The sequence below is a fragment of the Herpailurus yagouaroundi genome, unplaced genomic scaffold (assembly GCF_014898765.1).
Source record: "Herpailurus yagouaroundi ecotype Mexico unplaced genomic scaffold, PumYag 141, whole genome shotgun sequence".
Lineage (NCBI taxonomy): Eukaryota > Metazoa > Chordata > Mammalia > Carnivora > Felidae > Herpailurus > Herpailurus yagouaroundi.
The window spans coordinates 60,436,879-60,496,511 of NW_024412396.1; the positions used below are offsets into that span (position 1 = coordinate 60,436,879).

At 39.6% G+C, this 59,633-nt stretch overlaps 1 long non-coding RNA gene across 1 annotated transcript; it reads left to right on the forward strand.

The window, feature by feature from the left end:
- The first annotated feature begins 3,754 nt into the window (after positions 1-3,754).
- LOC121031321 (uncharacterized) lies at positions 3,755-27,853 on the forward strand. Its single transcript, XR_005790673.1, has 3 exons — positions 3,755-3,765; positions 17,923-17,929; positions 27,758-27,853. It is a non-coding gene; the product is annotated as an uncharacterized LOC121031321 (long non-coding RNA).
- Positions 27,854-59,633: the final 31,780 nt, after the last annotated feature.

A 59,633-nucleotide genomic window follows, 5' to 3' on the forward strand; every position in this document is an offset into this window, starting at 1 on the left:
GTATCTCCCTCTCTCTCTGTCTGCCCCCCCCTCAAAAATAAATAAATATATATTTTTTTAAAAGTGTCCAGAAGAGGTTTCGCTAGTTTAAAAAATAAGTACCTTTTAAGACTTGGGATTAAAGTCTTAATTACTGAATTACTTGGTTACTGAATCACCCAACAGAAAACTTGCAATGCAAGGAAACTTGCAAGGAAAACATAGGAGTGCTTATTTCTCTGCTTTAAAAAAAAAATTCCTTAAAAGTATTCCTATGTAAATACTCATTAGCCTGATTTTTTTTTTAATGTGAACTTAGACTTCCACCCATGTCATATCCTTAGTCTGCAACCTCTGTTAAAAATTTCTTAGGCATTTGCCCAGGAATTTTGCGTGTAAATGCATGCGTATATTTATTTTTACAGACACACGAATTTGTGTATGTATCTATGTATGGATGTGTGCATGTATGTGGGCATACATGCACAAATATACAATACATATATACTATTACATATGTCTGCATGCATTGTGTATGTGTGTGTGTGTGTGTGTGTGTGTGTGTGTGTGTGTGTGCTTCTTTTACCAAAGGTAAACATGGTACCTCTTATTCAGAAGTTTTCTTTTCACTCAGTAATATTTGTTGCCTATCTATCAATATATAGATCTACCTAATGTTTTTAATCATTTTCAGATTCTTGAATAGTATTTTAATTTTTTTATGCTATAAAGTATTTCATGATATGGATGTAAACAACTTGTTTAACTTTCTTATTTATAAGCATTCAAGATGCTTCTAGAAATCATTTTTTCAATATTTATAACACACACACACAAAAGGAGGCCATAATTATTTTACGTGACTTGGCAGTAGAATATGTCTGACTTTATTGGTCATTTGACTTCTTTCGTATGTGTTAATTGCCTGTTCTTGTATATATCTATTTTTTATTAGGTTGTTAATCTTTTGCTTGGTTTTTATGTGTTCCTCCTATAAGTAGAATAACTTTTGACACCTAACTAAAATATGTCTTGTCATTCCTCTTTTTGTTTTTATTTTAATATATATTTTGAATTTATTTTATCAAACATATCAAAATGTTCCATAAAATTTTTGTCTTTTTTATTATGCATATAAAAACTTTGCCCACCCAAATTATGTTATCATGTATATTTTCTTGACGTTCTATTGTAAATGATTTAAACAATTAATTAAATTTCTTTGTAAAGCCACTTTTCTGGGCTTCCATAATATGATACAGCAATAACTTGAACTGAAACAAATGATAGATTTCACCTTATAAAATAGGCCACAGAGATAGTTGTACACTGAGGAGACTTACTCTAAACTGTTCTTCATTGCTGATGTTTCAAAAAAAAAAGTGAATATGGTCATTGAAAGGGTCATGTAATTTTTAATGGGGTAGCCTACAGTCATGTTCAAAAGCCAGATGAAGTAATTACATTCTGCTTATAAGCAGGAGCAGTATAATTTCGATCAGAAGAGCATCAAGTGAACTGATATAAACCTAAGGGTTTGAAACCCACTCAGGTCACTACGAGATAAATGACACATTGGAGTGGAGAGAGGCTCAGAGGTACAATTAATTTGTAGGCTGTTTCTGATGGCCAAATGCCCATGGCCTGTTTCCATGACGGATATGGAAAATAAGGAAAGTGGTGGGAAAGGAGACAAAGGGGAAATGTTAGAATATACGAAATATAATAGCAAGACTTACAAGGTCTACTCCATGCTAAACATGGCTCTGAGTGCTTGACATGCATGAAATCATTGAATACCCGTAATAACCCATGACGTGAATACTGTTATCATCCCCATAATATAGATAAGGAAAAGGATATGATTAAGTGATCAGAAAGATGAAATGATTGACCAACTCACATAATTATTAATGGTCAGAGGTGACATTTGCTCCCAGGCATTCAGTTTCTAAGATATGTCCCCTTCTACTGAGCTATCTTATCTCTGAAGTCCCATTTTCCCTCATCATTCTGAACAGCATCCTCGGAAAGAAGTTCTTGGCAGTTGGTCTATAATTTTCCGTTCTCATCCTTGCTTACTATATTCCCCATTTAGTAATTAAGTGAGTTAATATTTATAAAGTGCTTAAAATAATGCTTGGCATATAGTAAGCAGCATATAAATTTTATTAATGAATCAAATAAATAAACTCAATTATGTTTCAACACTTATTATGTTGCAGGCAGTCTGCCAGATGCTGGAAATGCACAGTTGAACAAAGAATGTAAAATCCTTATTCCCTTTGACCTACAGTCACGCAGGGAAAAAAAACCTGAGACGTTTAAACTTCGCAAATAATTATTTCATAATTCTCGTGAAAAGTGCCATATAAAGAAGTATGATATATCTTGAGGGCATATGGCAGGAAGATCTTTCCCGGATTAGAATCTAGCTCTCAAAAAACCTGAGAACCAAGGGCTGATAAAGAGGTAGGCAAAAAAGCAGTTAGGGTGAGAGCCTTCTAGGAAGAGAAAAACTCCGGTGCAAAGGCCCTGAGACAGAAGGGACACTGGCAAACTGGAAGGTCCTGGAAGAGAGCCATTGTATTCAGTTGTATTAAAAACAAAGAGGATGCATTCAGAAAAACTTCAGAGAGGACCACAACCCTCCCCAGCATCTGTCTCTGTGCATGCCTCGGCTTTTATTTTTGCTTCCTTTTTGCAATACCTAATGCTGAGGACCACTCACTTCCTTTCTCGGGAACCTTCTTTAACACCGCTCTTTCCTGGTGCTCTTCATGGAGTGCTGACCACACCTTCTCTCCCTTTACAGGTTCCGGTTTTGATTAATGGCACCACTGTTCACCCAGTTGCCCCAGAGAGATAACTAGAAATTACACTCACTTCTTTTTCTCCTGTGTATCAAATCAGTCGCCAACTACTGTTACATATACTTTGTTCAAATATCCTGAATCTTTGAACTTCTGCCTAGACTCTTTCCTTCAAATTCTCCTTGTTTTTCTCCTGTCTTATATATTGGCCGTCCACATGCTTTTCCTGTCACCAGTCTTGGCTCTGGTTATCTCCCTCATAACACCGCCCCAGTGATCTTTCAGGTCTGCAATATGTTCATATCCCTCCTTTAAAAAAAAATCTGTTTATGACTCCATTGCCTATAAAATTGTATCAGGATATAAGGGTTTCATGAGGCAAGTTTCATGTTTAATGCTTTGTCCACATTTCTGGTCACTCTTTCCCTTCATGTCAACTTCATCTCATTCAAAACTACATATTGTTTCTGGACGCAACTGTGATCTTCCTACTCAAGATTTTTGCAAACATTTCCCTCTGCCTTTCTCTCCGTACTTACCAGAATAATCCCTCTGACTCTGTAAATCCGCTGCGGGCCAGTCCTGTTTTAATACTTTCAGGTAGTACCTGTCCTATAGCAAGTTTTCAAAAATGTTCATATTTCATGGAGCTTTAAATTACATAACAGTATTATATACATTGTTGAAACTTGAACATGTTTCTAAAATTCAAATGTACCTTCCAATGCCTTAACTGTGGGAAGGCCGTCACTGTGCTGATGTGAAAATCCTTGACACCCCTCTCAGGTGTATCCTCCAGTGTGTGTGTTTGTGTATATCTGGTCAAATTGCCTTAGCTTCTGGAGCTTCGTTCGAGTTCCCTAGCCGGGAGCAGTCCGATCCATCACCCCAACTCACGGACTTCAGCATTTGAAATCCAAATCTAACAGTAACCATTTGGCTCCAAAACATGGGAAGAGCTTTATGTTAAGTAGTTAAGTAGAAATTCCACCAGTAAAAGTCTTCTCTCTCTTAATCAAAATTAATAAGAAGCATGTCCCGTTTTGAGACTTGACATGTCAATGGATATTTTCTGTTTGTTGGAGGAAAAAAAAAAGGGAATACGTCACTCTCTTGTAAGCACCACTAAGATGGAAAATCCACCTGGGCCAGAACCTCATGTCCCTATGAGCCTTATTGTAGCTTGCAGAACAGTCTGCATGAATGACAATCACCCCATCAGAATCATTAACTTCGCATAAATTGCATAACAGATTCCCAAGCAACAGTGAAGAGAAACCCAACTACAATAGAAAAGAAAGTCTTTGTTCTGTTTCTAGCTGGTAGGTAGAAACACACACACACACACACACACACACACACACACGCACACTACCATCACAGCCCCAACATGAGGAAAAAGCCAGATAATTTACCAAGCTATTCCTTTTCTTGAGCCCAGTGAAAGGTGAATTTGAAAATCAACAAAGTGAACTGAATTCCAAAGGGTCAAGTTTCTCTGAGGAGTGGGGACACACAAAAGCTTTCACCTTTGATGGAACCAGAGAGGGAGAAGCAGGGGGCCAGAGAATCAGAGACAAAAGCAATCAGCTAAATGTTAACCAGTTCCTAAAGGTGGAGCCTAGGCTAGCAAATCAGTTAAGAACGAAGCCCTCAGGCAAAGGAAGTAAGAAAGCCCTCAGGAGCTGTTTTTCACAAACTGCACCTACCGCTCACCAAAAAAGATTGAGGGATGTGAGACAGGGCAGGAGACTGGAGCATTCCCTTCAGTGGTGCAGGCATGCTGACGAAACCAGGTGCTGGCAAAAGGACACAAACCTGCCTCCCCCATCCCAGGACTCTTCTTTCATAAAAAAATCCCACTTCTCAAGCTGTTGGTTTGGTGAGAATGCAGGAAACACTCAGGCCAGGCAAACAGATACCCAGGCAAAACCCAGCTGCTTCTGAGAGAAGAAGCATAGAAGCAATCCCATTTGCTTCTGGAAAAGAGGAAGTTAAACCTCTTGGGTCTAGTGTCTGGCCCCAATACCGAGCAGAAGCTTGTCGTCACTGGAGAAAGGGAGGAAACTCTCCCCCACCCCAGACCCCACACAGATACTCTTGCAGAATCCGCCTGCTTGCTAGGGCTCCCATAACAAAATACTACAAACTGAGTGGCCGAAACAAGAGAAATGGATTGTCTCAAAGTTCAAGAGGCTAGAAGCCCAAGATCAAGGAGTCAGCTGGGTGGGCTTCCTCCTAGGGCCATGATGGAAGAATCTCCTCGATGTCTCTCCCTGGGCTTCAGTGGTTTGCTGGCAATCTTTAGTGTTACTTGGCTTGTAGAAACATGACCTTGAGTTCTGCCTTTATCATCATATGGTGTTCTCCCTGCGTGTATGTCTGTGTCCAAGGGTTCTCTTCCTATAAGGACATTAAGTTACATGGAATGAGGGCCCACCCTAAGACCCCATCTTAATTAAATATACCTGCAATGACTCTACTTCCAAATAAGGTCAGATTCTGAGGTAACGGAGGCAAGGATTTCAAAACTTGAATTTGAGAATGGGAGACCATTGTCCGCAACAAGACAGAATCAAAAATGCTAAGAAAGCCCTGGCTTTGAGGCTCAGATTCATAGGATCTTCCTAATACTGAGGCTGGGACAAGAGAATAAAAATCCCTACCCATCCTACCATCACTCCAGCACCAAGTAATTAGAAATCATATTTAATTCAACAGAAATTAAAACATACCACATTAACGTTGGCGGAATACAGCTAAAAGCAGTGTTTAGATGGAAATGTATAGCATTAAACACTTACATTGGGAAGAAAGAAATATCTCCGATCAGTGAATTATGCTTCTGAGAATAAGAGCAAATTAAACACAAAACATCAGAAGAAAGAAAACAATAAACACCATACATAAAACTTAGTTTGAAGTGATCTAGATTTAAATGTAGAGAAATCCAAAGGAGAAAATCTTTGTAAATTTGAGTTAGACAAAAATTTTCTCACATACAAGAAGCACATATATTTTTAAATATTTATAAATGATACTCCCTTAATATTAAAAACTTCTATTTTTAAGAGACATGCTTACAAAAATGTAAAGACACACCGTGTACTCATTGAAAATATTTGCCATATGCATTTATGATATATAAGGAACACCTACATCTCAGTAATGAGAGGACACAAAACCAAATTTAAAAAATGGGTAAAAAAACATTTTATGAAAAAAATAGTAAAAAAATAGTGTATGAAAATATGCTTAATATCAATAATTATCAGGGAAATTTGAATTAATACCACAAATTAAAACAAAAATAAGATGGCTAAAAGATAGAAATAGCAATGATATTTTTTAATGTTTATTTTTGAGAGAGAGACAGAGTGTGAGTGGGGGTGGGGGGGGACAGAGAGAGACAGGGAGACACAGAGTCCAAAGCAGGCTCCAGGCTCTGAGCTGTCAGCACAGAGACTGACATGAGCCTCGAACCCATGAACCCTAAGATCATGACCTGAGCCAAAGTCAGACACTTAACCTACTGATCCACCCAGGCGCCCCAACAATAACAATACTAAGTGCAGAAAAAGTTGAGGTACCACCCAGAACTCACATGCATTATTGCTGGGAAAGTAAAACGACATATTCATTCTGGAAAAACACTCGGCAGTGTCTTATACACTTACCCAGTATCTACCTAGCAAACCAATTCTTCCATATTCATTCAGAAGAAATTAAAACATACATCCACACAAAACTGAGTATTTATAACAGCTATTCATAACAGCCCTTAACTAGAAACAATCCCAGTGGCCACCAAGGGATATGACAGTACAATGGAAAACTACCTAGCAAAATAAGGAAAAACCACTGAGATACAGAAAGCCAAGAATGGATCTCAAAATAGTATCTTCAGTGAAAAAAAAAAACCAGACATAAAAAAGATAACTACCAAATGATTCCCTTTGTATGTCATCTAGAAAAGACAAAACTCCAGGGATAAAAATCAGATGAGTGGTGTCAGGGGCCAGGTGTTGGGGGAGGGGATTTATTACAAAGGGGTAGGAGGGAATTTTCGGAGGTGATGGGTTACAGGTTATGTCTGTGTATGTTTGTCAAAATGCATTGGGCTGTGGGCTTAACATGGATGGGTTTTAATGATTTAAAGTGTACTTCCATAAGCCCAACTTTGCAAAGTACAGCAAAAGAAATACTTCCTATGAAATATTTTACATAATTAACAAGAAAAAAGTCATATCAAAGACTTTTAGCTGGACTCTACATATGATGATTGTACAAGACCATTTAATTACACTGCCTCTTTGTGCTTGAACAATTTCCTTCATTCACTGTATATGGAGTTTCTCTTATGTACTATGGGTATCAAGCCCACTTACTTAATGAGGGAGGAAAATCAAGACTCTGCGAAGACTCATGATTTAGCCATATTGGATTGGAAGTCTATGCCTTGACATTGTGCAGCCTATATGCCCATGGCCCGTGCCTGCCCGGTGAAGTGTGAGACCGGGAGAGGAGAAACCAGAGAAAACAAAGTACCTGGGGCATTGCCATTCCTGACTGTTGGGATGTTTTCACGGTGAAAATTTTCTCTTGTCTCCCACTTGCTTTAGTTATTTCCACATGACTAAGTGTCACTGCTTCTGAATAGGAATTTAAGCAGGTCATGATTTTTCTGGTTATACATGGTTAACATAACACTCTGTGGTCACTCCAAGTTGCAAGGTAAATCAAGATGTAGACTATCCAGTGAAAAACATAAACCACTTCAATTTTCATCCAAAGGCAACGGTTCATATGTTGCCAACCACAGATTTGTCACCTGCCTTCAGGGCAGGGATTCTCACTGACTCCTGCAGCCACATTCACCTTTTCCCCCCATTTGCCACTCAACCCACGTCTAAAATCAGAACTGACCTCTCCTTAGTGGGCTAATGTGGTGATAAAAAGAGGAAGAAGGAGCAGCACATTTTTATTTGACTGTTATAACTAAATCAGAATGAAACAAAACAAACGAAACAACAGTATCCTCCTAATAGCTGAGAGCTCACAGGTAGCCAGCGTGTCAAACTAACTTGGTACCCTACATAAACAATTTCACCTCATATCAACATCAGAAAAGGTTACTTCTCGACTATGAGAGAGGAGACACAAACAAGGGCACTAGACAACCACAAAAAAAGGATCAAACATTTCTCCTCTCTGGCTAATACAGGGGCCATTGGTTCTTTACCAATGCCAGCTCTATCCCACTTTATTACTCTTACCCCTTTTATATAAGTTACTAAGAGGCTCATCACCAAACTACTTCTTGCTTACTAATAACTTCCAATCCAGTACAACCCCTCACTTTCTTAAGGCAAAGTCAACCATTCAAGCCAAACTCTATCCCAAGAATGCCCTATGTTCCCTTATACTGACTGACCCCACAGTTCTTAATGGTGTAAGGTTTCCCTTACGTTAGTAAACCTAGCACTGTTTGACTTCATTATTTCTTCCCTGGGCTTTAGTGAGACGGTTTTGTATTCTTTGAACCTAGCAAACACCCAGAGGTCATTCTTTCTCTTAGGAACATGACCCTGGATTCCTTGGAGGAGTCCATGCTGGATCCCTCCTGCCACCATATTTACCCCATGGAACGTATGCTCCTCCATTTCCTCCACATCTAGACCATGTTTTTGTGTGTGTTTTGTTTTGTTTCAGAGTTCTTCTCCATATAAACTCCTTCCACTGGACTCCCAGGCAATTATTCCAGGAAGAAGTTGAAAGATTCCAAGATGAAACGCTGGGTTACTCACATCCCTCGTGTGTTTCATCTCTGGTCCAAGGGAAAAGGTCATGCATCCTCTTTCCTCTATACACTTTGGCAGAACGGTTCAGTACCAATACAGACATAGCTCTTCCTCACGCTTCCAGCAAGGCCGCTTACCAACCCAAATATCTTGCAGCCAGGATCTCCCAGGTGGGAGGCAGGTATCATTGCTTTGCGCACCCGCACTTCTGGAGAGTCCGAGTGCAGCTTTCCCCAAAGAAAAAAAAAATCTTCCAATGTCTCATTCTATCTAAAATGTAATCATTTTAGACAGTCTGCAAATTCTAGAAAGCTGGGAATCTATGCCTGTGAGTCAGTTATTTCTCTCTGGGATCATCACATCTATCGCATGTAGGGCACAGCGCCTTGGTCAATAGTGCCTATATGAAATCTTGTCTTTTCCTCTGAAACTAACCATTTTAATAGTTTCACTCTTCCACAATCAACAGAACTCCGAAATTCAAAAATAGACCTTTTCTTATTCTTTCCCTGAACTTTTTTTTAAATTCTGTTCTCCCATTTCCAATGATGGCACAAATTTTAATCTATATGCTTTCCCATAAGTTCAGTGTCATACGGTGATCATTTTTCAGTCAAATCAAGAATATTATTCCAATCCCAGTCAGGTTCATAGATACCATTAGGTTCTCCTTCACTGCATTTCCTTCCCACCTACCCTCTCACCGCAATTCTACACACCCTTTGTCCACTGCCCAGCCATGCCAGGCTGGGAGTAAACTGCTTACATGATAGTGTGTCCACTGCTGGCGGGAAAGTCATGCCTCCTTCTGGTTTCCTCGGTTTCTTTACAATCCTGATTACTGGAGTGACCATCTGATCTGGTTCCTGATGTAGCTGCTTCCCCCGCCTCCTAAAGGCGACCAGTCCATAGGAAACTTCTGAAGACTTCCTTTAGTCCTTTAGTCTGATTGGCAGCCTCTTTGGATTGGAACTTCACCCTATATCCTACTCCGAGCTCAAAGGAAAATTAGGAATGATTTGATGTCAGTCACTTTTGGCAAGATGAGGATGGACTGGAGAAGGGAGGGATCTTTCTTATTAGCTTCCTTTACAACCATTCCTCTATTTTTTTTTTTTTTATTTTGTCTTACTAAATGGTCTCATTCAAGCCATTCGCTACCCTTTATCCCCACCCCCCATTCAATGTCAATGTCCAATCAGTCAAAATCCTCAGGTCAGAACATTAAAGAAACCTGGTATTTATTTTATCTCTGCTACTTCTTTTCACACATAGACTTGAATCATCTTATTTTTTTAATAAGATATACTTCTGATCTTATGATTTATATGCTTTAAATCTATAAATCTTTTTCCATTGCTTTTCAAGACATTCCAAGTACTTAGCACAAAATTTCCTTCTTACTCTGGCTTCCATCTCCCTCTCTAACCTTATCTACTATCCCTCCCCCAAATACACCCTGCACCCTAGTTTCTAAAATATGTCAAGCTATTTCATTTCCCTTTGCCTTTATTCTTATTGTATTTCCCTTCAAGAATGTTTTTCATCATTTATAGTGCATTTAAGAATGGTTTTTACAAATAGGAAAGACTATTCAGAAGTTTCTTTCTGTTTTAAAAATTAATATTTGATTTATTAAATTCACCTATTTGAATTCTTAGTTCCTTATCAAGGTTTTAAGTGAAGTTTGTAAATCATATTCTATATGTAGAGTGAGCTGATGTTAGCAATTATTTTTAAAAAGTTTTCAAATATGTTTGGTCCCATTTAAACGCTTTTAAAATGGAGCATTTTCCAACCTTTTAGTTTTTTATTTTAATAGATTTTAATTATTCTTTAACTATTTTACCTGATCTAACTACAAAGCCTATCTATTTACAAAACCTATTAATAGCTTTCATTATAAGAAACATAATTTTATATTTTGTTGGTAAGAAATTATATGTCATTTTATATTGACCCATATTATTCACATATTTCTTATTTTCAAATTTACCTATTTGCTGAAGCTTCTTTGTAACTCGGAAATCAATGTCTATGGCATATTTGGGGTCATTCATAGGCACATGAATGTACAGAGCAGAGAAATTTTTAATTTTATTCCCAGCAGAGGTCAAAGAAGGTGACATACTATAAACAAGTGTCTTTTCTATGGTCTATTTAGTGCCACATTTTTTTCTTGCATTTTTGTGCTTTTATTAGTGATTTTTTTTCTATTTAAAATGGCCCCCAAGCACAGTGCTAAAGTGCTGGCTAGTGTTTTAAACTAGTAGACTGATCTGTGTGTTATGGAGAAAATGGGTATATTGGATAAGCTTCATTCAGACTGCTTGTTCCTGGATGTTGACTATGAGTTCAATGTTAATGAGTCAACAATGTATATTAAATAAGGTGTCTTTGGGGTGCCTGGGTGGCGCAGTAGGTTAAGCGTCCGACTTCAGCCAGGTCACGATCTCGCGGTCCGTGAGTTCGAGCCCTGCGTCAGGCTCTGGGCTGTTGGCTCAGAGCCTGGAGCCTGTTTCCGATTCTGTGTCTCCCTCTCTCTCTGCCCCTCCCCCGTTCATGCTCTGTCTCACTCTGTCGCAAAAATAAATAAATGTTGAAAAAAAAATTAAAAAAAAATAAATAAATAAGGTGTCTTTAAACAGAAACACAAATAAAACAAGATTATGTATTGATTTATTCATGAAAAGGTGATCAGTAGCTCACAAGAACCTAATCTTGTGTTTCCTTTAAGAACAACAGTTCAGTATGTGCTATTCCATGTTCGTGGTGACTTATATAGAGGACATAACTAGTGTAAAGATGAGAATCAACCACAACTCCAAAAAAGGAAGAGGTTGCCAATTAAACGATGACATACCATTGATTGAAAGACACGCCTTGATTTCAGCAATAAATGTGTCTCAAAATTTTTAAAAATATCTCAGAATTGGTAAGTGAATTCATAAATATTGAAAATAATTTATGAGTTGGCTGCGGTGCCTGGGCAGCTCAGTTAACTGAGCATCCAACTCTTGATTTTGGCTCAGGTCATGATTCCAGGGTTGTAGGATTGAGTCCTGCATCAGGCTCTGCCATCAGCATGGAGACTGCTTGAAATTCTCTCTCTCCCTCTGCCCCTCCCCCCATGTGTGCTCTCTCATTCTCTCTGTAAAATAAAAAATAAATAAATAAATAATATACAATTAAAAAATTTATGAGTTGATAAATAATGCTTATAAATCCGTTGAGTTAAACCTATAATTAGAATAACCCTTAATTTTTCTTGAATCTTCCATTGGTGAACACAAATTTAGAGCTGATTTCAACTGAAAATAGTAAATCTAATTCAGCCACTTAATTATACAGTTTAATCTGGAGATATTACAATAGGTTAGATTCTATTAAAATTATAATTACAAAAAATAACCAATGCATGCAGATTCTTTCATAGTACACATTTCTTAAATTGGGTTTTGATTTCAATTTTGTAGCTTACAATACAAGGTGTGTCTGAGTTTTGATGAAATCTGGAAATATCCCAAATGCCCAGAATGTGCCCTGCACCCTGCTTCTTGATACACTTTACTCCCAAGGTTTTAGCTTAACTTCACATCTTTGTGGTATTCCCTCATACTACCAGACAGAGTTAAATGCTATCTCCTTTCCTTCATCCCCATCAATCTATCACATTTGATTTGTCTTTAAAATCATATTAAATATATAATTATTTTTTAGATGTACTATCATTCCATTATGTGGCAGACATCAATCCTTATCTTTGAATCATTAGTGTCTCCCATAGTATACTATATAGCAGATACTTTATACATATGACTTTTTTCTTTTATACCTATTATGTGGCATATCCTATGCTAAGCACTGAGGATAAAATTTCAAGTAGGATTGGCCTTGACTTCCAAGGGCTTACAGTTTAAGAAAGTAAGTGGGGCACCTGGGTGGCTCAGTTGGTTAAGCATCCAACTTTGGCTTAGGTCATGATCTCACAGCTCATGAATTCAAGCCCCGTCAGACTCAGTGCTGACAGCTCAGAGCCCAGAGCCTGCTTCAGATTCTCTCTCTCTCCCCCCTCTCAAAAATAAATAAACATTAAAAAAGAAGAAAGAAAAAGAAAGAAAGAAAGAAAGAAAGAAAGAAAGAAAGAAAGAAAACACAGGTGCTCTGTGAGAACAAACCAGAGGGTCCAAATCAGACTGTGTTGAAATGGGAAAATGCAGGTCAAAAACATTGTCCAGGAGAACTGAGTTTGAAGTTTCCATGTGAATTAAGTAGACCAAGAAGATGTTAGTAAAATGAACCCATAAGGTGGGGCTGTTTGTCAAGAAAATTCTCATGAGCTGTCAAAAATCAATCAGACAGGTTTTTTTAAGTTGTTTTTTTATTTATTTATTTTGAGAGAGAGAGAAAGAGAGAGAGAGTGCGCAAGCAGGAGAGGGGCAGATAGAAAGAGAGAGAATCCCAAGAAGCTCCACACTGTCAACACAGAGCCCAAAGTGGGGCTTGGACCCACAAACCATGAGACCATGACCTGAGCCGAAATCAAGAGTTAGCCACTTAACCAACTGAGCCACCTAGGTACCCCAATCAGATAGTTTTAAGTAAAAGAGGCTTATAGTTCTAAATTCATGAACAAATGTGAGATTTAATCAAATTTGAAGTCTATATCATTAGAAATATAATTGAAAAAAGAATGCACATCTTGTTAAGGGAAAAGTTGTAGAGAATGATGCCTGGGCTTCATATTAAATTACTCATGGAGGTAATTAACTTTTTTCATGATAGAAAAGAAGCAGAGTTACTTTGTGTTGTTTGTTGGGTTTGGAGGAGTGGGGAAGACACTACTGAAGGACCTTGAGAAACTTGGGTCAGAAGAGAACGCCAAGTTCTCTACACCAAGTGTAGGGAGCAATTCATAACTTCATAAGAAAATGCTTTAACTTTCTACTTGGCTAAAACATGAATTAGAGCTAAAGACTGAATGGCCATCAGGTTCTTGCCTCTGACTCTCAATGTATAGTTCAGGTTGGAGTGAAAGATACCAAAGAAGCCTGGTGCAGAACTTGTATGGCAGTGGTACTCCTCATCTCTAGAGAAGGTAGAACCCTAGCCACTTGAAATGTTCGGTGTCTCCCTCAACAGTTTTAGGATGGTCGATGCCAGCCAGTACCTGAAGAAATGCTACGGCATTTGGGACCAGATATGGTGCTTCAGAACACACATCCCTGGTGTACAATCTGTGATTGACAGATATGGAAACTGTTGTAATAACATCACGTAATGACCTGAAGAGAGGTGTGTCTGGAGTGAGGTGGGGGACCTTTGGAACATTTTACCTGGTCTGTAGATATCTAATGTCAATTTGATGTTATGCAGGAGAGATTATTTAGAAAATAGACCAAGTGAACCAACGAACTCCCATTTCTTCTGTTTCCTTCTGTAATTGTGGCTTCATAAATGTTCTTGTTTCCTATAATATTTGTAGAGGGCACTGTGCTTCAGAGTGTGGTTTGGGGAATTCCAGAGGGTTCCTGAAGCCTTCCCAGCAAATCCCATAGAGGGACTATAGAAGTGAGGGCACTTCCTTCAGAGGAGATCCACTTTTATTGGTATTCTTTGTCTAGGTTCCATTGTAACATTTCATTTGACCAAATAGATCCATGATCAAAAATATAGGAATAATTTTAAGTTTATTTATTTATTTTGAGAGAGAAAGCTTATTAGCTTATTTTATTTATTTTGGTGCAGAGCCAGACGTGGGGCTTGAACTCACAAACCATGAGATCATGACCCAAGTCAAAATCCAGAGTTGGACGCTTAACCAAATGAGCCATCCAAGCACCCCTAGTAATAAAACTTGTGACAATATAAATGATACATGGAGATTCTTATTAATAATAAAGAGTTATGCTTTTAATATAGGAAATAACAATGACAAATATCACTGGGTTCAGATTTGCTTTCAGTTGATTGCCCAACACATATTCAAAAACTATGTGATTCCTAAAAGCCCAAGGGATTTCTATGACCAAAATTATTCATATGGACAGGTCCCATAAGGCTAGAAAACAAATTGGATTAATAGCAGAAGATAAAATATATTTCATAGACATAGGAAAAACTAAACAACGTGGGAGTATTTTTTTCTTTCACAGTTTTTATAATCTAAAAAAAAAAAAAAAAAAAGAAAGAAAGATTGACAACTGTTATCTTCAGAGCCCTGATCCATTAATACAACCAGCTAAATATAAACATCAAAGAGATAAGGGTGACAAAAAATTTAAAAACACACTACTTTTACAGAGGGGAAAAAAAGGTATGAGAGTTAGAACATGCCTGCCTGTTAAAAATTAATTTAAAGAATGGAGGGAGTTAAGAAAGTGCTTTAAAAATAGTTGCCAATAAATTGAGTTGTTAAATTTAACAGTGACCCATAGTACCTCGCTCCTTCCCAGAATTGACATCCACTTTTTCTCCTTTGTGCCTCTGATTAATGCAACATTTATAATACATGGAGAAATCGTGGGTGTACAGAGATATAATGAGCTGAGGTGCCTAAATCTTGTAAAGATTCTATAACCAGCAGCTGGAAACTGAAATTAGGATGAAATCATTTAAGTCCAAATAATGTAACTTCCCTAACATCTGTCAAAGACTTGGCTTTTAATCTTATGATTGGAAATGGGTATTGCCACACGAACAGAATTTTCCTGGTTAACTCAGTCAATGTCACTGTTAAAGTGAATTTTATGGTGATTTTAGGGTAGAATTTCAGTTAATTCTCTGAAGATTACACTGCACAGGGAGAGAGGAGACACCTGAAAAGCAAGATTTTTTTGTTTCGTTTGTTTTGTTTTATGCTACTTGCTATCATCTCTAATGAGCTCACTAAGAGGGAGAAGTATTTCTGGCTTCTGCTTGGAATGATGAAGATGGAGAGTAGGGAATGGGTTCCTTAAGACTCAGTGGGTGCTGTCATAGATATTGACCATTCTCGAATGTTTATCTTTTCACCTTTCTTTCCTCATCGTGCATCTCCCGAAAATCTGGAAGACAGGTGGGGGTCAATTAGATGGAGGCATGTTAAAATTTCTTCCTAAGGTTGTGAAATTAATTACAAGATACAGAGTTAAAAATGAATTTCATCTAAACAAGGAATAATTTTAGCACATCACCTGCAAAATTAGAGACATAAGATCGATATGTATTAGTTGGGGGTCTCCAAAGAAACAGAACCAGGAGGATAGAGAGAGAGATTTATTATTAGGTACATAATAGATATATAAGGAGATTTATTATTGAGAACTGGCTCATACAATTATGGAGGCTGAGCTATCCCACCATCTGCTGTCTGCAAACTGGAAAACCAGGAAAGCAGGTGGTATAGTTCAAAAGCCCAAGAACCAGAAAGCTGATGGTCTAGACCCCAGTCTAGATCTGACAGCCCAAGAACCAAGAGCACCAAAGGCAAGATCCCTGTCCCAGCTCACAGGACCCAGCAGAGGGTGGGACTCCTCCCTTCCTCCACCTTCTTAGTCTGTTCAGGCCCTCAGCAGACTGGGTGATGCTCTGCCACCCTAGGGAGGTCAATCCATTTACTCAATCTGTCAATTCAAATGCCTACAGTGTCTCCCAGAAATACCCTTACAGACACACCCAGAAATTCTGTTTAACCAGATAGCTGATCATTCCAGGAGCGGGTCACATTGACACATAAAATTAACTACCATACAATACAAAAAGTCTGTTACTGTTCTAAAACTTAAATGTGTATATCTTGTTTGTTTGTTTGTTTCTAAATCTGGAAACTCCACTAACCACATAGACGATCAAGTATGTTCATGCATTTGGTGACATAACGGTCTCTAACGTTCACTCACAGCTCTCTGATTGCATTTCTAAAAGAAATGTTTTCTTTCCCTATAAAACAAAGTGAGTTCAAAAACAAATTATAATTTTAAATTATTGTTCATTTTTCATATTATTCCTATAATTTTACCTCTATTAATTCAACAAACAAGCAGTTTGATTCTATCTGACTTCTTTAAATGACACAACTTGGCATGATTGGGAAAAAAAAAACAACAACACTGGCAAGGATTCATTGAAATTATAATTGATATTTGTAATGGCTTCAAGATGCATACATGGAAAATATTCCAAAAACCTCCAGTATTTTCATTGTAATTCTTCTATTTCCTTATAAATATCATCACACCTTAGCTTACATGTTCCCAAGTTTGGGGGCTGCAAAACTTTCTTTTTCCAATTGGAAATGCAGTTATAAAACATTCATTAAATTTTAATAAAGCTCTTTTCCAGAAGTACACTCTGCTCCAGTGGGTATCGAAATCTTGTAACAGCTAATTATGGAATGTGAAGGTTACATATTTTTCAGCCCAATAACTGTAAGATGCTAAACAAAAGATCAAAAGATTAGTTTTAATAAAACTCAATAAACCAAAAAGTGTAAATAACACAGATGAGGAAGCTTTGAAATGTCAATATGGTTTCTATATGAGATTTTACTTCTGTTGTAAGTAAACCAGAAAAAGAATTTAGGTACAAGCGATTTTTATTAGCATTCACTGAAATTTTCTCTTAGTTTTAAATGGTGGCATATATTATATAAAATGGTTTAAAAAAATAGGACCTGCTGATGTTCCCTAATTTTGTACGTTCTTCAGTGATTTTCTTTATTTAAAAGTAAAATATCTCAAATATGTAATGTTACGTATTTCCCCCATATTAACTAAACGAAAAATAGAAAGTGAATTTGAATATTTTTCACAACCAGTAGAAGAAGAAAAACTGTTAGAAGAAAAATCTAGCTGAAGTTTGCTTTGTAATTACAGACCCAGAATTTAAAGAGAAAATGTTTTGAGTTTGGACGTAAGTAGACTAACCACAAATAACAAATAACCCTAATTCTCTATAAACGGACTAACGTGCTGAGTACAGCTTTATGCCATGCTGATCCCAGCTCCACGAGAGCGAGCTAAGCTACATTTACTCAGTGGCAGGTCACACTTCAGAACCTTCTGGATTCTTACTGACACAATACACACGCCTACAGCTGGGGCCAGGGACCATTTGGAGCCAGGCAGAGTAGGAATTACAGTGAAGAGCCCCCCATGCCCTTAACCGTAAGCCATCAACGGAAAATAAACACAGGTGTAAGGAAGGCACTCCTTCCTACTACAACCTGAATTTATCGCTTTGTCTCTTGGTTGTTCTGTGGAGGAAATCGTCACCCCAGAGCCTGTAGCCTTGTCTTGTTGCCACAGCTCCTGCAACATGGCAGTGCACAAAGTCCAAACCGACTTGAGAAAGAAAGTATGTTGAGTGGAACCTTCAGAGGAGGAAAGGATATAGGTCTGCTGGTGGGTGGTTGAGGCGGGGACATATCCGTATGTTCAAAATGGTCTTACTCCTTTAATGTCTCTCCCCCTGTTCCTTTCAATAAACCCTCTGTATTATCCAAAATCAAGATGGCAAGAAAGCTGAGAAAACACTTGAGTCACTGGAATCAGTGTTAAAATTGAATTTATCCGATTTTTCAATGAGTGTGGTGTTACGACATCGTATTGGAATTATATTTTTTGATTTTCCAAAGCTATACAGTGGTTTACCAGAGGTTGATATACTTTTCCTTTTTAAACAAAATTGTATTGACAAGTTTTTAAAAAGTTTTTCCTTGTTGCTTTATTTATCTTCTTGTAGATTCTATAGAAATGAATGACAAAAATAGAATCATTTGGGGTTCGGCTTAAACTTTTATTCCTAATTAAAATATACATAACTTTGGAGTGCCTGGGTGGCTCAGTCGGTTAAGCATCGGACTTTGGCTCAGGTCGTGATGTCACAGTTTGTGAGTTCGAGCCCCGCATCAGGCTCTGCGCTGGCAGCTCAGAGCCTGGAGCCTGCTTTGGATTCTGTGTCTCCCTCTGTCTCTCTGCCCCTCCCCCACTCGCACTCTGTCTCTCTCAACAATAAATAAACATTTTTAAAAAGTATATATATATATATACACACACACACACACATATATATACATACGTGTATATATATATACATATATATGCATATATATGTGTGTGTGTGTATATATATATATATATATATATATATATATATAACTCAAGGCCTTGTGAAATGTAGCCCTCTTAAAACTGAAAAGAAAAAGATCAAAACAATTCAATAGAGGGGCGCCTGGGTGGCTCAGTCCGACTTAAGATCAGGTCATGATGTCGTGGTCTGTGAGTTCGAGCCCCACATCGGGCTCTGTGCTGACAGCTCAGAGCCTGGAGCCTACTTCGGATTCTGTGTCTCCCTCTCTCTCTGCCCCTCCCCCAGCTCATGCTCTGTCTCTCTCTCTCTCTGTCAAAAATAAATAAACATTAAAAAAATTAAAAAAAACAATTCAATATAAACATGTACAATATTATTATATAATATGCATTATATATAATTATATACATATTTTATGTAATTAATATATTCTAAATATATATTTATGAAAATATAATGTAAAAATATAATTCTACATTATACAAATACAATACTGTATTATATACTTAAAATTGACTAAGAGGGTAGATCTTATGTTAAGTGTTCTAATCACAAAATAATAATAATCAATATAGTAAAAATAGATATGGGAGAAAACTTGGGGAGGTGATGAAAATATTTATGGCCTTGATGGTGACAATGGTTCACCAATGTATACTCATCCCCAAACTCTTCCAGTGTTATGCATTAAATACATATAGCTTTCTATGTGTCAATCATACCTCAATAAAGTGGGTTTTGTTTTGTTTTATTTTGTTTTCGAAAGACCAGAGCCTGGACGCAATATGTTTCTCACCTCCCAAACCCCTACCCCCAACCCTGGCCTCAGGGTTCACCTTACAGTTCTCCTGGTCCTGGAGCTCAAAAAAGTGTTGTTTTTTTTTTTTTAAGTTAATTATTATTTAAACTTGTATTATTATTTTCTTATTGGTATTACTTGCTAAAAACCCCCTTGCAAAATAAATAACTTGAGGTTAACCACTGATAAAGAAGTGGAATGTATTACACAATGAAAAGGAGTGCTAAGTAATTCTAAAGACAGTCAGGAAAGACGAGGGGAGTCTCAGAGTAAAATGGCATCAATCTTGCAACGGCAAATATGCATTTGGGAGTGAAATGCCTTGAGAAGACATTGCCTCATGACTACGCTGATTAAGCAGGGAGTTTAAACAAATTCTGAGAGGGCTTCTGGAAACACGGGGCTCAAAAAAGATGAGAGACTTACAAAGTAGGGTGACTGAGGGGTGGCTGAGTGCTTCCCTCCGTTGAGCATCTGCCTATTGATTTCTGCTCAGGTCATGATCCCAGGGTCGTGAGATCGAGCCCCGAATCAGGCTCTGTGCTGAAAGATTCTCTCGCTCGCTCGCTCGCTCGCTCTCTCTCTTTCTCTCCCTCTCTCTTTTCGTCCCTCTCCCCTGGCTCATTCTCTCTCAAAACAAAGAACAAAACAAAACAAAACAAAACAAAACAAAACAAAACAAAAAAAAGCAAAAAGCAAAGTAGGTTGACTTCAAATGACAGGGCTCCAATCAGAACTTCCCACAGGAGTCAGAAAAGCTCCCAAACCTGATTTTCATTCTCAGCTGTTCCCTCCATCTTAGAAAACTGACACACACTTTAATTCTCTGCTCATCCTAGATGACCCACACAAATTTTTTTCTTTTCCATAAAGCCTTCCACTGTATGTGCAGATAAAGGCAACTATTTTTCCTCAGAGCACCTTACTCATTTTGTGTTTTAACCTGCACTCTTTGTGTTCAGGAGAAAGTTTGTTTTTTACTCATCTTTCTATGACCTGCGGTCCCATTTCACAATACCCTGTGCACGGTATAGGCTAAAATGGTAAACCTTTGGCATCCATGAATTTAAAATTTGTTGTTTCATTTATTTGCGAATTAATCATCCTAAAAGACTATGGCCCATAATACTGTGCTATTTTTGATGGGGTCCGAAGTTGATGTGTGAGTGGTTCACTTAGCCCATGAATGAATAATTCCAGACAAGTAAACGGTGGCCATGTTCAATATCATTGTGTTACATCCATTCTCAATAATAAACTAGCTGATAGCATTTAGATTTATTACCATGCAGTTTATAGGAAATTATAAAAATTGGCAAATTATTCATGGTCCCCAGAATGCACCGTCTGCAAAAGTCCAGAGCCCTCTGCAAAGACACTTAAGTGTTGAACTGATTAGGCATTTAATTTGTGGATTAGAAATATAGTATTCAAAATCTCAACTGATTCCAAGTGAAATTTTAGGTACATATTTGAAGCTATCATAAAGCATAAATCAGGCTTTCTTTTGCCAATATTTCCCTCAAAATTGAAAAGGAAACATTATATATTGGATCTAGGAAGACGTCTACATTTGCAATGTATCTTTAGTTAAGTCTGCTCAGATTGTTCAGGTATCATGCTTTGATATATCATCAAACCAGGATTCAAAACCACCTCCTTTCAACGTACAATTGAACCTTAATAATGATCAAAGACTTCTTAAAATTCCTTAATGCATCCAGGAAAGTTAATATGTTTGCTTTCATAGGAAGATCCAATGTAATTCAATAAAATTTGAGAACACGTCGAGTGCAGTATGCCAAACTACCAGATTAGAACAATAAATGAACAAATGAGGCGCAATATTTTTCCCAAGGGTATGACAATCTAACAAGGGAAAATAAAACAATCACAGTAAGAAATAACTATGGTAAAACATCTTAAATTTGAAGTGTCCTAAGAAATGTAACCACAAAGTAAGTCCGTTTTCAAGGAGAGCTGGGAGGAAAGCTTTTGAGGAAGGAGGGGAATTTGAAAGATGAGTAAACGTTTAACTGGTCCTGAGTGGAAGGCATAAGCAAAGGCAGGAGTCAGGGAGAGCAAACCACGCTGGAGGAGGAAGGTACTGTTTCATTTGGCCGAGTGTGTGCTGTGCAGTGGGGTGGCTGTGCCTTGCCCTTCCCATGAGGCCTCTCCCTGGGGACGATGCGATCACATCAAGTTTCATTCCATGGTGCTCTAAAGCACCAAAAGAGACATCTCCTTCCTGAAGCCCAGTCAGAACTTGTTCCAGGGATCTGATGCGAGCCCTGTACTTCTTACGAGCATACAAGTCAGTATCTGCCCTCTCTCACTGGATATTTTTGTTTTATTACCAACTGTGGAGAGCAAGGCTTCATTACCCGTTAAAGACCTTTGGCTATTACAAGCAGATGACACTGTAGACAGGTTCCAGGCAGAAGCCATTTCTTCTGAGGATATCTGAAATCACAAAATTAGATCTTGTAGGTAGGTGTGTCTGCCCCATTTGTTTCTAATTCAGTCACACCAAGGGATGAAAGGGGAAAGCTTCACACCCAAAGACCTAGCCAATATAAACAAAACCAAAAACAAAAAAACCTGACTGTATATCTGAGAAGAAATTATGGCAATAGATTTTTCATCTCTTGACGGACCTTCAGGAAAACAAAACCCCAAACAGTATGTTTCCAAAGAAAGAAATCAGTACGGCTTCCTCTTAGAGATGTCCTTCCTGTGGGTTATGCCCCGAGTGAATATTTAAGGGAAGCATTCACTTTTGTCACTCAGTGGGGTCTACATCCCAGCAGTGAGTTCTCAGGGCTCATTAGTGGTGGACACGGCAGTCTGTCCTACTGGGCTTCTCTCACAGCAAAGCTAGAGGTCTCTCCCAGACAAGCATTCTTAGGAAATTCTTATAAAAACAAATGGATATGAAGGAAGGTTCAAAACTCAGAGAATTAGGCATCACTTAAACTGCTCATAAATTATTTTATTTTTAATGTTTTAAACATTTATTTCTTTTGAGAGAGCAAGGGAGAGAAGGAGAGAGAGAATCCCAAGCACTGTCGGTGCAGAGCCCCATGCGGGGCTTGATCTCACGAACCTTGAGATCATGACCCGAGCTGAAATCAAGAGTCGGATGCTTGACTGAGCCACCCAGGCGCCCCTCATAAAATCATTTTAAAGTCGCTAAAGTGTCTCAACCACGCTATCCACAATCTGGTAATAAAAATAATTTTTCCAAACTTAAATGTCAAATTGCAACATCCTCTTTAAACTGGTTAAGAAGAGGCTTTGGCATGAAAGACAATCTCTAAGATTGGAAAGACCTGATGTTTTACTATTCAACATGTGACTTTAGGTAAATCTATGACTTTAAATTAGGCTCATGTTTATTATTAAATGATGTATCTTAAATGTAAACATTTTAAGTATTAACTATATTATTTATTAGTGAGGAGACATATTTGAAATATGCTTTATGTGTCAAATTAAGAAAATAATCTTGAAAACAATCATTTTACAGGAAACTGAAAGCATCCTGATTGCCATGTTCAGAAAGGACAAATTATATTGCTGTTACAGGTAACTGTTGCACAATATTATCACAAATATTCACACAAATGTCTTAGATCCTTTAAAACTCCATTTGTGGTCTATCTCTGAAGAGCCCAGTCTTCATACATTACTAAAGTTGAAAAGAAACTTTCAGATAAAAGAGGTTTTATACTGGCTCAGAGAATGGATGGCTGGCTTTTCAAAAACAAACCCAAAATGGATTTTCTGCATTACAGCCTCTGAGTACCAGGTTTAACTGTTAAGCTGCCCCGTTCAAAGATAATTAAAAGTTATCTCCTTTCCACCGATTTCCAAATTGGAAAACATACGTGGCAATTCTTAGTAATACAACTTATGTCAAAGGTTTTTAGAAGTAGAATACAGAAAGCCAGATGGATTTCGTCGGTCAGAATAAAGTTTTGATGTCATAAAGTCCACTGATATTCACCTTTGATTCAGCAGGATGGAAAACTTTGTGAGAGAGAGAGAGAGAGAGAGAGAGAGAGCATGAAAGAGAAAGAGAAGCAGATACAACAGGAAATCAGGGTCAGAAAGAAAAAGGTGCAACGAGAAAGTGAGAAGAATTTACTCTAGTATCAAAATTTGGAATTATTTTCTGGAAGTTGGTAGTCATTATAACTCCCAGGAATGAAACTAAGTTGCATCATCCATTCATGTATTCATCCAGCCTAGGGTTAACATAGGATGCTAATCCCCTTCCGTATCTTACTGTATTCACTTAACAAGAACACGCAGCGATGATTAAAGCTTTTCCATTGGCCACGTTTGCTTCGAATGCCCTTTTGCAAAAATTGGAAAGATAGATGACCAACTGTGTCATCAAATCCATGACCGCCACCCCACCTGATCCATGAGAGATGGGTCCCGAGAGGGCTTTCTAATCGGTTGTTCATGGAGTCATAATAATTGAGAGGATGGGATTTCCACCGCTCCCCTTGCATGATAAGTCCAAGGTATAATAAATTTTAAAGTCAGGAAGTAGATCCTGATATAAATCTTCATTAGGCTTTCTTCGCTTTACATGAACTTGTGGACATATGAATAATGCATCCATTTGCCTAGCGATACATAAGTCAAATTCACCTTTTTTTTTTTTTAATGGACAATGTTAGTCTACTTTCTCCCCAGGATTAAGAAGAATTAAGTAGCAGACACTACAGACATTGTTAATTCTGCCTATGGATATTTCACAGTTATGCCCCATTTCTCCTGGACGCCCTAAATATGCAAACATTATCTAAAATACACACATTAGAGCGGCACTTGCAAGGTATAGAGTCTGATAAGCATAAGCCTTCGGATTGAAGAGAATGTGCTCTTTTGAGTCATTTCTATGATTATATTGCCCTCTAATGTTTTTCTATTAGTTATGAAATCTGATATTTTCAAGCAGCATTATTCATTGATGCAATGGATATATATTGAATGTAAATAGTCCCCCTCCTCAAGGACCTTATAATTTAGAAAGAAGGAAACATTAATCAAAGACTCACATAAATACACGTGATATCACAGTAACGATCAGTATTTCAACAGGAGACTAAATGGTACTAAGAGAGTATAGTAGGGAGGAATGCGTTTGGTGCAGGATCTCTCAGCAAGGTTTCCAAGGGAAGTGATGTAAAATGGATCCATAGGAGTAAATAAGGGGAATAGAGACAAGGGCTAAGCATTCCAGTCCGAGAGATCGGCATGTACAAGAGCCCTGTGGTAAAGAAGGAGGGCTCATTAATAAAACCAAAGGTAAGTCAGTGCATCTTGGGTGCAGAGAGTGTGGCGTGAGATTAAAGATGGTGTGGCACCGATATCATGTGAGCGTTTTAAAGAGGAAGACAACATCATCAGATGTGCATTTTAAGAAGGGCATCCAGTTATAAGGCAAAATATAATTTGAGTGGTGGGATATGAGTTCGTACGAGAAAAGTTGAGGAAGTCATTGCAATGGTTAGATTGATGTGGTGACTGAAAAAAAGCAACAGCAATGATGATGAATTATAGCGAACATCCACTGAACACGTATGTTGTAGTAGGAGAGAGAAATGAGGTGCTTCAATAGTTTTTTTGGAAGATAAGATTGACACATTTGCCAATAAATTGCAAAGGAGTGGTTAAGGAGAGAAAGGCGTTCAGAATATAAGTAGGTATCTGATTTGTAGGCTTGGAGAACAATGGTGCCATTTATTGATCTAGGGACGAGCATATTGGGTCCCCTGTCCACGTACATAATGAAAACCCTTAACATCAAACAAAATTATAGTTTTAAAAATGCCAATAGAATGATCCGGTGGTTTGTCAATCCATCAGTATCAGGGCCTCACTCTGGTGAACTCAGAGCGAGTGGCAGCGACGTGAAGTAGAATTCCCGTGCAGCTGTTATTCAGCACTTTCCAAATTTTCATTTATATGAATTACGTTTTTTAATTCTTCTCCAACAGTAAGGAGTTCTGTATGACACGCCTCTTTTCTTAGACCTCTGATCATTTGCTATCAACAAGGTAACGAATTTTTTTAAGTTCTAGGCAAGCAGTTTTTCTAGAGCTTTTAACTGTAGGAACTTAAAATCTCTCTTTGAGAACAATTAGGTCATGATCCTTTCCATTAGTTTTAGTGCAAAGTGCCCACATTATTGCAGGTATTATTTAAGTCTGGGGAGAGAATCCGAAGCAAGCTTTGCACTGACAGTCCCATGCAGAGCTTGAACTCAAGAACTGTGAGATCCTGACCCGAAGTCTGATGCTTAACCGACTGAGCCACCCAGGTGCCCCGGCACCTTACTTCTTAGAGTTGTCATGAAGAATGTCTGAGATAGTAATGCACAGTGCTCGAGGCGACATCTACTCAAAAAATGCAAGTGGCTGTTATGATGATGTAAACGCCAGACAGTAAGTGATTAGAGTAAGAAAGAAGTACGTCCAAGAGAGGAATCCATGAGGGGATATGTTTGCCACGCAGAAGATTTTAAACGGATTGAGAGAGGAAGCCTGTCTTCCTCCTATCTCTAGAATCCAGAGTTATGGTACCTTGTCCAGAGCAGGTATAGAAAAACTATGTGTATATGAAACTATGTAACTCAATACATTGCAGATTTTCATATTAACGACCAAAAAATGAGTATTATTTTGCCCCTACAACTGGATAGGCTGGAAAATATAACCTGTACACCAACAGCAAAGCAAGGGAAACCGTTTCATATGCCTGTTGGTTAGGCTAGTGGGTATAAGCTGCCATGTTTTCATTTCCATTCACAGCTCTGGGGTTTCCAGAGCATCATGAGAAAGTTCACCATAGTCAATTTACTCGGTACAAACCATCTGCCTGTCGTCAGTCTGTAATCAGGGACCTGACCACAATTTCAAGAGAGACTGCACATTACAGGGGATAAATGCCAAGAGCAGAAGTTGAAAACAAGTGGCCTAAAGATACATTTTGCTCATCCCACATGGAGTTTGCAAATTGTTTCTTTAATTGTCCATTTCAGTTGAGGGACTTCACATTAAAAACCTAGATTTCTTTCTTTCTTCCTTTCTTCTTTTTTTTTTACATTTGAGAAGCATTTATTCCTTTTTTTTTTTTAATATAATTTGTTTTCAAGCTGGCTAACATACAGTGTATACAGTGTGCTCTTGGTTTTGGGGGTAGATTCCTGTGATTCATCGATTACATACAACACCCAGTGCTCTGACTCGTCTTGAAAAAGAGGTCGTCACATTGGGACTGATTTAGTGACCCCCCCATCACCTGCTGCTGAAATCTGACCTTCCCCCCTTTAAGGAGAGCATGCACTCTCCAGCATACCTCTATATCACCTGGCCAGTTTATTCACGATATCAGCTCCCTGGCTGCTGTAGATTTTTGACTTGGGATTGCGGACTCACAAATCACTGATCGGCTACCATGCGCTAGGAAAATAAGGATAAGTAACATAGACGGGAGTAACGTTTCTTTATAGAGTTCACAAAATGCCAGAAATAAAGATAAACAGTTTGAGATTCAAGTTATTCGGTTAGGCCCTAAAATACACTACAAACTTGACAATCTAAAGTTCCCTCTAGCTCTAAAATTCTGGAAGTTTACACTATGTGAGAAGGAAAAGAGGTTCTCTTTAATGAGGTAAGTTTGAAAAATTATTAAACGTGTTTTCTTAACTATACGCCATCTTTCATTTACTAGGTCATAAACAATTTATATCACCTCATCAATGTTACGAGACGAACTTACGGGTTTGAAATGCAGAAAATGTGCACACAATGATTTTCTGAGCTTTTATGCTTTCTTTAAAGTGATAAAGCAGGCTAATATGTGTATCTCTATTTTACTCACCTCCTAGTAACGTCCTCATAACCATCTCTTTATATACAAAAGGAAAGATACAATAAGGGAAATACTGCCAATGAGTTCACAAACGGCTCTGCTGAGTTCTGCTAGCGAGAGGCATTACAACCTAACTGGGTGCATGCAGACAATATTATTCAGAATCTCACACTTCCTTTTCTGAAATGACAGTGCTGAAGAAGAATTATCCAAAAGACGTTCCTGGCTTGTGTTGCATCAGGGTTAACCTGGGCCTTTGAAGCCATTGCTCAACCAATACCACTTTTTTAAAGGAACTTGTCACAAGTCTACAGTATGGAAAGAGGTTTGATTCTTGAACTTTTAAAATGTTGCTTTGAAAAATTCAACCTGTAAGAGTGAAGCTTTACAGGAAAACTGAGCCAGTCACAAAAGACAAATGCTCTTTGAATCCACTTATATGAGGTGCTTAGAATAGTCAAAATCAGAAAGACAGAATGTAGAATTGTGGTCGCCAGGGGCTGGGGAGCAGGGGTAGGATCGGGATTACTTGTCAAATGAGTATAGAGTTTCAATCTTACAAGATAAAAAGTGCTGAAGATGGATGGTGGTAATGGTTGCACAACCTTATGAAAGCATTTAATATCGTGCACTTAAAAATGGTTAAGATGGGGTGCTTGGGTGGCTCAGTCGGTCGAACATCTGACTCCGGCTCAGGTCATGATCTCACAGTCCATGAGTTCGAGCCCAACGTCAGGCTCTGTGCTGACAGCTCAACGTCTGGAGCCTGCTTCGGATTCTACTTCTCCCTTTCTCTCTGTCCCACCCCTGCTTGCACTCTGTCTCTCTCTCTGTCTCTCAAAAATAAATAAATGTTAAAAACATTTTTTAAATGTTTATTCCATATGTATTGAGGTCACTTTTTCAGACTTAATCAGAGACTATGCTCAAAAGTGAATAGATGTTAAAAAAAAATTTAAGTGGTTAAGATGGTACACTTTATTTTGTTATGTGTATTTTAGCCCAATTAGAAAAAAAAAACAAACATATCTGAATCGTTTGAGATAGAGTACTAATAACTAACCCTATAGCATTGGATCTTAGACATAAACGGCCGTAAGCTAAATCATGGTATGTGCTACCAAAATAAATAAATAAACCACTGCTGATTAAGCTATGACATAATATGCTCATCACTTAAAATGTTTGTTCCATGGGGCACCCGGGTGGCTCACTCATTTGAGTGTCCAACTTCAGCTCAGGTCATGGTCTCTTAGTTCAGGAGTTCGGGCCCTGCGTCATGCTCTGTGCTAACAAACAGCTCAGAGCCTGGAGCCTGCCTCAGATTCTGTATCTCCTTCTTTCTCTCCCCCTCCCCTGTTCATGCTCTGTCTCTCTCTCAAAAATAAATAAATGTTTAAAAGAATTTTTAATGTTTATTCCATATATATTGAGATAATTTTTCAGACTTATTCAGAAATGGATTCTGATCATACAGTATAACCTTGCAAATTTAAAATGAACATTCAATTGAAATAAATTATTGCAACTTTTCCTAAACCTTCCCCATGTTAAGGTTATGCCTCCTGAAATCACTTTGAGACTAAAACTCATGACTTGGTGTTTTCCTACACAAGGCGGTCCTTGGTGCAAACATGGGCATTTGTAATAGAACATTTCTGTTTCAAGAATGCATAAGATGGGCACCTGGGTGGCTTGGTTGGTTAAGCTTCTGACTTCGGCTCAGGTCATGATCTCCTGGCTTGTGAGTTCGAGCCCTACATCAGGCTCTGTGCTGACAGCTTAGAGCCTGGAGCCTGCTTCAGATTCTTAGCACCCCCCCCCGCCCCCTCCCCCACTCGCACTCTGTCAAAAATAAATAAACATTAAAAAAATTTTACAAAAGAATGCGTAAGAGAACTAAATTTCATTGGTGCTCAGCACCTGAGGCAGGTGATCATTTAAAGCTAAGCCTAATTTTGACTCCAGTTTTGTGGATGTTCTGAACTTGTATTTGCCTTTACTCCTACTTTCCCCCCCACACTTTCTTTCCCACAGTTTAAAAAACTGGCTGATGAATGACTCATCAAAATTGCTGACACCCCACTCTATCAGGTTCAACGCTGGCACTTTGGGGGGTTGTGGTTGTGCTGTCTGGCAGCCATCGAAAGATGTTACCTATTTCTAGACATGTCTTGCTTTCTGAGGTTAAAAATATCAGGGGTAAAAAAAAAATGCATGCATCAGTTTTCGAGGGCTGGAGTAACAAAGTACCACAAACTGGGGACTTAGAGCAATAGAAATCTATTCTCTCACAGGGCCAGAGGCAGAAATCTGAAATCAAGGTGTGGGCTGGACCCTACTCCCTCTGAAGCTTCTAGAGAAGATTCCTTCCTTTCCTCTGTCCTACCTTTTGGCGGTTGCTAGCATTTCTTGGCATTCCTTAGCGTGGAGGCACATCAATCCCACTTCTGCCCCCATCTTCACATGGGCTTCCCTTGTGTCTCTTATGGCCTTCTGATGATGACACCAGCCACGGGATGTAGGGTCCAAACTAACCCAGTGTGGTTATTGGATCATTAATTACTTCTGAAAAGACTCCATTTCCAATTAAGGTCACTGTCTCAGTCTGTCCCAACTGCTATAACACAATACCACAGACTGGGTATAAACTGTTATAAACAACAGAGATTTGGTTTTTTTTACATTTCCTGGGGGTAAAAGTCCAAGATCAGGGCGCCAGCATGGTCATGTAAGAGCCCTCTTGTGGGCTGCAGATTCCTCATCGCATCCTCGCATGATGATGGAAGGGGTGAAGCAGCCTGGTGGGGTCTCTTCGATAAGAGCACTAATTCTGTTCACGAGAACTCCATCCCTGTGACTTAATCATCTTCCAAAGGCCCCCACCTCTAATATCATCACTTTTTGGCGGTTAGGATTTCAACCAATGAACTTGGGCGGGGGGGCGGGGGAGTACACAAACACACCTTAAGAGTCATGCTCTCAGGGCATAAGCTTTTGAGGGAGAGCGTTCAACCCTGGATGGCCGTTGATAAAATACAGCCAGTGCTGTTAACATTTATACAGGCCTATCTCATTTCATGACCACAACCACACAAAGTAGGTTGTTACCATTTACACACCAGATAGAAACGAAGTTGGCACCATTAAGTGAGTTGCCCGGAGTCACACAGTTAATCGTTGGTGAACCCCAGACTTGAAGGTGCATTTGTTCAACAGAACGGTCCATGCACTGTGGTTTCATTTTTGCTGTGCCATACTAAGGCGGAGAATGGTACCCTTTATCTTCCATTTGCCCCACTAGCTCCACACTTTGATGACCCACCCTGTGCTCTTGAAGCTGAACTCTGGAAACCGAATCACCAGGGCAGCCTGGCACCCACTTGTAGCTGAGCTCCAGTTGAATTCAGTGAGTGAGAGCCCTCAGCAGCAGATAGCAGGCCGGGTGCAGGCCAGGCAGGGTGCACATGCCCAAGGCTCCTTCTCTGCTGCCCACGGGTTGGCAGTGGCCGCGTATGTCTATGCGGGATCCCATTGGGTGGCCCATCTCCAAGGGCTGCCGTTCCAAGTGGGTGGTAACGATTGCTTCCCCTTGCCCTTTCAGGCATAGGCTTGTCCCTGAGTACTTTATAGTCCATCCTTGGTTCCCTTACCCCTGCCCCTCGCTTTGTAAAAGTTTTGATCAATCTTTCTTTAATTACCCTTCAAGTATGCCATCTGTTTCCTAACAGAGAAACCAAGCTGGATCTGGTTTCACAAACTGGCAGGATATGCCATGGGCTCTTACAGCCGGCTGGAGCCCCTTACAACCTTACTAGCCAAGAAAGAGAAAGCAAACGATTTTCTGGGGTGACCGGAAGGCAGACGTGCTGGGCAAAGGTGGATTACCTAAGGCAGAGTGTGGTCAGAGCTGCGGGTGAGACTGGGTCTAAATTTCAAAGATAGGATGCTTTATTTTAGATCAGTTCTCCATCTTTTCCTTTGTCACTATGTTTGCTGTGCCACAAAGCCCAAGATTTTGAGGATTGTGTTTCAACAGTGGTGCTCTCATACCTTATCCGTTAGCTCATCAGTAATATCAAATTCAGCTTTTAGAATACGACTAAAAGCAGAAAATAGTTTTTGTAAGCATTTAAAAAGACTCCAGGGGGCCTGGGTGGCTCAGTCGGTTAAGCATCTGACTTTAGCTCAGATCATGATCTCATGGTTCCTGAGCCCTGCATGGGTTGACCTTGAGTCCCACTTCGGGTGAAGACAGGCCCTGCTTCAAGTGAACAGGACCGCTGATTTGGGTGAATCACTTTTCCCTCTCTCTCTCCCCATCTCTCTCTCTCTCTCTCTCTGTCTCTCTCTCCCCCTTGTGGAATTTTCTGTCTCTCTCCCTCTCTCTCTGCCCCTCGCTTACTTGTGCTCCTTCTCTCTCTCTCTAGTTAAATGAATAAATTAATTAATTAAATAAATTAAATAATATACAATTAAAAAAAATAAAAAGACTCCATAATCCAATAGAAAGAAGAGTTAATGACATCATCTCTCCAACTCACCATTCTTCCCACCTCTGTACAGAGGTACAACTACCTCTGTAATTCTGTGGTAATTGACACTGGGGAGCCTGCAGATTTCTGATGGGGATGTGCTTCTTTAGACAACTGCGGAAGTTTTGAATGTGTGGGCAAACACCCTTAGGCAACAGTAGGAATTAGTTTTTAAATTACATTTTGTCTACTAGAGTCATCTTTCTGAGGTGTATCAAACTGACCTCACAGTGATAGTCACTAAGAAATGGAAATGGAGAGTAAATGTCTTTAATTCTCGACCTTTCTGTGAAACCATTGACTCCCTCTACATCGCTGGATCAGACAATCATTTAAACCAATGTCAGTTACATAGCCAGGTAAATGCCCTGTCTGGGACAGACAGAAAAGATTCCAGGGGAATTCTATGTCTATTGCTCACATTTGGGTAAAATTCCATTTTGGCTCCCAGCTTGCAAGAAGTTTAATTAATTAGATGTCTCTTACAACTAATATACGAATTTCACACATCTGTTTAAAAATTCAACATGGGATAAGATTAGCATAAAACAGGCTACCCGAAAACAAATAAACACTCTTTGCAGGTGTTTGACAAGTAGCTAAATTCATTCATATGGTTTCTTGGGAGGTATATAAGTGAAAGTCCTAAAATGGTTATTCTTTCTGAAAGGATTCGAACTCTACAAAATAGGCAGAAAAACTTTCGATAATGCTTCACCGTTTGGCCAAGTGTCCGGAACTCGGTTTCATGTGAGGTAGTCCAATTCAGAACAGTACGTGAAAAGTTATCTGTTGGAGTGTGGTATAATGTGTTTCAGATTTTTGTACAACTTTCTGTACTAGGTTTACTTATAGTCCAGAAATCATACTGAGCTCTCCTAATGACCTCTCTTCCTATGACAGTCATTGTCTAATTCAGTTTGGCTTCGTATGTAATGACCTACATCATCTTCCCCATAAAGATGAGAGGCTGGTTCCACGGATCTGAACCTAGGTTGATCTCATCAAGTGGTGGGTTTTCTCACCATTCAATGCTTATAGTAACACAAAAGACACCAGAGCCTTTAAGCAGCCTATATATCCCTTGAATTTCTAGCTGAAAATACATGTTGAACAGCAAAGTATATCCCACTTCATTTATTTATTTATTATTTATTTTTATTTTTTTTTTAATGTTTATTTATTTCTGAGACAGAGAGAGACAGAGCATGAGTGGGGGAGGGGCAGAGAGAGAGGGAGACACAGAATCTGAAGCAGGCTCCCGGCTCCGAGCTGTCAGCACAGAGCCCGACATGGGGCTCGAACTCACAAACCGTGAGATCGTGACCTGAGCCAAAGTCAGACGCTTAACCGACTGAGCCACCCAGGCGCCCCCCAACTCATTTATTGAACCGAGGGGCATCTGTCTATTCAATCATTGCTTCTATCCCTGAGTAAGGAGCCATAGGGGTCAGATACCAAAGAAGAAGGAATAGGACCCTGGTTCATACTGTTTCTCTATTTAAGATCCTTGCCTATAACTCTTGGTGGTTGTAGCCATTTCTAGAAAAATAAAGTAACAGGATGAAGTAGGCTGGCATGGCCAAGTGGACGTATTCTTTTTTCTCTCCAAGCAGAACAGAGGTAGCTTGAAGCTGCAAAAATGGAGTAATCATATGCTTCTAGTTCAGCCTAAATGTGAATTTCAGGAACATTCATCTCTGAATTTTTTTTTTCCTTTGTCTCTTCCTCAGCTTTCTCCAGAACTATTTTCTGCCACGTTTCTGCCAGGGTGTGAGCACCGACTACAAAGAAAATTGTTGTTTGTCTCACTAAACGCTTTGGAACATGAGAAATGTCACAGTAAACAACGCATGAGCAGAAGATAACAACCCTGCTAAGATTCTTTATTTTTTTTAATGTTTACTCAGCAACCCCAGCATGAAAAATCGCAAACGAAATTTATGCAGAACAAGTTTTACTCAAAAAAAAATACACTTCTGGAGAGATAATTGCTCTCCATTGCATAGGCACCTTACACTATCTGTTTAGAAGGAATTATATGTTAAGCAAGGGACATACACATCTTAGTTGGAGCATTTACTACTTGGTGATAGAAAAGATATACAATAGCCTTGGTATAACACCAAGAATGGTGTAAAGCTAGACTATAGTCCCTTTTCAAAAACCTGGATGCCAGTGCTTTAGTTTTTTATTTTGTTTGCTTTTCATAGCTGTTGCTTTGGAATTAAGAACAACAACAATACAACGGCACTTTGTCTATGCAGCATATTATATAACACTTGTAACAGGGACTGGGAAACATCCCCTGAATAAACGCAGGACTATTTCCTCAGGTTTCGGTATGAATATTCACATGAAGTAGAACAAGGTCTCTAAGTAGCTTCGCATCAGTTCTGTCATTAATGATTATTAGTTGAGAAATAAAAAAATCCTGGGGCTCCTGGGTGACTCAGTCGGTTGAGCATCTGACTCTTGGTTGGGGCTCAGGTCATATCTCACATTTCGTGAGTCTGAGCCCCACATCTGGCTCTGCACTGGGAGCGTGAAGCCTGCTTGGGGTTCTCTCCGTCTCCCTCTCTCCTCTGCCCCTCACCTGCTTGTGCTAGCTCGCTTTCTCACTCTCTTTCTCTCTCTTTCAAAATAATAAGTAAATATTTAAAAAATAAATAAGTAAATCCTTCTTGTAGGATTGGTGGACTTTGGAATTAAGGTCGAGGCAGGATTTTGGATGTGTGATGTTAGCAGCAACACCAGAAGCCATGGCTGGCAGTAGCTGCCATATTTGAGCGTTGACTCCATGCCAGCCGATGATGGGAAACACTGTGCACACAATCCTGAGAATTCTGATAAAACCCCGAGAGATTGGTGTTGTGCTCATTTTACAAACAAGAACGTTGAGAATCAGACAGGTGGAATTATTTACCCAAAGTCAGCTGGGTTGTGATTCAGACTGAACCTGGCTTCTCATGACAGCATTTCTCAATACTACAGTAATTGGCACATCTCGGTCACTGCCATGTCCTTCGGCAACCATCACTTGCGTGGAACGTGTGACAAGGCGCCGGGGAGTGAGGCTTGGATTGGTTCCTCCCAAAAACCTCCCAAGAACACCACCTAACCCGTAATATCACTCATATTCATAAAATTAATTGATTAATTGGCTAACATTATTTTATAATGTAGTATTAAATCCAAATGCTACTTTTAAGTGGTTTTCATCCATTAATGCGCTTATCAACAATACCGCCCAGTCACACAAGCAAAGCTCCTGTCCCAGGTCCTGTGTCTCAGCGAACCCTGTGCTTCAAACTGTCTGACTCAAAACTTCCCGTGTCTTGTTCCTGGACCTGGGACCAGCCCAGGGCAACCAGCCACAAAAGTAGTTCTCACCCTGATGCAAATTTAAATGACTTCTATTCAGTCATATTCCATTTGTTCCAATTATGGATACTTGGTCAAAGACAAGAATTATGAGGAACATTGATGTGGAACAACAAGTTAATGAAAACTACTAAAAAGAAAATCATTTTGCAAATGTGTCTCATGATCAACTTCATCATATCTGTATTCAGAAGACTGGAAGTCTTATCTAGCAAAGCAAGATGTTTCTAGTAATTCACTAAAAGAATTTTTCAGGAGAAGAATAGTGACAATCTAGCTTTTCAGTCCTTAGAATAAAGACGAGCCACATCTGAAATGAATTGGAGGAAGCCCCTGCAAAACAGAAGCTCCTCTCTCTAATTTCATGACTTAAAAACAAAAATGCAAAGAAAGGCTAATCTGATTGGGTATTTAAAAAGAAAAATGGATCAACTCCAAATGGAAGTAATAAAGCAGGTTTTTATTTTTAATGTTGCAATAAGCAGTTATTTCAATCCAATCATTAATAAATCTTCAGTGACAAAACTCAAACCTAATATAATGTAATTTAAAAAAAAGTGATTTGTTGGGGCACCTGGGTGGCTCAGTTGGTTGAGCAGCTGACTTCGGCTCAGGTCATGATCTCACGGTTCGTGAGTTGAAGCCCCATGTCGGGCTCTGTGTTTACAGCTCGGAGCCTGGAACCTGCTATGGATTCTGTGTCTCCCTCTCTTTCTGCCCCTCCCCCGCTCACGCTCTGTGCTCTCTGTCTCAAAAATAAATAAACATTAAAAAAAGTTTTATTTTTTTTTTTTGTAAACATTTTTTTTTCCAACGTTTATTTATTTTTGGGACAGAGAGAGACAGAGCATGAACGGAGGAGGGGCAGAGAGAGAGGGAGACACAGAATCGGAAACAGGCTCCAGGCTCTGAGCCATCAGCCCAGAGCCGGACGCGGGGCTCGAACTCACAGACCGCGAGATCGTGACCTGGCTGAAGTCGGACGCTTAACCGACTGCGCCACCCAGGCGCCCCAAAAAAATTTTTAAATAAAAAAAAGTTATTTGTTGGCAAATCATGCTTTCTCTTCCATATTTGAGATAAACTGAGTACAGTATGACAGGACCTAATGTAGAAAACAAGAATTATGTCCACAAAAGATAAATATTATTAAATACTGCATTAAGGCAATAAAATTATTTTAAAACTATGCTAATAATTAGTAATTTAAAAAATGTTTATTTATTTTTGAGACAGAGAGAGAGAGAGCGTGCACTCACAACTGGGGGAGGGGCACAGAGAAAAGGAACTCAAGCAGGCTCTTCACTGACACCCCAATGTGGGTCTTGAATTCACTAACCGTGAGATCATGACTTGAGCTCGTGTCAGATGCTTAACCGACTGAGCCACCCAGGTGCCGCCAAAACTAGGAATCTTTAAGGTGATGAAATTTATTGAAAACTGTATAAAAGGTAAAACAGTCTGGAGACATTCATGAGATTTTTTTTTCTGTAATTTACAAGTGGATTCTCAAGTTTGTAAAGTCTTGGCTAGAATCAATGATAATCTAAGAAAGGGGATCTCTCATTCTTTCAATGTGTTATACACGACGGCCAACCTCGCATTACAGGGTTTCATATTTCAGGAAAGAGAGTAAACAGAAATTTGTGTAAACATCTCATCTCTTTACAATTTGGTTTTTGATGGAAAACCCTACTGTTTGAACATATCCCACTTATCTTTCATAATTTCTGTGGCCTCCAAAAGAAGATATGCATGTTTAAGTCCAGAGTTTCATGTGGGAAAAGCGGATGTCATTTTTGATGGGTGTCAATCGAAGGGACGTCAGAAGATAACCTACTTCCCCAAGCAAGTACCAACCAACACTTATACCTCTTTAAAATCAGGCCAGGGGCGCCTGGGTGGCTCAGCGGGCTAAACATCCGACTTCGGCTCAGGTCGTGATCTCACGGTTCGTGAGTCTGAGCCCCACCTTGGGCTCTGTGCTGACCGCTCAGAGCCTGGAGCCTGCTTCAGATTCTGCGTCTTCCTCTCTTTCTGTCCCTCCCCCACTCGTGCTCTGTCTCTCGTTCAAAAATAAATAAACATTTAAAATTTTTTAAACAAATAAAAAAAATCCTGCCAGACAGGTCTCATCATTTGGGGAAGGGACAAAAGCTCAGTGGGCTAGACCACACTGGTCATGCTGTGGAGGATATGAGGCTGAGCATTGTCAGTTGGAATTACTACAGGACATGCTGTCCTATAGATGATGCTTGAGGACTGATTCTTTCTGTTTTTGTGTTGTTGGAACTCTTGGGTTAATCTCCTTATCTAAGGATGATATTACGTCCCTTGCAGAATTTATAAGAATTAAATGAGACAATGTATGCTAGGCTCATAGCACATTTCTTGCACGCAGCATGCGTTAATAAATACTAATGTGTTACTATCACCACTGCTCAACATATTGTTAGTATTAATTGCATCGTTGCTACTTTCTTCTGCCTCATCGAAATAACGTGCCCACCTTAACTCCAACACTATTCCTCTCGGAACTTGCGACACATTTCACCTCATTTGCCTCCTCTCAAATAATTCATCGTCGGTGGTCTTCAAGACTAAGAGAAAATATGTTTGTTACATCCAATATCAGCCAGTCCCTAAAGAGTTGATGAGGTTAAAAAGTAAACAAACAAACAGATAAGAGGCATGTTTTATTAGAAGAGAAACTTAGAAGATGAAAGTAAATTTCTCAAAGTCATTTGACAAGGGAGCCAGAGTTGGAATAAAGATATTTCCCCATCTGGGTCTTCTCACACTGGCGTTTGTCTAACACCATAGGGTAAAAAAGACCACAGAAGGAGCAGCATCAGAGCAGGCACGTCAGGATAATCTTGGAATACCAGTGGCTTTACCCGAGGCTCAAAGAACCTACCAATTGCCACTTAAATCGTACTTCAGACGGCTTACAAGAACATAAACTCAGGAGGACTTAATTTCCCCAAATCACATGCACTTTCCTTTTTTGCATCAACCTTTCTTCAAAGTTGCACTATTGAAAAATTAGAAAACCAATGCTGAGAACACCTCAACTACCAGAAATATTTTCTTAGTTCAACTTTTGTTTTCGTTATTTTGAATGATAAATTATCTCAGATGTATAGATAAGAATAGAGGGTAATCTGAATACCAATGAATTCATGACCCTGCTTAATTCGGTCTGAGTGCTTTGCTATATTTGCTTCACATTTCTTTTTTATGAGTAATACACCATCACAGATAGAATTCAATCTGCTATGTGAATTGTCTCTAATACCATCCTTTTCCTTCCTTCCCCACTCTCCAGGAAATAAAAAATTCTGATCCTAGATGGAGATCTGAATAAATCTGGCCAGGGCCCGACAGTACCCCCAACCCCTGTCTTTACTCCCATCTTCTCTCAGTGCCGCAGCAGAGCAGCAGCCCTATGGTCCTCTCCCTTTTTTTTAAACCAATCTGACCGTTAATGTTAAATGTGTTTCTATCAGTTGTGATTTCTGATATATTTTACTTAAGCGTATGTTTGTTGCTTACTCTTTTTTTCCTACTTTTTAAATATACCTCTTTATCTTTTCATAAAATTCCTGTTCCCCCCACCTTTTTTTCTCGTTTTCTCATTGGGATGCTGTAAACAATATTCCTTTTCTTTTTTTTTTTTTAATTATTTTAATGTTTTATTTATTTTTGAGACAGAGAGAGACAGAGCATGAGCAGGGGAGGGGCAGAAAGAGACGGAGACACAGAATCCGAAGCAGGATCCAGGCTCTGAGCTGTCAGCACCGACCCAGCCTGTCGTGGGGCTCGAACCCACAGACCGCGAGATCATGACCTGAGCCGAAGTGGGGGGCTTAACCTACTGAGCCACCCAGGTGCCCCAACGATATTCCTTTTCTTTAATGCTGCCATTGGTATTCTTTAAAAACACATTTATCTATAAAGTGTCCCCCCTCAAAAATCTAAAGTGAGTCACTATTTTTATCCTCATCACAAATCTGGTCCAGACCCCAGCAGGGTTTAATCACTCATATAGTTTCCCTCCTCCTCCAGGACTTGCATTAATGATTATTAATTATTATTATCGCTTGTAAAACTAGCTGTTGCAATTTTTGTAATTATTAATTAAACAAGTTTGCTAACTTTAAAAAACGGTGCTTATCTTCATTTCTTGAATTCTAAGTCTTCCCTCTGGGCTGATTTTTTGTTTTGCTAAAGCACATTTTTAATTGGCCTCTTAGTAAAGATAGACTCTCTTAGTTCTGTATCTCTGAAATTGTCTTTATTTTGCTCTCTCTTAAATCAGGACATAACTGCATATGAAGTAATTTTTACATCAATAGTTATTTTCCCCGATATTAGGAAGTTATGACCCCAATATGTTTGTGCGTTTATACTCATGAGACGTCTGCTGAAAAGTTATTATTTTCAAGATAATTTTTCTGTTAAGGTTCAAGATTGTCCCTTTATTTTTAATATTCTGTAGTTTCACTTTAATGGTGGTAATAATATTGCAATATATAAATGTGTCAAATCAACACCGCATACACCTTAAACATACACAATGTAATATGTCAATTATATCTCAATTAAATAATATTTACTGAGTATATTTTATATGCTCTACACTCTCTGTGGCTATAGCAGCAAACAAAATGTATTAAAGTCTTGTTTTTAAGGAGTGTGGATTTTAGTATAGAGAGACAGACCATAAGCAAATAAATAAATAGATAAAATTTTAGATAGTGAAAAGTGTTAAGAAAAAGCAAAGTAAAAGGGATAAAAAGCTATGGGGATACTCTTATATATCCTTGGTCAGGGAAGGCCTAAAGGATAAGCCCTGATAGAGATCTGAAAAAGTAGAAGATTAAGCTATGCAGATATCTAAGAAAAGAGTGTTCTAGGCAGAGGAAATCGCAAGTGCAAAGGTCCTGAGGTCAGAATGTGCCTGAAGGGAACATCCTATGTTGTCTTTTAGCTATTCTAGGAAGTGTGCAGTAGGACCTCACTATGTTTTTAATTTCTTTTAAGGGAGAGTAATTTTAAGAAGGGAGAAAGTGCAGCATGTTTAATTCAGATTGTAATGTTTCAGTAGGGAATGATGATGTAGGAGAGAGAGGACCGTGGCAGCTAAGACATCTTGAAGGAACGGAGACGAGATCCGAACAAAATAGATAGCATTAACTTGATTGAGGGCTACTAATAGCTCACTTCTTACAAAAGGGGAAAAGGCAGACTATGTGAATACAGATCAGGATAAGGTGATAGATTTTGTGATTAATACACATGAAACTCTTCTAATGAACTATATTTTCTCAGCAAAAGAAGAAGCAAGCTAATTAATTGCATGTGAGGAAAGGGGTTACCAAATTAGAGACTTGAGGTGAGGAATGGTACGAAATGGTTGTCTTAGAAAATGCACATACTGTTTGACGTTAGATACCCAGGACTGGAGTTCAGGGGCATTGCTGTAGTGTGTTAGTAGATTACTTATTATTCATCCTGCTTAGAATCAGAATACTTCATCTCTCTTCAATATGAAAATACATGGTTTTTATATTCTCAAACGTTGCTTCTCATCCATTGCCTCTACCATTTTTCTTTGAAACTTCAATTAGATGTAATTTAGAGCTTCTCAACTGAACATCCCTATTCCTTCCTACTCTTTGTGTATTTAATTTTTTTTTTTTCTGTCCCTGCTTACATTCTGGATGAATTCTTTACCACTAGCTCCCAATTCCCTGATTTTCCCTCTATGTCAAAGTGAGAGCTCATGCTAGTATTCAGGTCTTTTATTTAAAAATTTCAATGACAGAGAACAAACTGGGGGTTGCTAGAGAGGAGGTGGGCGGGGGATGGGCTAAGTGGGGGGTGGGCATTAAAGAGGGCACTTGTTTGGACGAACACTGGATGTTATATGTAAGTGACGAGTCACCGGGTTCTATCCTGAAACCAATACTACACTGTATGTTAACTGACCTGAATTTACATAAATACATTTAAAATAAAATTTAAAAGATAATCATTTCAATAAATATATATTCTCGAATTCATAGCTGCCTTTCATCATTATTTTTCTGGATTTATATTTGTCTGAATTAGCTTCATAATTTCTTGTTGGCTTTATGAATGTCACCCTGCATGTATCTCCTTGAGCATCCTGGACAGTGTTTGTTAGATTAATGATTGCTAGTGTTTATTAATCTCATCAGGAGTGAATTCATATTCTAATTGCTGATTTCGTTTTCTTTATGTTGTTGTTGTTGGCTTTCTTAGTTTGGTGTTAGACTGTTTTTATCTATCTATCTATCTACCTATCTATCTATCTATCTCTCGTCCTTCCTTATTGTTATTGGAAGCTCCCCATGGTTGCACTTAGATCTTATGAACACATGCTAGAGCTCTTGCCTCAGAAACATCAGGCACATCAAGGACAAAACAGGCAAGCCAGGAATAGCCTGATTCAAGACCCAGCTGTGATGGTGTCTTTGACTTCCCCATGTCTAGGTTAGAGCCTTCTATAAAGCTGAAGCCCTAAGCAAAGGGCATCCAGAGTTCTTCTTCAATGTCTGTCACTGGCTGAGGAGGGAAGTGTCCCAAACCATCTTTCAGATTCAAGGGACAGGCCTGGTTTGGGTCCCAATTCAAGAAGAGCATTTTAAATTCTCTTTAATGCTCAAGCACTGATGTCTTGTCACCATTCCAGGCTTCAGACCCAGGAAACAGCTTGCCCAGGACTCCCGTCACCAACCAGTTTACGTTTCTGATCCATGCCAGGACCAGAAAGTGTTTATCGTGTTTTCAGGTTTCCTTGGTGTTTTGCGCATCTCTTTTTTTTTTCCTGTTGGCTCTCTATGTTAAGAACAGCGCACCAAATTGTAAACTTACTTCACCAACTTGACCTGAAATCAATTTTTTTAAATGTGCTGCAGTTATCAGAACAGAAAAATGATGAGAATACAAGCCCATATCAGAATTTTTTCTCAAAAAAAAAAAAGCTTCAGGAAAACACAGGCCAATTCCTACACCTTTCAAATCTAGCATTCTTTGCTGATTTTGTCTGTCTGTGCAGTTTGTACATGATGTTATTCATTTTTCATTCATTTATTCACGAAAAAGTAGTTACTGAGAACGTATTATATGTGTTTGGCTCGGTGTTTATGTTGTGGCAGTGAACAAAGGAACAGTAGCCCCGCCCTCAAAAAGAATAAATGTGTGGCCAAATGGGGGTCGGACACAAAGAACAGCATGATAATCATCATAGTATTACATTGATTGCTAGTGTTTATATTTTAGCTGTTATATTCTAGGCTCATTACACACACACACACACACACACACACACACATTCACATTTATGCACATGGAACTTAATTCATACAACAACCCTATGATTAAAGTACTATTTATCCCCATTTTATAAATTAAGAATTTGAGTTAGAGAGGTTAAAGAAATTGTCAAAGGCCTAAAACACCTAAAACACACCTAAAAATGATAGAACAGGGGTAGAGTCCCAGGTAGACAAGGCTTCAGATTCCATGGTGCTCACCCTTTCTGCCTCTGCGTACTTGAGTATTCAGTTCTCAACCTGTCTGTGCATCTACTCTCTGCCAGGAAGTGTGCTGGGTATCAGACATTCAGGGTTAGTCAGATGCTGATGTGGTCCTCAAGATGTTGATCTACTATCCGTCCCTCTGAATCACTTTTCTATTTTTGTGGTATGAATTACTACAATTTAGCAGCTTTAAACAACACACGTTCATTACCTTACAGTTCTGTACCTCAGAATCCTGGTAGACTTGGCTGGTTTCTATGCCCCATGTCTCTCAAGGTGTCAAAAGGCTGGGCTTTTATCAAGAGGCTCTCGGAAGAATCTGCTTCTAACCACATTCAGATTGTTGGCAAAATTCAATTCCGTGTGGTTGTAGGACTGAAGTCCCCATTTCCTTGTTGACTCTTGGTCAAGGGTCATCCCCAGCATCTCAAGGCTGTCCACATTCCCTCTTCCTCCACTTTCAAAGCCAGTAGCAGTGGGTCTTCTCACTCTTGAAACCTGTACCTTTTCACCGGGTCTTTCCTCGGCATTCCTCTTCTATCACATCTCTTGATTAGATTCCTCTGTCTTCTTCTTCCCTGATTATACTGAGACAATATCGATAATCCAGGACAATCACCCTATATTAAGGTCACTTGGTTAGTAATTGGTAGCCTTAATTCCACCTGCCAATTCCCCTCAGAGCACCTAGATTAGAGTTTGAATAATCAGGGGACCAGCATCTTAAGACTACATCTTTAAAATTCCCCCTACCACACCCTCGCTTTGGCAACTATCAGCACATACCAATCTCTTCTCTGGTGATGCTGCCTGGGACCCAGAAGAAGCTAGCATTTTTCAGAAACAGGGGATTCATTGGGCACACCTCCAGAGAATGAAGTACTGGATACCTAGGGTAAAAATATGAGCCACAAATAACAAGGAAGCGTCAACGATGCCCCCGTGGGACTGGGAAGCAGTGTCAGCATAACTAAGATAGAATTTTGAGAGGGAGGAGCATCTAGGAACTTTTACAACGAAGAGGTCAAAGACACAACTCAACGGAATTCACTATTTTGCCCCAGACTGGTCATGATCAGGACCTTTCTAGTAACTACTGTCAGACTTTCCAAGGAAGTTGGACTGCCCCTCATACAATTGTTCTTGGGAGTTCTTAAAGATTGAAGAATGCACAAGCAGGTGGTAGTTAATTCTTATTTAGCCTATACTTTAGTGTAGATAAATAATGAAGGGATGAATAGGTCCTAGGGAGTGGGGTGGAGGGAGAAAGAGAGAGAAGACAGTCCTCTGTCCAAGAGCCTTTCCTACCTCCTTCCCCTGGCCCACGCGACTTGACACTTTGTACTGCCATTAACACTTCTTTTTATGTCACTTGTTGAACACTCACCTTCTCTGCCAGATGACCAGATCTAGGAGGTGAGAGCTACATCGCAGCTTTTCATTCCACACGTGGTAAGCTCTCATCAAACATTTGCGAAATAAAAAAAAAAAAGTTTCCGAAGCATGTCTCATAAATAAAAACTTTAATAAGACACGGCAGGCTTTTTCAGCTTCCTGAGTCTTCCTCTGACCTTCACATAGAGAACACTTGAAGCCATACAAGCGTGCAGACAGTGTCTGAGCCCTTGGGAATGAATCCCTGGTCCTCTCCAAATCAGACTCCGGTGACCCTCCTGGCTCTTCGAGTCAGCCATGGCAACTCTTCTCTTGCTTTGACAAGAGAGGAAGAGTCATGGGAACCCGAATGAAGATTAGTGGTGAAAACAGGAGTCTGGGGATGTTTATTTGACTAAAACAGTTTTCTTTCGTTTTGCTTAGCTTTCAATGGACCGTTTCGATTGCAGCGTCCTCTCAAATTTGTCCCACTCCCCAGCACTCCCTGTTATTAAGGCACCTAATTTCACTTATTTTTGCTGTGTGTCTGGTCCCTGCAAGTGTTGGCGGTTTTTCCTCCCCAACTATGCACCCGCCTCCCCCATAAATACCAACTCACCAACCAAGTTCACATGAAGAAAAGGGACTCCACCCCCCAGCTGTTGCATATTAACCATTTCACTGTAACCATCCTGGTGGTTAACCAGAAGGGGAATGGCCAGATGACCTCGTTGCAGGGGACTATTCCTATTTATGTCTGTCATCTAGTGGAGTCATGTACAGCTTCCCATTTTACTCTGAAAAGCATCCCTGTTAGGGGCAGCATCACCCGCTAGCCAAGTGACAGCAGTGTCCCCGATGAGAATGCCGGAATGCCAGGCCCCTCCTTGTTCCCTGAGATTTGCAGGATCCTACTGTGAGGGAGAAAAGGAAATCACACTTTTGCAGATCTTGCCTTCTATCTGCCATACCTTTTTTTTCCCCTATTCTTCTTTATGAAACTCTCAGACATAACCCCCCCCCCCCGGCCCCCACGCCTCCCCTGCTTCTCAGGTGCTGTTTGTTCCTCCGTAATTTTTCCCATTGTATCGTGATGACTTATCCATCTTCAGACTCTTAACCTCTCCTGCCGCACACATATTGATATTTCATTACTTTCCTTACACTTTGGGATTATGGGTTTCTCTTTCATCTCAGTTTTGAATTAATATACCCTTCAGAAGGCTTCAGAGAAGCTGAACTCCTGTTAGCTCTCATTTCTGGGTCCATTAGAACTTATTTGCTAACCCCTTGTGTTGTTCTAACTCTGTTTTTCCCGGTTATTTTATCCTTTCGGGGCCATTCTTAGGCTGATAAACTCCATTATTTTGTGATCAATTGCACTTCAATTACCTCAGCTTTTAGTGTCAGACTCAACATAGTCACTCCCCACACCTCTTGTCTCTCCTTTGTACAAATTTTGCCTCTGACTGACTTCATGCTTATCACACCTGCTTCTAATTTCAGTTCAATTTTATTTCCAAGGGATACCTAAGCATGCTCTAATTTTGATAAATATACCCATGGCATCCTGAGCATTGCGTTGGAGCAGGGAGAAGAATCAATAGATGATTATACCCTCAATGGAAGGTACAGAACTGTACAACTATTGCCCAATTCAATTCTAGAAGATTCCCTTCACCTCCCAAAATCCTTTGCACTCAACTTGCAGTCAGTTCTCTTTGCCATCTCAGCCTCAGAAAATTACTAATTTACTTTCTTTCTCCATCTATTTGAGTTTCTGGTATATTTTGTATTAATGGAGTCCTACGATAGGTGGTGTTTTGCAGCTGGCTTCTTTCACTTAACATAATGTTTTTGAGATTCATGTATTTTAAAGGGACATAACCTACCACAGTTTCCTGGGCACACAGAACATTCCTCTAACTTTCTCCTCATTCCTACAGTAAATAAGCCAATGGCCAGTCAGAGAAATCCATTTCTGAGACTATCTTTATGCTATGTGAGTGATGTCTAGACCAGTAGTTGTACTGGAAAATCATCACTCCCTTCCCAGTGTAGACCTGCAGACACGTTTGGTTAAATACATGGGTCCCTCCCAAGAACTATGAACCATCAATGGAGGGGCAGCTGCCTCTAAAATATAGGCTTTCTATCATGCCCAATGCTCAAGGCACTAGCTTTTATCTTCCTCCATTTCTTATAACAGATTAAAGTCCAGAAGTATTCAAAGAAAACCTGATTGAGAAACATTGTTTTATAGTACTTGTTTTCAATTCTTTTTTATGTTTGTATTTGTTTAAACAACCAATATGTACCCACTCTGTATGAATATGTCAGGATCCAAATAGGAAAACAGAAACCACTGTGTGTATTTCCAAAAGACAGGATTAAATATAGGCTTTGGTTATACTTATGGGCTGGAGATACAAAACAGCAAAACACATTACTGAGAGCCTAGGATCAATTCCCACCAAGGGACTTTCCAAAGGAGGATATGAACTGTCTCCGGGGAACCCTGGAGCCTGTGTAATCAGACCATTGCTACTGTCATACTGTCACCCTCTCCATGGCTTCCATCATCATTGCGGCTGCTGGAGTGGCTTCTCTCCTCCTCTCCCGTGCTCTCCCCACTGCAGAGCCCCCACTAACTGAGCCCATCCTGAAGCCCACTGGCAAAGGAGACTGGAAATTTAACCTATGGAGTCTTGGCCCTTGTAGGGTAAGCATAAATCAGAAGAGTCCAAATGTAGTTGTGAATGAACAGTCAGTGATTTGCAAGAACTCTGTCTCCAGCCCCAGCCCCATATTTTCCATTTGTTTAAGGAAGGTGATAAGGAATCCTAATCTGTAATGCCTGTGAAAGCAAGGTACCTCCAGCAGAGGTAATCTGGGGAATCAGGAGCTGCACCCACTCAGTCTCACCTTCCCTTCTGCCATGGTCCCGTAGGAAATTCTTTGAGTCCCAGGGCCAGCAAAGCTCAGTGTGAAAATCTACCTCTAGTACTTCTTTTTTTTTTCCTCACATCGTCAAAAGGGACATGAAAGGATGATGGAGTTCTAAAGGCAAAGAAGAGATATGGACAGTTTGCCTTATATGAATCAAGATTTATTATAAGGACAAAAGGGATTAGGAGAAACTCCTCAGTTTCTTGCACGTTGTGTGGTATGTAGCAGATTTTCGATAAATCTCTTTGAATAAACGAAGGCCACTGTTCCTTTTTCAGACATGTCCTCACTCTGGGTCTCAGATGTTCTGATATTAGAACACACGTCTGGCTTCAGGGAGAATGATAACAGCTTGATGTCGTTGTTGGTGCAGTGTGGCCCAAGATCCCCTTACGAAAGGCTGGGATGTTCCCATACTTTGCTGTTCTCTTGCTGCAAGGGGATGTGAAACCCCAAGATCAGTCTCTTTCTACATCAGGCCATTTCCAGCTTCCACGGACTCAGGCCGTGGCCTCAGGGTAAATCAGTAAATCTCAGGATTAAGTGAGTGGGTTTCTCTTGTGCTGTGTGGCAAAAGCCATAGCAACATCACGCAGAAAGATGCACTTAGTTTGGTTTCCATCAAAGGGCAGGAGCTTGGCAGACCTTTGCACTGTCATGGATTCCTCTCCACGGAAGGACGGGCACCTTCACTGGTGATTAGCTTGGCAACAAGGCATCAGTTTGTGATCCTGGTCTCAAGCACAGCGCAAATACTGCTCTCTTATGCCTTTATGGAGCCATAAACCTGGACTCTAACTGTCCTCCTCCGTGCTTCTGTAGCACTTGCACAAGACCTTTCTCACGTCCCATATACGGGGTTGAAATTATCTTAGTGCCTGTCTATAACTGAGTCATTAATTCATTGAAAGGAAGAAGCATCTTATTGAATATTACAACCCTGGGATAGAGTCAGTGTCTGACTGCCTCCCCTTGAAATAAAATGAGCCTCTGGACTTACCTTGGTCATATTCCCAGAACAATTTTCTTCTGCTTCCATAGTAATAGAATGTCAGCAGGGCACATGTTGCCTAAAGAAAGATGGCATTTGCCAGCCTGTCGGTCACCTAACTGCAGCCATGACCCTAAGGTAACGCTCGTGAAGTGTGAGGGGTGATGAGTTCCACTCTGAGGTCTTATTCTTCAAAGGATAGTGTATGAGCTCCCTTGGTTGTTTCCCTCGCTACTGCCGGCTGGGAGATCGTAAAACGATGCCACTCACCTGGATCCATTTACCCAGTGGCAGACATATATCAGGGGAGACAGCGTCTTCCCAGTCCTACACTGCCTACTTTCCTCTGACTGTAACATGAAAGATAAATAAATTCCACTGTATATTGGGCCTTTTTGCTAGTCAACATCTTAGCTCATTGAATATTATCATTCCAAATTCCACATAAAAAGAGTATCAACCAAGGCTCCAACAGGTAACATACACAAAAATTAGGATGACTCAAGGAAGGGTTATTTACAAAATGATTATCAGAAGACTGTGGTTGTAGAGGAATCAAAGGGATAGTTCAGTGTCCAGGTCTAATAGTATCTGACCGGCTACCACTCTGAGGTCCTAAGAGGCGAGTTAAGGGAGTGGTAAGTCAGCCCGTCATGGAGAGGTGGTTGTGAAGGGTTGGAACCATTAAGAGGAGCAAATCTTTCAGTCAAGAAACCCCTCCCTCTTGTCCTTCACTTCTCTCCCCTGAGGCTGCCCTCTGATGCAGAAAATATAGGTAGAGAGATAACCAATTATGTTTTGCTTTGGTGTCCTTATCTATATTTACATATGGGTTTTTAAAATAATTTCTAATAAACTGCCTAATTAGAAACTCAGTGGGATTGGTTTCCCTCCTGTTGCTGATAACGCAATGACGGATTCCACAAATAATGCAGCCAACATTCCCTGGGCATCAACTCTCTATCAGGTACAGTGCTAACCGGTGGAGACCAGAGACTTGGGACTGGTCCCAACAGAGCTGATGACCTCAGCATATTTTTCAACTAATCTTTTCCAGCAGTTCAACCCAGGGTATCCATGGTGGTTTGTGTCAACTTTTTAACAGTTTTCTTGAGAGTCACGAAGCATGATGATGACATGGGTATTAAACTCATATTTGGTAAATGCAGGTCTGTCAACTGAGAACTTAATGTCCGGCCGTGGTACACTGAAAACAGCAAAGAACCGTGATTACTGTAGCAGACACATCAGAAGAAACTAGAAGTTACTCTAAGTCATCTTATAATGGAAAGTGTACATACAGGTCAGAGTTCTTAGCAATAAACAACAGAAATGAAATTTGGCTGTCTTAATCAAAAGAGGCTTCACTGGAGGGATATCCAGAATATACAGAATGGAGGGCATCTGAAGAGTCGAGCATAAAACATAACGGGAAGATTCTAATTATACTAATATGCGGTGCCTGGGTGGTTCAGTGGTTGAAGCAGCCGACTCTCGATTTCAGCTCAGGTCATGCTCTCACAGTTTGTGAGATCGAGCCCCATGTCAGTCTCTGTGCTAACAATGTAGAGCCTGCTTGAGATTCTTTCCCTCTCCCTCTCTCTCTCTCTCTCTCTCTCTGCTCCTTTCCTATTCTCTCTCTGTCTCTCTCTGTCTAAAAATAAATAAATAAGCATTAAAAATTAATTAATTAATTAGGTAGAAACGAAGCTGCTCTAATAAGGAAGCCCCCAAACACTCTCATGAATATGCTCGCTGGCCTTGATCTCACCCTCACATACGAGTCAGGCTAGTCCCTACAGGTGGGTCAGCCCTCTCCACAACATCGAGCAGGGGTCCAGGTCCCTTCCATTCTGTTGCCCTGCCATCCCCGAAGGTATTGTCCTTTTTTGCAAGATCAGACCTACGTTGATACAATGACCTCATCTAAACCTGCAGAAATGGAGAAAGGAGAGTGAGGGCAAGGAAATGATCCAGTTGTCAAACTCGTCACATCTGCTCACATCCCAGTGTCTTAAACTTGGTCATCTGGTCACACATAGCTACAAGTAAGGATGGAAATTGAAGTCTGTACTTCTCAGCCATGTGCCCAGCTTACACTTGAACAAAATGAGTAAGAGGAGAATGGATACAGTGGGAGTGTTAGCCGTCTCAGCCACATCCAAGGACTTCCAAAGGAATAGCCACGTCAGACCCACAGCAAATGTCATTCTGCAAAAATGGTTCGGTCCACGTGGGTCTTTGGCCACAGCAATGAGACTGACTTCATACTACCCCCACAATTTACAGCCATCCAATAAAGTTTCAGAATCTCAGGAAAGAGAGTCCTACTGACCTGACCAAAATCAACAAGTGTCCATCCATGGATACTCTGAGGCGGGAGGAAACGGGGTCTATGCCTTCAAATTCCATAATGGAACCCAGCACTAACACCACCAAAAATAAACCTGATGAGAAGCTCCCCAAATTAAATGCCTAGAAGAGAGTACTTGATATTAAAAAGCCAAAAGCTGCCATAAAATAATATTGTTATAAAGAAGCTCTTGTCTCAAAATTATCCTATAAATATTTTCCTTCATTCACTTCATTTGTCCACTCATTCCAGTTTTAAGTGTTATAGACTCTAGGAGTTATTGGTGGCACAGTACTGAAAATATCCTTACAAAGTCTTTTAATTTTTTAAATTTATTTTTATTTTAGAGAGTGAGAGAGCTTGCGAGCACGGTAGAGGGGCAGAGGGAGAGAGAGAGAAAGAATCTTAAGCAGGCCCCACACTCAGTGTGGAGCCCGATGCAGGGCTTGATCCCACAACCCTGAGATCATAACCTGATCTGAAATCAAGAGTTGGACACTCAACTGACTGAGCCACCCGGTCATCCCCCCTTATAAATTCTTGACCAAAATTTTTAATAGCTATCAAAGGAGAAAAAAGTGGTGATTTCAGTGAATTATTGAGTGTTCTTATAGATCTAATAGTTTCTAGCTCGTGTCATGGAAATAATGTTCAGGTTCAGCTCCACACAGCAGTAGAAAGAACATAACTTTAGTGTCAGACAAACGTGGGTTTGACCCATATAATGTAGTCTAGCCAAGTGAATTTCCCTTTTTGAATTTCATTTTCTCATCTATACAGTGGGACAATAATCTCACCATAGAGAGCTATTTTAAAAGCTAAACTAGAGCATGAATAACAACTGTTTGGAGTGTGGTAGGCACTCAGCAATTATCACTTTCATTCCCTACCATTTCCATCCCTTGATATGCTTCATTTAGTTGCCAAGATAATGTGATGTCTGCTTTAGGGATACAACATATATTACAGTTAAAAGGCATCGTTTCTGGCCAGAAAACATATGGTCAACACACATGAATAACTTGAATTGCATAGGCAGTTTTTCTAATGAGTACTTCTTCCTCACCCAAATTACAGTTGAAGCCTGTCTAGAATTCTAAACAGCTAATAGCGTGAGATCTGATTTATTTAAAGAGGTGGGTCAGAGAATGTTGCAAAGATTATCCATCCAATTGGTATCCGAGTATAATTCTCAAAACATTAAAAACATGACTCTCATGCAAACATAAAATAACTATGTGCCTAATGTTTTATTCAACTTACTAATTAAAGAAAGAGCAAGCAAGATGACAAAGGTGGTTCAAAGCATCTTGGGAATGGTGATGCATATAGTAAGTCAGTCAAAGGAATACTGAAAGTAGTTTGGTAATAGATATAAAATTGATGAATGCCCTATGGAGCAATAACTGTAACCATTGAGATTCTCTCCTTAACTGGAAGACATCTTCAAATTAACATGTTACTTCTTGGTGTCCAGACTCAAACCAAATAGCAAATAGCAAAATCAAACAAATGTGCATTCCCTAAATGACTAAATAAATCTTGTGTTACATCCCAATATAACATTGAAAGGACACGGAATTCTACCTTTTGCTTTATTTCCAAGTTTTAGATAACTTTTCTTAATAACAATAAGCCCATTGTTAACTGACTATAGCGCCTAACTAACAGCCTTATTTGGATTATTCAAAAAGAATCAATTGCACACATCACCACCTCCAACTTTGCAGCTAACCGATGGAACAATAGTTAAAATATCACATTTCCTACTCAAATCATTTTACAACTCCCTCTTTCTCTTCCTTTCTTTTTCTTGATTAAAATTTCACAATTCATTAAAACAAAATAGCATATGGGCAATAGATATTTTTGAATAGTAACAGAAAATATTAAATTCTAGGAAGTTTTAATATTGGGTGACCCCAAGAAGTTAGGTGCAAGAAAGCTTTCATTTGTCCGATCTGCCCACAGAAACCGTAGCAAACAAAGGTAAAGATATATTTTAAGGTTCACATTCTTTTAAATAAACTAGGACTTCAGATTTTAAATGACAGTCAAACTCTCTGGTAGCTGCAGGGCTGGCCTGAGGCAAAACCATAAAACCTGCGAAGTGTGATTTTTGTGTTCTCTCGTCCCCTTCCTGGCTCCTGTCTACTTTCTTCTGCCCGTCTGTCCATGACAATATTCACTCATCTTGGCTACTCAGTCTAATTCCCCATGATACCGTGCTCTGGACTGCCCTTCTAGCAAATGCCTCAGACGTGGGAATTTTCCCATCTTACAGAATAAGAAATTTCTCTGCCTCCGTGTATATAATTCATTGTACACACACCAAATTCTTCTGGAAGTGATTTCTGTTACATATAAGAAACTTCTTGGGGACAATTTGTCAATGTGCTCCCCATCTCATGTCACAGGTTGTGTGGATATCATGTGGGTATCATTTGCCTAGTATCTGATGATAAATAAGGAGTAATCAACACTATGACTTTGTGGAGGCGGGCTTCCTCGAGATTCCCTTAAAATCAAACCTGTAGCAGCCCAGTTGGGTGACCCTTGTTCACTGACACCAACCGCCTCTGCTCAGACCAATGTTGCCTTCACTTTTATTAATGAAATCTTTTCTATGCCGTGTGTCTGCTCTTAGGTCATATTATCTCCTTTTGTCTATCTTCTCGGACATGGAAGAGTCTGGATAGATGGAGAAAGGGCATAAGCTACTTCAAATTAAAAAAATTGATGGACTGTCTACCATATAAGGCACTCTAAGTACTAAAAATGTACAAACATGCGATACGCCAGTTTCCCAAACTTTCATGGTTCACAGCATCCTTGGTGTCTCGTTAGGTTTTTTCCACAACCCTCGCTTAGGGAAAAGAAAGTAATACCTGAAAGTGTCATTAAGTGGTTAGGTCCTACCAAGTTATTAACTATTCTATCATAACAAGTTAACAGCCATTTGAAAAATAATAAAATAAACAACGATGAATAAAACAATATTTTAAACTTTATGTCTATTTATTAGTGGGATGTGGATGCCTGTTGAACATAGCACAAATTCTCAAATCAGATTACACGGCTACCCTCATTTCTTGCCCCACATTAATTTTTTGTGTGTTTTTTAGCACCACAATCATCAGAAACCCAGATTCACAAAGTGTGACCTCATGAGAAAGAATATAGTGTGATCTGATTTGGAAATTATGAACTACCTCAAGCTTGCTGTTCGTGCAGTGACCTACAGACGTCAACTATCGCTGTTTCCCTTGAAAATTTAAGCTATCCACGCCAGCCTCAGGAACTCTCTGGGTGCAACAGTGCAATCTGGGAGCCATGCCAGCATATGTCACTGTTCCTATTCTCACAGAATTTAAAACTTGTTAAGTATACAAATATTCCCAATAACTATCATAAAATTTAGAAAATACATGGGTTGCCTGGGTGGCTTGGTCGGTGGAGCATCTGACTTCGACTCAGGTCATGATCGCATGGTTCTTGAGTTCCAGCTCCACATCGGGCTGGCTGCTGTCAGTGCGGAGCCTTCTCTGGATCCTCTGTCCCTATCTCCCTCTTGCCCTCCCTCACCGGTGCTCTTTCTCTGTCTCAAAAACAAATAAACATTTTTAAAAAATAGAAAAGACATGAATTAAGACAAGCATTTGGAAAGATCACATTTGGCTCAAATTTTTTAAAAAAATGAATTTTAAGAAGAACCTGGACATTTGGGTAGCATTTTGTCAGGTAATGAGAGATACCACAGGAACTGTGATGTCAGCACCGCAGATTATTCTGAATATTGTGGTGAAGGTTATGAACAGGATGCTGTGGACGAAAGGCTAAGTAAAACACAACCTCAGGGATGCTCACCCATCTTTTAGTAAAGGCAGCAGAACGAGTTGCCTAATCTGGCACAGAATGCAACATGTGAAACATGGAAAGGGTTTTTTTATTAAGAGAAGTGGCATGAAAAGATAATTTAAGAATGACCTAAGTTTGGGGAACTCTATAGGGGAAAATACTTACTACGTCTCACAGCTAGTGTATCTAGCATGAACCCATGAACCCAAAGGAAACCAAAGGTTAAATACAGATCCAGCCATATTTAAAGTATCTTCTGGGGCACCTGGGTGGCTCAGCAGGTTCAGTGCCTGACTTCAGTTCAGGTCATGATCTCTCCATCTGTGAGTTTGAGCCCCGTGTCGGGCTCTGTGCTGACAGCTAGAGCCTGGAGGCTGCTTCAGATTCTGAGTCTCCTCTCTCTCTGCCCCTCCCCCACTCACGCTCTGTCTCTCTCTCTCTCTCTCTCTCAGAAATAAACAGTAAAATTTTTTTTTAAAAAATAAAGTGTCGCCCATGCCTGTAAAAGAAATTGGTACACACTAAAAAATGATCAAGATCTCTCATAGTATCACTAGTAACAAACTAGCGAGAGGTATCAACTGTTTCTCTTACTAAATACGTGACTATGAAAATTATCCAGGACAGATTTCATTTCCTTTAACATAGACCTATCAGATTAATGAGCCAAATTTTCAAACCAGATGAGCAAAACATCTTGGAATTAAAGAGAAAAATCCTTATCCCATTTTTATTTATTTCCCAAATGAATACAATTTCCCAAAGTATTGCTCTCTAGTTTTTGCCAAAGCAGAATAAATGTATCAGTTCTGGTATAATAAAACATATTAATAATTTTACCCAGACCTTTTAAAAGTGCTTGGGTAACACTGCTCAATTTATACTTTAGCAGCTACTGGCTGATACGGTTTTAAGCATAAGTGAAATTTATTATGCTCATATATCTAAACTTTTACTAAAACTTATCAGAAACCCACATGGCCTAGAAACATATACATCCTGAGCAAGGAACTAAAGTGGTCTACAAAATCTTATAGCAGTTCATTAAGAAGAGCCCCCCACCAGGTGTTATCAACCATTCATCAACGAAATTGTAGTCTACCATAATCATGACACATATTTTAGTATTTAGTAAATTCTTGATGGATTAAAGATTTTCAAAATATTGCGGTGAAAAGATGTCCATAGAAGTTCCAAAACTGGCCTCATTTGTAGGAAATGCTCCCATTACTAAGATGTGTATGGATCATCTAAAATTACAAATAAATAGAGAATGAGCTCTAATCACCACCAACAACCGTAAAGATATTATTAATCATGCTGCTTTTGTTGGTAAGGAAACAGAGTCAGAATTTAAGAAAAGGCTCAAGATCGTGGTCTATAAAAGCTATTCATCTAAGGCTTCTGACTCCTATTTTATATGCCTTCTAATAAATATCTTGCCACAGATGAAACAGACGATAGGCCACCAGATGTGATTGGAGAAGCTCTATCCTGTTTTCTGGCCAATAAATATGCCCTTTCTCCCCTGCTAGGAGGCCAAAGGTAGGCCATTTGGGCCATTTTCTTGGGTGAAATCATTAGATACCTTTCAAAATGAAAATGTTAACTTGGTTGGAGATAATATATGTGCACACTTTTAATACATTTCCTGACATATAGAAAGCATTCAATAAATGCTTGTTATTACTTTTTAATGACTGCATTAACACTCAATCTATTAGTAAGGAGTCATTTGTCAGATTAACTGTCATTTAGCCATGTAGAATCAGAGAGAACAGGACACGGAGAGATAAATTTGATCAGGGATGGGAGAGAGAGAAAAAAAAAGAGTGTGTTCCAACTTGAACACTGACTCAGCCTCTGGCAGACAGGTTGCTGCAATGTTAATATTGATGTTGTTAAGAAGAGAAGGATACTGCAGACGTGCTTTACCTTCTTCAGATTTTTTTCTTCAGGGCATCCGTAAGGATCATTTTTATCTTTTCAGCATTTCAGTGCTCGCAATCTGCTCTCTTAGCTGCTGGCTAGATGTTACACTGAGTGGCAATTGGAAGGCATTGTTAAAATTGGGGGAAAAAAAAACCAACAACCGTAAGAATCACACTACTAGGTGCTGAATTCCAGTATTCCACTGGATCATCTATGGTAGTTTTAAGGGCTTCAAAATGTCACCTTGAGAAGCTGGACGTGAAGCTTCGTGAATATTTGTCTTTGCCCCTTTTTTGCATTCAACGGAGCTGCACAAACTTCCATTAACTCTCCCTCAGACAACATTTTCTAGGGGAAGTTCATAATCTGTCTTCAGCTGTGATGTCTTCCATAGCTCACAATTCTTCACCCCCAGCTGTCAGGGCCATCTGCGCTCGCTCTCCTCCCAAGCCAAGTCTTTCTCCCCCACTTCCGCACCTCACTCCATGGAAAGAACACACAGATATAACTCTGAATTGGCAGACAACTTTAAAACACTGGAGTTTATAATAACTCTAGATAAATATGCTCCGAATCTGCTTTATTTCAAGTTATATAGAGCTAGAAGAACTACTGATGAGTCATATAACACAGAACCATAAGTTTCCAGGTCAAATCTCCTGCAGACCCAACACTACAGAGACAAACTTTATATTAATGAATGATGTGATCGCCTCGGAGAATATTACCGAATTCTTCCTATGAAGTTTGAGTAAATCAATCCTTTTCCAAAGGGCTCAGCTTACTAACTTTAGGAATTTTACACTCATAAGGAATATATCCTTTTACCACTGAAAAGATTATCTGCAGTCCAGAATTGTCACAGTCTCTCCTCTTACTCCTCAGATTCATCCCACCCCAAGTGCTTTAAATACTTGCTTTATCACACACATGATGTGTATGTGTGTGAGTGCGTGTGCATAAAACATTAAGTTTGCTAACTTTGTTTAGAAATTGAATATTTCTGGGGCGCCTGGGTGGCTCAGTCAGCTAAGCGTCTGACTTTGGCTCAGGTCATGATCTCACGGTTCATGGGTTCGAGCCCCGCCTTGGGCTCTGTGCTGACAGCTCAGAGCCTGGAGCCTGCTTCAGAGTCTGTGTCTCTCTCTCTCTCTGCCCCTTCCCTGCTCTTGCTCTGTCTCTCTCTGTCTTCCAACAATGAATAAATGTTTTAAATTTTTTTTTAAAGAAATTGAGTATTTCTTCTAGAAATTTTATTTTTCTCAATGACCAAGTCAGGAATCTCATTCAGAGATTCCAAAGTCTGACTGCACATTGGAATCATCTGAGAAACTTTAAAAAATGCAAATGCTCAAGTCCCTCCCTGAGAGGTCCCAGTATATGTGGACAGGGGTGTGGCCTGAGCATATAGACTGTTGCAAGCTACTTGGTGATGCTCATATGTGGCCAAGGTTGAAAGCCACTACTTCAGAAGGAGAGACCTCTGCCATATGCCTCATTCCCAATGGTGGACACTAACAAGTCAGGCCACCATTGGCATATCGCATGTTTTCAAAATTCATGAGTAGTTAAGATGTGACCGACTATGGGCCAGCAGCTGTGCTAAGTATATCGCATTGCCTCATTTCATTCTTAAGATAACATTAAGCTTCTATTTTTCAAATATGTTCCTGTCGAGACAAACTAGCAAGAACTATCAGCTGCTTCCCCTCCAGAAAATCCTTGGAGAAACTGGTGAAGCAAGAAGGGAGCGTGGATCTAAAGAACCAACAGCAGAATGGTCAGAAACTCTTGGGGAATCTGAAGGTTCTTGTGAGCTAGAGGATGTCTGTGAAACACAAAAGGGGAGGGGGCATGCAGTGGTCTGGAGCCGTAGGTGAACAGAGTGGGCAGAGGGAGGAGAGTCTGAAGCATGTCCATTTCTGCTCTTGCCTTTTTGCTAAATGTTCAGCCCACACACTCAGGAGGGGCAATCACTGGCTGCACCTTCCCTTCATTGGCTACACCTTCCCTTCAGGGTTTGGTAGCCCTCAGAGTCCATAGAATAATAGCCAAGCGGACAATGACCTAGTTGGGATGGCGCACTGATGAAACAGATCTTGGTGGCTAGTCACCCTTGACCTTGTTTCCCCATCTTCAAACTTGCAGATTTACAGGAAGGATACTGTATCTTCTTATGCTGAATCTTTTGTAAAGGTTAAATGTGTATTTCTGACCCAAGCAGATGCCCAGTGGTCTGACAGCAAATGGATGTTGTCAAGAGTGGCAGTGATGACCAAGGCTCCGCCCATTTTCTTTCCTTAAACTAAGGGTTCTTAACCTGGAATTCAGAGACTTGTCTTTAATGATGAATATGGAAAGCTACCATAGTATCAGTGGTTCCTGTAACTTTGTAATTACAGACGTTTTCTTATTATATTATTATATTATATTATGGTTGTTGCCTTTATCCCGAAATAGCCTTTACATTCATTGCTCCTTCAAAATGATGACAACTGTTTATCAGACATTATACTAGATTTATTCATTTAATCCATTAACAAGAAGATATAGATAATTATAACACAATGTTTGAATATTTTATAATTTAACTTCAATATGATTGGTTTCCTTTGTAATCACATAAATTTTATTCTATGCATTTCAAAATGACATCTTGAAAAGGATTTCATAGGCTTTCCTAGGTTGCCAAAGGGTCTATGACCAAAGAAAGAGGAGAAAATCCTGTTTAACCTCACCAGAAGGAACATGCAGAGACTTCGGGTCTTCCATGAATATGGCAATTCCATGAATTGCCAAAGGGTCTATGGCCAAAGAAAGAGGAGAAAATCCTGTTTAATCTCACCAGAAGGAACATGCAGAGCCTTTGAGTCTTCCAAGAATATGCCATTCTTACCAGACTATGGCAGAATGGTGAACTGACATTCACCATTTGCTCATGCCTCCCCTGATTTGCATTCCTATATTGCAGAGGCTGGAGTTCTATGAACTAATACTGCCCAGACTTCAGAACGTTTGCTAGATCGTAGCATCTATATGGGCAGACATATGTATATATTTTTATGCCTGCTCCCTACAAACTATATCTGTATCTCTCTGCTGATGCACATGTGCATGTGTGTATAAACATACATATGCATGTGCACACACACACACACACACACACCCCTCCAGAGTAGGCATACCCAACTATCTTCCTACCAATAGTGCATGAGGGTTGTAAATCCCTATCACTTGGAACTGTCCCATTTCCTAATTTCTGTCAGTCCAATACGAGATTTAGAGACAATTCCTATGTCCATAACGGGGGGGGGGGGGGGGGGGGGGGGG